At 38.7% G+C, this 72,089-nt stretch overlaps 1 protein-coding gene and 1 non-coding gene across 2 annotated transcripts in view; one reads left to right on the top strand and one right to left on the bottom strand.

The window, feature by feature from the left end:
- Positions 1–35,312: 35,312 nt before the first annotated feature.
- On the top strand, positions 35,313–35,419 carry LOC133780919 (small nucleolar RNA R71). The gene has a single exon (XR_009869725.1). It is a non-coding gene; the product is annotated as a small nucleolar RNA R71 (small nucleolar RNA).
- A 34,204-nt stretch (positions 35,420–69,623) lies between these two features.
- LOC133777913 (uncharacterized) overlaps positions 69,624–72,089 on the bottom strand; it is a 4,316-nt gene continuing 1,850 nt past the window's right edge. Inside the window, exon 2 of the mRNA XM_062217670.1 lies at positions 69,624–70,092. Coding sequence (XP_062073654.1) covers positions 69,853–70,092 — 240 coding nt within the window. The 3' untranslated portion in view covers positions 69,624–69,852. The remainder of the gene's footprint in view (positions 70,093–72,089) is intronic.

Raw genomic sequence — 72,089 nt, 5'->3', positions numbered from 1 at the left:
ATACATTGTATACGATTGATTGTGCCAAAGCTAAGGACAATCCATAGGCAACCTGACCGATCCTATCCAAGATTTCCAACGGTCCTACTAATCTAGGGCTCAACTTTCCCTTATCTCCTCACCCCTTTCCATAGTAAAACTCTAAGGAAGATACAGTCTTCCACTTGGAACTCCATGTTCCTGCATTTCATATTAACACAACTTTCCCATTTACTCTGAGAAGCGAGCATCCGAGCTCTAACCTTTTCAATTGCCTCAATGGTCCCCTAAATTACCTCAGGACCCAAACATAACATCTCACCCATCTCATCCCAGTGAATGGGTGATATACATTCACTACCATACAGCATCTCATAAGGTGCCTCTCCAATAATTGGATAACTCCCTCTGATTCACCATCAATTTGAGGATAATAAGTTGTACTAAACTCCAACTGTTTACTCATCGCCTTCTGTAACCTTCCCTAAGACTTGGAAGTAAAAACAAGGTCCTCATCTAATGAGATAGACATTGCATTCCATGAAGGCGACTATCTCTCTCACATAGAGACTTGTATATTGATCAATTATATTACTCGTCCTTACTGATAAAAGTGAGCTGACTTTGTATACTGGTCTATAATACCCTAAACTGAAATCACTCTGGCTCACTACCCTGGGCAACCCCCCCACGAAATCCATCGTGATGTCCTTCTACTATAGAATACACATGGGTTGTACTGGCCTTACTGGTTTCTGATACTCTGTCTTAACCTGCTAACAGGTTAGGAACTTTGCCACATATTCAGTCACGTCCCTCTCCATCCCAGGCCACCAATATAAAGCTTTCATATCGTAGTACATCTTCATGATGCCTGGATGAAGAGAATAAGAGGTAGTATGAGATTCATCCAGAATCCCCCATTTAATCCCAGTGTCCATCAGATCCCAAGTCCGATCTTTATACCATAATAAACTCATACCTGGCACTGCATAATCCTTAGCTAATCTAGCTAAGACATTCCACTCAATTCTTTCCATTTGTGGTTCTCTCAACTGTTTTCCTTTGATCCTCTCTACAAGAGTAAACTTAAGCACAATGTTGACCAACTGGCCCACTAGTAACTCTATTCTAATTCTGGTCATATCCTTCAGCTAACATGTTGCTTAGGCAATCGCCTTTTCTGTCAATAAGATACCATGATAACTTATAAATTGTTTCTGATCTGTAAGAAAACTCAGAATTCTTCCCCAAAGCACATGTAATATCCTGCTCGTCCAAGGAAACTCTTGTCCTCTGAGGCATTCCTTGACCTCGACAAATCTCCAACTGAGAGTATTCCACAATACCGTCGATCAAGACGATTACAAATCCAATTAAGATAATCTTGAATACTCTGTTCATCTAATCCATCAAAACAACTCGACATTAATCAAATCCACAAAACATAACTCAGCACTCCTAGTGCCCATAATTGATATAAAAGGCAGTCTTCTTCTTATCCTTCTCCCTGATCTTTAGCTGGTAGTAACCAGATCGAAGATTCACCTTAAATAATATCGTCTTACTCAATAACTGAACCTTTAGTTCTTACAGCTCTACTAAAGCTATTCAATACAGTGCCTTAGACCTTGTTCCGTCCCTAGCACCAACATAATCACCATTCTATCTCTTTATATAAAGGTAATCCTGAAAAATCCCCTAAAAACACATCCAAAAACTCGCAGAATAATCCAGTATGTCCTGGTCCTACTGGCACGACCTGAGCGGTATCCACCACACTAGCTAAGAGTCTTATGCATCCTCCTACAATAGGTCTCTAGCTCTAAGTACATATGTCATAAGCATACGGGGTCCATGCACAGTGCCAACACATACAAGGGTTTCTCACCTTCAAGCCCAAGGGTTACTATCCTTTCCTTGAAATCTATTATTGCCCCAAACTTGGTTAACCAATCCATATCCAGGATCATATCAAAGTCAGCCATAATAACACTATCAAATCAACCGATAAGTCCTTTTTACCATAACCTAACCCATCTCTTAAAATTACCAATAGAGTATTACATTCTTCTCATCACAACATAACCATGTAATCTGCATATCAAGTCTATGCTTCTCTAGATGCAACAAGCAAAGAACAACATGGCACCAAAACTAGTCAGCATAATACAAAAAAATCAGAAGTAGGAAGAAGACTTGTCACTACTAAGGAACCAGCCATAGTCTCAGTCTTTAACTTTGACTATGTCAGAGTGAACACTCGATCTGGAGTTGAGCTGTCTGCCCCCTTTTTGCTCATCTGTCCTCAGTCCTAGGAAATCCCTAATGAGATTCCCAACCATTCTACAAAAGAAACATGCCTTTGTTCGACATTCCTTCAGATGATGCCTCTTGCACCAAGTGCATTTTGAGTAAAATTTCTGATCCCTGTCCCTGCCCAATCCAATAAATGGAGGTATCACTATTAGATCTCCATGCTCTCCGGCACTCTCCTTTTCAATCTCATTTCCTGTGCTCTCAACAACAAGAGCCTTCCCTACCACCTGAGTGTAGGTAGAGATTTCATGTACTGGGTGACTGTAACGCTCTGAGCTATTCTGGGATTCAATCCCTAGATAAATCATTATTTCTGAGCTACATCCATTTGTACCATATCAAAAGAAAACTTGGCCAACCCATCGAATCTATTAACATACTCTGTTACTATTGCATTTCTCTAAACCAAGTTTAGAAACTCATTTGTCCTAGATGTCTTAACTACATCACAGTAATATCTCTCATTAAATAGCTGCCTAAATTCTTTCCAGTCCATCGCAGATGTGTCTCGTGTTTGGGATACCACTTCCCATCACATCCGCGCATCTTCCCGCAACACATATGTAGCACAGATCACCTTATCGTGACTTACCACCCCCATACTATCGAGGATGGAACTGATCAGGCTCATCCATTGCTCAGCTCTGAATTGATCTAGGCCTCCCTCAAAAAGTGGAGGGTAATATTCCTGGAATCTACCACAAAGAAATTCCCACCCATTCTCAACCCTAGGGTGAGCCAATACCGATGCCACCCCTGACATAGCAAAGGAAGAGGTGTTCCCTGACAGAACCTACTGTTGTTTTAAACACCTGATCTCTTCCTCTTGCCTCTACAATCTTAGTTGGATATTTGTAAACACTTGCTGCAAATTTTGAGGGGTAGGTGAAGAACTCAGGCCCTAGCTTTAATTCCCAGCTTTGGAATAACTACCACCAGGTCTCATTAACTGCCTTGGGTAAATAATCTTTAATTGAATCTGCAGTCAATAACTTGACCCATTAAACATGATAAACATATTCAAAAGTCCTCCCCCACGGGAACAATCACACAACAATACATTCATATACCACTATGGTACAAAAAAAAACATGCCCACAACATTCATACATCAATTCATAACCCCTGCTCTTCCAGCATACATACCATGCTCTCAACTTCAGCATACAAATAACACATTCATATAATCACAAAGCAGGTAATCACATAATCATATCAATATTCAAGGGCTAAGCCTTAACAACTTCTCATGCTCCCAAATAAGGCGTGCAGGTAAAGCATTTACATTCTATTTAAGTAGTTAAGCACATAACCACATAAATAGTTACCATACCCTAAGTAAAGCTTGTCTTTAGTGACGAGTGAACATGCCCAGCTTGTCTATGGGAACCCTTAACCTTGGCTCGCTCTGATACCAAGTTGTAACTCCCTACTACTCAGGGACCGTTCGTTGTGCATCTTAAACAGTGTTAAACTCAGTAAACGAGTCATTTGGCCATAATCGTGTTACTAAATGTGATTAACAGTTTAGGGACTAAAAATTTTGGTCTAAGATACAAGGTTTCACTAAAACGTATACTGTATACATTGGGATCCCAAAATACATTTTAAAGGTTAATTATAATAAAAGAGTTACAACCAGCCAACCTAAGTAGCAAAATAGGGTTTAACCCTAGTTCCTCTTTAAACCCTCAGCTGTGGTGGTCGAGCAGCCGCATATGTACACATTGTCACCTAAGCTCTCCAACTCAAGGATGGTCCAGATTTCTTTTATGTTTACCTGCACCACATAGCACTCGTGAGCCGAGGCTCAACAAGAAAACTCAAACATGTTCATAAGCAATTAATAACATGTCCTCAAATCATAAGAAGCATGTCTGGTAGTAATAACTCTATTCATGCATGTCGGCAAATACAAATAAATATTTATGGAGTCCTGCACCCTGCGTAGATGACTAATAAGTCTCTCTTGGGAACCGTGCCCTGAATAGATGACTAATAAGTCTCTCTGGAGAACTGCGCCCTGAATAAATGACTAATAAGTCTCTCTGGGAAACTGCGCCCTGAATAGATGACTAATAAGTCTCTTTAGGCTCATGCGCCCTAAGCCATGTGACATGTCAGTCACCTGAGCCTTTTAGCCCTGGCTCTGAGTAACTAGCCTTAGGATAGCTAAGCGCTTTAGTTTTCTTCGACTAATAGGTCAGTCAAGCATTTCATGCTCATGTTGAGTAGATCCAATCATTTCAGTCTGTGGTCAGAACGCTGATGTCGTTCTTGACCCATAAAGTCAATTCCACACGACCAACACTCAATACTATTGTCGATCATGACTGATAAGTCTGAGCTTCCCGGCAGTACTAAACACCATTGTCATTTCTGACTAATAAGTCAATGCTTTCTCAATGAGGTAATGCAAACAGACATATATCATATGTCAAATATCTAGGTATAAGGCATTCAACATGCTAAATCAATAATAACAAGCATAATCATAATCATAATCATAATCATGCACAATTACAAAGACTCAGGCTCTGATCAATTCCATATTCAACATTCATGCCATGCCATAACCATATGTATCACATGAATCACATACTGGGTGCAGTTTTCTTACCTTTGGTCCAAGCACAGGTCACCAATTATCGACCCTCAAGCACGACCCTGTTCCAAGCCTGTAGCGACAACCTAGTCACATCCATAATATAAAATTCCATAAAAAATGAGTAAATAAATACTTCCACACAAAGTTCTAGCCTCTGGGATGTCGAATCCTATCCAACTGGGGAGTAGGATCGATCCCGAGCCTTTAGAGTTAAGTTCCCATCACTAAAAACCAAATCTGGTCAAAGATGTACAGGCGGGAGGGTCGCGACTTGCCTCCCTGAAAGGAGCCTTTGTCTGGGCTTCATGGTGTGGGCCATGACTTGGCCTCCCTTGAGTCGCAGTGTGCCCCCCATGTAGACTTCCCTTGTTCTGGGTTCACTCAGGTCGCGACTTGCTAGAACAGGGTCGCGACTTGACCACGAACCCAGCCATTTTCTCTGTTTTTCTCACTTAAAATCCTTCAAAAATCTATCCAAACATATCCAAATCCCAAAATCAAAGTTGCCAAACATCCTAATTTCCCAAAACCATCAAAACCCAAGTCTTAATCAAATAAAAAACTCATGAAAACGTAAAATCCAATTCAAGCTTAAAAACTCAAAACCTAAAACATGGATTACCTCTAAATAAGTCGTTTCCCAACTAAATCATCTCGCTGATATGCTTCTAATCTTTCCTAGAATCACTATGCCTCGATCCTTGCCTGAATCTGAGTCCTAAAACTCGAGTTTCCTTCAAAAATGTGATCGGTGTCAAAAAGGGAACGGTAGAGAGAGAAAGAACTTTCTAAATGTTCTTTTATAATTCTGAGAGGTTACTTCGAGCTTAAGTAACCTCAAACAAATCCTAATGCTCGGGATCCCAAAAACGCCCCCGGGGTAAAATAGTCAAAATTCCCAGAATTCCCTCCTGAACTCACTAACTCTCAATCTAATATCAAATAATCATTCCCATTACCCAATATCTCGGTAATGTGCTAAATGCCCCTTGACTCACTCCGAGTCAAGTATGGGCCTCGTTGTGACTTTCCTACTAGCTTGCTTTCTAAGATCGTCTCGTGCCGAGTAACCAAAACATACTCACATAATAATGTGGTCTCACTCACACATATATGAAATATATGCCAAATATTCCCAAAATAGGCCAAATTATGAAAATTTCCCAATTGAACAGAAATGGGCCCACATGTGTCACGGGCCGCCAACTTCGATACTCGAATTGACGGAACGTGCAGCACTTGTTAGCGCTCTTAGCTAGCAAGTCAGCCTAGAATTCACACCTGCGGCAAACAAACTCAATGGTTAGCCACATTACAAGTCTCACACATGTAAGGGCAATTATGAAGCGGGAGCAAGCACGAGGCAAGTTTTCCAAAGACAACTTCCCACACAACAACCAGAGCATACAACATAGTCAAGTGGCACGCGATGGCCCAACGAAATTAACAAACAAGCAACACATAGACCGTAAAGAAAGCATACACAAAGGGACATGGAAAAACATTGTTTCATTCATATAAGGCCTTGATAGGGCAAGGGAGTACACAGCTTAAGCCCCTATCTGCTGGTGGCCATGGTGCTTCCCTAAGTCACCAGGTCACCTCACCCTAAGGAGCTTTCTAAGGAAATGAAGTCTTCCCAGGAACATATATGATTTTCGTCTAGGAGACATATGCATAATTACAAAAGTGCCATCCCCTACCCATGAGGTTACTTGGTGCAAGACTTGACTAATGATCAAGCACCAAGGCATGCTCATATATACAAAATGGCCCCTAGAGGTGTGTCATGACGCAGCACGTCACACTCTCCCCCACTTAAATCTTCGGCGTCCTCGATGAACCTGCCCCTTGCTGATCTTCAATCTTCTGCGTAAGCTTGTGCAAGTCCTCCGCCCTTTCCCAACAAATTTCTTCATCTCCGAGCCCTTTCCACTTCACCAGAAACTCTTTCTTCTTCTTTCTGTCCATGACCACGGTCCTCTCTACTAGGATTTCTTCAGGTTGTCTGCTGATTTGTGGCTTGACACTGAATCCTTCTCTGGTAGACTGGTTGCGCGCTTTATCTTTTGGATCTTCGTGATACGGCTTGAGGTTGCTGACGTGCAAGACCGGGTGTATCTTCATCCATTCTGGTAAGCTAACTTTGTAGGAGGTCAGACCCACCTTCGAGATGACTGAAACAGGACCCTCATTTTTGTGGACGAGTCTGATGTCCTTATTCCCTCAGAATCTCAGTTGTTCGGGCCTCAGTTTGATCATCACTAAGTCACCTGCTTTGAGTTCCAGCGGTCGTCTCTTCTGATCTGCCCACTTCTTCATTCTCTTTGATTCCTTCTCCAGATAGGCTCGGGCAATCTCGATGGTTTTCTTCCAGTCTTTCGTGAAATTAAAGCCTCTCAAATTTCTTCCTCGATACTCATCCACTGTGCGGGGTAACAGCGGTTGCTGACCGCTAACAACTTCAAAAGCGCTCTTGTTTGACGAAGAACTCTTCTGAGAGTTGAAACAAAATTGAGCTACGTCTAGTAGTTGCGACCAATTCTTTTGGTTGGCGCTGACAAAATGCCGCAAGTACTCTTCCAGCATCCCATTGAATCTTTCAGTCTGTCTGTCTGTCTGAGGATGGTACTCAAGGAAATATTTAGTTGTGACCCCAAAAGGTTGAATAACTCGGACCAAAAGGTCCCTGTGAATCTTCCATCACAGTCACTAACTATATTTTGGGGTACTCCCCAGTACTTAACTACATACTTGAAGAAAAGTCTCGCTGTCTCTTCTGCCGAGTAATACTTCGACACCAGGATGAAGGTTGCATACTTTGAAAATCTATCCACGATCACTAAGATCGCACTCAAGTCTCCTATCTTCGGTAAACTAGTAATGAAGTCAAGTTACACACTCTCCCATGGTTGGCTTGGGACTAACAAAGGTTCCAACAACCCTGGTGTCTTGTGTCTCTCCACTTTGTCTTGCTGGCAGGTGAGACAGGTCTTGGTATACTCCACAATATCATCACGCATTTGTGGCCAGTAGTACCCCTGCTTCAATAGGGCATGAGTTCTCTGCCACCCTGGATGACCCACCCACAAGGTGTCGTGACACTCACTCATTAGTGTCCTCCGCAAATCTCCCATCTTTGGAACATATAAGTGGCCACCCTTGGCCCACAAAAGATCGTCTTCTACCCAAAATTTGCAAGTCTTTCCCTCTATTGCGAGATTCATGATGGTCTTCACCACCGGGTCTTTCACCAGGTTCTCCTTAACGCGCTCTCAGATTGGAGTAGTAACCATGCTAGCCAACATATTTGCTTACAATTTTAGAGCCGCTAACTCAGCTTTGCGACTCAAGGAATCAGCTGCCTGGTTTAGACGGCCTGCCTTGTGTTCGAAATGAAAGTCGAATTCTGTTATGAACTCCTGCCATCGTGCTTATTTAGGGGTAAGCTTTGCCTGGGTGAGGAAATGACTCACCGCGGCATTATCTGTTTTCACCATAAACTTCGACCCCAACAAATAATGCCTCCACACTCGTAGACAATGAATTACTGCGAGAAGCTCCTTCTCTTGTGCAGTGTACTGCCTCTCTACCTCCGTAAGTTTGCAGCTTTCATAAGCTACGAGGTGGCCCTCTTGTACAAGAACCCCTCCCATTGCATAATCAGATGCATCTTTCTGCACTTCGAAGGGCCTACTGACATCTGGTAAGGCGAGGACAGGATCTCACATCATAGCTTCCTTCAGACTCTTAAATGCTTCACACACCTATCGGTCCACGTCCAAGTTACACCCTTCTTCAACAACTTAGTCAAGGGTGTCGCTCTTCTTGAATAGCCCTCCACAAATCTTCGATGATAGTTGGCTAAACCAAGGAAGGAGCGTAATTCCTTCAAATTGGTGGGGGCCTTCCATTCTTGAATGGCCTGCACCTTCTCTAGATCCATGCGGATCCGACCACGTTCTACTATGTGGCCTAGGAACTTGATTCTCTCTTGTGCGAAGGAGCACTTTTCTCGCTTCGCATAGAGTTGGTTCTCTCTCAATTTCTGAAACACTTGAGATAAGTGTCGTTGATGTTCTTCTATTGTGGAGCTATAGACCACAATGTCATCCAAGTAGACTACCACGAACTTGCCTAGGTATTCCTGGAAAACTTGGTTCATCAACATACAGAATGTGGCTGGTGTGTTTGTCAACCCAAACGGCATGACTCGGAACTCGAATGCTCCATATCGAGTCACACACATTGTCTTCGGCTCATCCTCTTCTGCTATCCGCACTTGATAGTAGCCTGATCTCAAGCCCAGTTTCGTAAAGAATTTTGCTCCACTCAACTGGTCGAATAAGTCGGCGATCAAGGGGATGGGTTACGTATTACGCACTGTCGCCTTATTGAGAGCCCGATAATCAATACATAGTCTCAAGCTCCTGTCGTGCTTCTTCTAAAATAGTACGGGCGCACCAAATGGTGCCTTCAATGGTCTGATGAAGCCTGCCTCTAGTAATTCCTTCAACTGCTTACTTAGTTCTGCTAGTTCAGGGGGTGCCATCCTATAGGCCGCCTTTGCACGTGGTTTGGCTCCTGGAACCAACTTAATGTGGTGATCAATCCCTCTTCTAGGTGGTAAGGCTCTGGGGAGTTGATCCGGCATAACATCCCCATACTTCTTCAAGACCATTCGAATTTCTGGTGGAATGACTTCATCCACCGTATCCTCGTATACTGTGGGTAGGATAATATACGTGGGATCTTGTCTTCTCACGCCATTCTTCAATTGTAAGGCTGACAGCAACTTGGTTTCTGGGGGCTACTCTACTTTAGCAAGCACCACTGCAGGTGTCTCCCCCATTATGAGTAAGCTTCCCATAGCTGGGATGGGAATGGCTCCCTTTTCCGTAAGGAAGTCCATACCCAATATCACATCAAAGTCGTCCATTTGCACGACCACCAAGTCAGTCTGCCCCTCCCATGAGCTGATCTTCATGTTCACCTTTTTAGCCACGTCGGTTGTGTCCAAGGCTTCTGAGTTAATTGCTTTCATGCGGCCATGGTCCTTCTCCCATTTCAGTCCCAGACGTTTAGCTTCGATCTCTGAAATGAATTTGTGAGTGGCGCCCGTGTCGATCATCACACTTTTGGCCATTTTACCGTTTAGAGTGTCGTTCACATACATTAGTCCTTTTCCAAGGGTCTTCTTCACTTTCGCATCATGATTCTTGAGAGCATTCAGCATCCGGAGGGCACCCATGTGCGTATACTCCTCCTCCTCCTCTTCGTTGGTTTGTTCCCCTTGGGAAAATGACGCCTGGAGGGCACTCATCTTGGATTTGTGAGGACATTCTATCGACTTATGAGGTCCGGTACAGATGCAACATGTAAGAGGCTTCTTGAACGGGGGGTTACTACCTTTCTTAGGAGAGTTAGACTCCACACTCCTTTTCTCTCCTCCCCCACTCTTGCTCTGCCAAGACTTCCCAAACTTTTTACTCCCAACATTACTTCCACTAGTCGACGGATTGGTCTTCTTGGATTGAATGTTCCCTGATGAGTAATCAGTCAGTCGTTCGGTAGTAGCTTGAGCAGTGGCTAGGTCAGCCACTCGCTGTCTCTCGAGCTCTTGCTTTGCCCAAGGCTTCAGACCTTCTAAAAACGCAAAGAGTTTATCCACTTCGGACATGTCTTTGATATCCAGCATCAACCCAGAGAATTTCTTCACGTATTCTCAGATTGTTCCAGTGTGCTTCAGCTCTCTCAATTGGCGTCGAGCTATGTAGGCAACATTTTCAGGGAGAAACTACATCTTCAATTCTCTCTTTAGATCTTCCCATGTTGCTATGGTGCATCTGCCGTTCTGAATGTCATCGTACTTCATCCTCCACCACACTTTGGCATCCGCAGACAAGTGCATCGTTGCCATGGCGACCTTGCCATCTTCTGATTCAGCTCTCACGACTCTGAAGTAATGCTCCATTTAAAATAGGAAGTTCTCTAAGTCCTTTGCATCTCTAGCCCCACCGTAGGGCCTCGGCTCAGGGACTTTTACCCTCCCATATTCCATGCCAATGGGTCCAGTTGCAGGCTGATTCCCAACCACCCTCATGGTGAGGTTCAGCTTAGTGTTTATCTCCAACATTTCATCCTTCAATGCCTCAACTGACCCCCTATAATTCTCTACGAGGTCATTTAATGCTTCTTGTAGGTCCTTCACCGCTTGTTCCACTGCCTCAATACGTTCCTCCCTCTGAGGACTATTGGATGTGCTTGAAAGGTTCTCCCTTCGCTTGATTGCAGTTATGCAGGCTAGTAGATTGGTCGTATCTCGCTCCAACACAGCCACGCGGTTTTGTGCGTTAGACGTCTCCGGTTCTAGCCTGACAGAGCTAAGATCCCTAACTCTTTCATCCAGGCCGTCTAGCTCTCCAATGCGCCTCTCCAGTGCTTCAATCCTTTGAGTGTTTCTCACCATCATGCAGGGTCACCAAGCTTTCTCAAACTTAGCTCTAATACCAACTGTCACAGGCCACCAACTTCGATACTTGAATTGATGAAACATGCGACACTTGTTAGCGCTCTTAGCTAGCAAGTCAGCCTAGAATTCATACCTGCGGCAAACATACTCAATGGTAAGCCACGTTACAAGTCTCACATATGTAAGGGCAATTATGAAGTGGGAGCAAGCATGAGGCAAGCTATCCAAAGACAACATCCCACACAACAACCAGAGCATACAACATAGTCAAGTGGCACGCGATGGCCCAATGAAGGTAACAAACAAGCAACACATAGACCGTAAAGAAAGCATACACAAAGGGACATGGGAAAACATCGTTTCATTCATATAAGGCCTTGATAGGGCAAGGGAGTACACAGCTTAAGCCCCTATCTGCTGGTGGCCATGGTGCTTCCCTAAGTCACCAGGTCACCTCCCCCTAAGGAGCTTTCTAAGGAAATGAAGTCTTCCCAGGAACATATATGAATTTCGTCTGGGAGACATATGCATAATTACAAAAGTGACATCCCCTACCCATGAGGTTACTTGGTGCAAGACTTGACTAATGATCAAGCACCAAGGCATGCTCATATATACAAAATGGCCCCTGGAGGTGTGTCATGACGCAACACGTCACAACATGCATATCATGTCATATTATAATATTACTCACATAATTACCTAATTCCATAATTTGTCATTCTGGCCCCCCAATCAAGTCCCTAAGCCTTATTAGGAAATTTGGGACGTTACAGATACCATACTACCAAAGAGAACCGAGAGAAAAGGAATAGAAGAAGATGAATGAAAAGCTCTATATTTTCATTAAAAAAGATACAATGATACAAGAATTGTATTTATATCACAGACTCAATAATGGATAATTCTAAACTAATTACAATTATGATAGCTAAGAATGAAAACCAGCTAACTAATTACAACAAGGCCTAACAACATATCACAGCTCAACAGCTAAGACAAAGAGTCCTCTCAGTGTTGGGTCCTCGGTTCCTTGAAAATAACTTGTGTTGGAAGAACCTTCGGGTATTGGAGATTTCTGGAGCATGTATTTTATTCCATTGCGCTTCTTTTTGTCCTAGAGAGCACTCAAACTAGCTTCTCTACTCTATTTTTAAAAAAACTTTACCTAAAAATTTTACATTACATCATATATCACATTCTCTATTGGTTTCTATACATCATTTAAATATTATATTTTTTTTAATATTTCTTTTCATAGAAACAAAAATACAAAACATATAATATAAGAAAGAGATGAGAGAGAGGAGTGAGCAGTGAGAAATTAATAAAAAAAAATATGTGTTGGCTTATAAATTGCAACAATTAAGATTCACCTGAAAAATCAAGAAAGAACCACAACAAAAAAATACACGACTAGAAACCAAGATTATTAAGTTGTGAAAAGCAAACAATAAGCACAATATATATACGAGCAAAACGTTTGAAAGAAACATTGATCAGAAACAATAACGAAATAATAAATAGAGAAGAAGATAATAAGATTTATACTAGTTTGGACAATTTGTCCTACGTCTATTTGAGCACCACCACTAGCTTTATTGATCAATCTTCGAATAACTTTGTAGAACCCCCCCCCCCCCTTCTTCACAGTTGAGAAGAATACACAATTAGTGAAAGTACAAAATCCATTGTACACTAAACTCAGCCAAACTTTCTTGCTTTCTTGGAGTTTTCTCTCATTTATAACTAAACATGTTCTTTCTCTTTCTTGAAGGATAAAACCCAATACAAAGCTTACTCTCTCTCTCTCTCTCTCTCTCTCTCTCTCTCTCTCTCTCTCTCAAGTTTGCAAAAATGGCTCTATGTTACATAAAATGACTATCATAACCAATAGTCTTGTAGCCGACATAACCCTCTTAACCAATAGGAAATAGGTAGTTAGGGACTTTACCAATAGGAAAGAGGCGGCTAGCTAAGTCTAGAAGGAACAATTACCAAAAATTCCACCTTTTTCCTTCAATTCAAAGCATTTATGAAGCTACTTGTGGAAAGCTGCTCGTGGTGGTATACTCTGCCTCAGTGATCGCCAATGCTTAGCAAGTCGCAGAAATGAGCCAACTTGCTGGTCATTAGAATCTTCGTGCCTAAACCTGTTGGATTCTCTTCACTAGGAACCTTCTCCATTTTTAACACCTTGTCTTCAATCTTTTCTCTGATCCAATATAGACGAATGTGTATGTGCTTTCTCTTCTTGTGGTTTACCAGACTATGTAAGTAAATGGTTCCTTTTTCCTTCAACAACTTTAGTTCGAACAGAATCCCTCGTAACCAGATCGCCTCCTTGAAAGCTTCTGTTGTAGACAATGCCACTACTTGTTGTAACTAAGATTTCCAACAAATGCAATTTTGATTTAGCTTAAACACATAGCTAGTCGTTGACCTTCTATTATCCATGTTCGCAGCAAAATCAGAATCCACGAACCCATTCAAGATTAAATTCCTATGAACTTTTTAGTAGCATAATCCATACTTCATAATGCCAACCAGATACCTTAGTAACCATTTTAATGCATTCCAATGCTCCATTCTCATATTAGACATAAATCTACTTAACACACTTAGAGCATGAGCTATATCTTGTCGTGTACTAACCATGATATACATTAGGCATCCCACTGCCATTGTGTAAGAAACTATCTCCATTTCCTCTTTTGCGAACTCATCTTTTGGACTTTGTTCGCTGCTTAGCTTAAAATGGCATGCTAAGGGTATGCTAACAACTTTAGCATTCGACATGTTAAATCTCTTAATCACGCAAGCAGTATAACTAGCATGACTGAGAATCATTCTTCATGTTCGCCCTGCCCTTATAATCTCTATACCAAGGATTTTCTTCGTTTCCCCAAGGTCTTTCATCTCAAACTTGGCCTTCAGTTTCTCTTTGACATTTTTTATTACTAATCTGTCTTTTCTTAACAGTAACATATCATCAACATACATTAATAAGAACACTGTAGTTGGCAGCTCCAAATCCTTGTAATAGAGGCATGAGTCATACTTCGATCTGCTAAAACCAATTTCTTACACAAACAGGCTGAACCTTTTGTTCCATTGCCTCGGTGACTGCTTCAGTCCATAAAGTGATCTCTTCGATAAGCATACCTATTCACTACCCTTCTTTTCCACCTGAAATCCAGGTTGTAGTGACATGTATATCACCTCATCGAGGAATCCATTCAGAAAATTTGTCTTCACATCCATCTGTTCCACTTCCAACTCAAACTTCACTGCAATGGCTAACATCATTCTGATCATTTTATACTTGACCACTAGCGAGAAAATGTATGTGTAGTCAATACCTTTCACCTGAGTAAATCCCTTAACGACCAGCCTTGCTTTAAACTTGATCTGTTCGTTATCAGAAGTACCTTCTTTCACCTTGTAGATCCATCTACAATCAATTACCTTCTGATCCTTAGGTTTAGCGACCAGTTCCCACGTCTTGTTCTTTATTAAAGAATCCATCTCTTCTTTCATCACGATCAACCGCTATTTAATATACTTGCATGAAATAGCCTCTTCTTATGATGAAGATTCTGGAATGTCTTCTGGTTTGACTACGTTTAAACCATATGCGATCAGATCTTCTTCTCTAAGTCGAGTAGGTGTCTAGGTAACTCTTCGTGTCCTATCTCGTGCAATATGATAGCCTTGAAACTCTGTTGGTAACTCTTATGTTCGTGGAATCTCTTATGTTCGTTGAACTCCACCAGTTTGCAGAAACTCTTCTATTCGTTGAATTCCACCAATTCGCGAAACCTCTTCTATTCGTTGAACTCCACCAATTCATGAAACCTCTTCTGTTCGTTGAACTCCACCTGTTCGCGGAACCTCTTCTGTTCTTTGAACTCCACCAGTTCGCAAAACCTCTTATGTTTTCTTTTCTTGACTTGTTTTGGAGTGTGTTTGCTCATCCATGCTTTCTGTTTGTTGCATTTCTTTAGAAACATGTAAATTTACCTCGAACTCAGCATAATCATCCTTGTTATCCTATATACCTACATCATTTGAAACAACACCTTTCTCAACCTTCAAGTGAGTAAATTCTTGTTCATTGACCACAACATCTCTTGAAATAATAGTTTTTGGTTTATTATTTTCAAATGAGCATAATTAATAACCCTTAGTACCCAAATGATAACCTAAGAAAGTGCATTTTATGGCTTTAGCATCTAAATTGTCTTTCCTATCATGAGCATATGTTGTACAACCAAATACTCTAAGATGTTCGAGATCATGAACTCTGTTCATCCATTTCTCATATGGTATTTTACAATCTATAGCCCTATTAGGACTTCGATTAATTAAGTAACATGCAGTAGCAAGAGCTTCACCCCAAAATGGTTTACCTAACCCCGAACTAATGAGAAAACATCTAACCTTGTTTAACAAGGTCCTATTCATCCTCTCAGCAACACCATTTTGCTGAGGGGTTTTCACAATATTTCTATGTCTAATAATGCCAAAATCAGCACACACCTAATCAAATTCCTTATTGATAAATTCTAATCCATTTTTTGTTTGCAATATTTTGATTTTCAGATTCTTTTGGTTTGCAGCCTCATTCTTCCATTGAAAAAATTTACTCAAAAATTCATCTTTCGTTTTATGAAAATAGGTCAAAACACAACGACTGAAATCATCAATAATAGATAGAAAATAGTGATTATCTAAGTGTGTTGCCACTCTGCTAGCCCCCCAAAGGTCAGCATGTACATACTCCAAAGGCCTATGCAAACAATGTGTAGCTGATGAAAACTTGAGCCTATGATGTTTTCCGAGTACACATGCTTCACATAAAGGTAGTGATCCAGCCTTACTGATCAAACCTCTTTTGTGCAACTCCTTCAATCCTTGTTCGCTCATATGACATGGTCTTCTATGCCACATTTCCATGTCAGATTCATGTTCGCATACAACATCAAATCATCCCATGCGAACAGTCTCACCTTTCAACAAATATAACCCGTAAACTTTTTCTCATTTCATCACAACTAGGGATCCTCTTAAACTTTCAAGTTTCTATTAGCTTATTTAAAGTTATATCCCTCATCTTTAAGTGTGCTTAGAGAAATCAAGTTCCTTCTTAACTCCGGTATATGTCGAACCTTGCTGAGAAATCTGATCTTTCCATCAAAGTGTCTAATCACTATTGTACCAATTCCCATCACTTTGCATGAACTATCATCTCCCATCAACACTGATCCCGAACTAACCTGTTCATACTCAATGAAGCTTTCGCGACTAGGTGATACAGAATTTTTCTACCGCAAGTGTACGGTGTATTGCAATATAGTTTTAAATTAAAAGATGTCGAAACCACAGGGATTAAATATTAAATTCACTAATTACTATCACTGTTAAGTCTATAATTTTAATTAGAAAAGTCAATAAATTAATCTAACAATAAAATAAAGAATATGAAATAACAAGATAACCAAATCTTATGCTCTTGAAAAGTGATTAAATAGAAGATAAATGTACTAGAGTAATGATTTCACTATTCAATTATGAACATAGTTTCTTTATTATTCTAATCAATTCTCCTCATTTGTAATTTCTAGAATTATAATATAATGCATTTATCTTTCTCAAGCATATATGGAATTAATCTCAATTAATCAATATGATATCTCTATTTCCTATTAATTAATCAAGACGTCATTAAGCAATAGTTATTCTAAACCAAATTCATAGAGTTCAAGGGATCTCTCAATCTCACAATCACTCTATGTCAAATCTTCTTATGTCCAATCTATGTTTATGTTTCTCAAGCATAAACCCTAGATTTCAATTCACAATAATGTTGGCCAAACATTAATATGATAAAAGTAAATCAAGAAGATATGAACAAACGAGAAGAATTTCATAGAAATAATAATAGAAACCACAATTCAATAATCAAAATAGATTCATCTAATACTCTAGCACAAAAAGAGTTTAGTTCTCCATTATAAACATAAACATAATAACAATGTATTTGTTCATAATTAAAAAACTAAAAATGAAAGGAAGAAGAAATAGACTAGATGTAATGGTGATGATCTTGGTGATGTCTAGCCTCCTCTTCTTCTCCGAGCCTCTAATCTCTGTCTAATCTCCTCCAAAAAAAACTGTCCTTAGACCCTAATTAAACTTTTCCTTATATATCCTTTGCAAAAAGCCCTCTTTTGCCCTTCAAAAATCTCAATTTACGATTTCCGTATGGCTCTCGGCGTTGCAGCCCCTTAAACAGGCGCTGCTGCGCTACAAATGTGCCAAAAACGAGTCTCTGTTTCAGTCAGGCGCTGCAGCCCTTAAGGATGGCGCTGCAGCCCTAATTCATCCCAGAAATAGCAATGCAGCCCCTGAATATGGGGCTGCAGCCCTAATTCACGAATTTTGCATTTTTCTTCGTTTCACTTCCGTTTTGTACCAATTTCGCGCCACTTTTCCTTGGACCCTACACAAACACAACACAAGCATAAAACCAAACAAAAACACCCTAAACACCTACAAATTAGATATAAAATGACACTAATAAGTGAATCTAAAATTCACTTATCACTAGGACACATATGAAATGTGCAACCTGAATCAAGAACCCATTTTTGAATAACCTTCTTATCAGCCACCATGAACAAATCATGATCTGAACCGTACTCTGAGTTTTCAACGACTAAAGCCAAATCTTCCATTCTGTCACCACCTTCCTTGAGTTTCTTGTTGTACTCAAAACAAAACCTCTTCACATGTCCAATTTTCCCACATAAATAACATTTTCTTGAATCTTTTGCATACTTGCCTCTTGACTTGGATTTTGATGGAGATTTTTGGTACATTCTTTGATGATCTTTCTTGAATATTCTTCCACTAACAAAATAAGCTTCTTCTTTGTTTGACTCCCTCTCTTTAATGATCTCACATTCCTTAGACTTTCACACATAAACTACATCATCTATGGTCAACTCGTCTCTTCCATACTTGATGACAGCTTTAACTTCCTGATACGTAGAAGGCAAAGATCTTAATAATATCACAGCTTATCTAGCTTCATATACAATATGATTAGCATTAGAAAAATAGATAATAATTTGGTTAAAAACATCTAAGTTGTAACATCCCAAAAATGCTAATAAGGCTTAGTGTCTTGATTAGTATGTCGGGAGGGTATAATTGGATATGTGTGTGAAATTAAATGATTAAATGTGTGACTATGTGGCATGATTTATATGATAATAAGAATATATATATATATATATATGCATGTTTATGTGTATTGTATATGCATGTGGGATCATTCTTGTTTATAAGGGCATGTTTGTAATTTTGGCACGTTGAGAGCATAAATGTGATTATATGTGTTAAATGATTAAGACCACATTATTATGTGGATAGATTTGCAGTATACGGCTCGAGGTGATCTTAGTGAGCGGATTAGCAGAATAATCACAATGGGGTTTAATACCGACTCGAGGTGAGCCTAGGGGTATTTTGGGGACTTAGTGTGTATTTGGGATTTATTGGTTAACGGACAATTATTTGGTGATTAGTTGGGCACGTCGAGATTAATTTGGAACTTATAGGACCACTTGAGGATTAGCAGGAAATGCAGTAAAAGGACGGGATTGCCCTTAAAGGCAATAAGAGGCTAAGGATGAGTGTGAGGGCATTTTGGTCATTCTCTAGGCTTTTGTTAGACTTAGTTGTTACGGAAACCACTGAGATCATTCCCTCAGCTTACTCAACTTCAGCCTCTCTTTCTCTTTCTCGGTTCCCTCTTCTCCCTTGGGTGGTTTGGGTTTTCTTGAGTTCTTGAGGTGAAAGATTGGGAAGTAAAGCTGAGAATTGGAGCTATGACTACTTGAGGATTAGCTCAAGGTCAAAATCACTTCTAAGGTGAGATCTAACTTGAATTTTACTGTGAGTTCTTTGATTGGTTTAGGTTTTGGGCTGGTTTTAATGTTAGCTTTAATTGCTGAATTGGGGAGAGATTTGTGGTTGGTTTTTGGGTAATTATAATGCCTAGGTTGTGTTGTTAAGAGTCCTAGACTCAGTTTTCGTTTTAGTTTAAGTTTACAATGAATTTTTGTTGAGTTTGGTTCGGAGGAAATGCAGGAAGGACCTAGGAATTCTGGGTTCATGGGGGTGCGACGCGACCCTATTCTTGGGTTTTCAGCCCGCGTGAGCCCAGAAGCCCTGAGGGGCTTTTCTGTTTCGTAGGCGCGCTGCGACCCTAACGGGCAGTCGCGGCACGTGTCGCTGGGATTTAGGGCATGGAGCCTCTGACTAGGGGTCATGGCCCGCCTAGGCAGCCTTAGCCAAATTAGGTTTTTAGGCTCGGGAACTTAAACCTAAGTGCTTTGGAAGGGTTCTACTACCCTGTTTAATAGAATTCGAGGTTCCAAAGGCTAGTATGTTATTCTTAAAACAATTAATTGGTTTAAATTTTAGTAGTTATTCATTGTCGCTTTGTGACTAGGGTTACCGTTAAGGCTCGTGATTGAGGATCGTGCTCGAGACCGCTCTACACCTTCAGCTCGGGACTCGAGGTAAGAAAATTGTACCCAGGTTATGGATGGGGCTTAGACCCCTGTTAACGAACATATTATGATTGCGAATATATCTATATCTTAGAATATCTTGATAGGCATGCCTGTATATGCTGCCTTCAACTACTTGTTGTGCAATGTGTATTTGTGATTATATTTGTTTAAAGGTCGGCCTAAGGGTGTCGAGGGCCAATAGCAAGCGTGTTGAACGCAGCCTGGCCTAAGGGTGCTAGGTCGGCTATAAGACTAGAGGACTCGGCCTAAGGGCGTCGGACCTGAACATTTTACAATAAACACAAGTCTTGTTTGCACTTAACTAATTGTATTGATTGACGTGATTGGTTTATGTGTTTGTTGAACTTAATATTATTGTTTAGCTTATCGCTCATATCCTTCTATTAATTTAGCTTATTGACCTAATTTTTATTTTGCATATACTGTTGCTTTTTTGTGCTTATGAAATTAAGTTTTCTTGCTGAGCCTTGGCTCACGGGTGCTATGTGGTGCAGGTAAGAGAAAGAGAAAGCTGGAATAGCCGTGAGTTGGAGAGCTTTAGGGGTGGTATGTACATCAGCAGCTGCTCCACCACCACAACTGAGGGTTACACAGGAGCTAGAACCAAATTTCATTTTGCCACTTAGGTTGGCTTATGTTGTAATCATTTTGAGGAATGACATTGCCTTGTAAACACCATATTTTGGCGGGGGGGGGGGGGGGATCCCATGTACCAACTCTTATTTTTAATGAAAGTCAACTGTGTTATGATCAAAACTTGTTAACCCTAATCCATTAATTGACCTTAGTAACACGTTTATGTCCAAATGACTTGATTAGCATGTCTTGCACTATTTAAAATACATAGTGAAATGGTCTTGGCTATCAAAGGTGTTACAACTTGGTATCAGAGTCATCTAGGTTTAAGGGTTCCGGAAGACTGGTTGGGCATGTACACTCGCCGCTAAATACAAGATCGACCCAGGGTTTGGTAACCATATACGTGATTACATGTTTGATTGTTTAAATGAAATATAAATGTCTTACCTACATGTTTATTAGGAAGCATGCGATATACTGATAGGGCCTGGTCGAGTTGTTGATTACAGATAAACTTGGAGAGTTATGCCTCCAAGGCAATCAATTTGAATATCCGGCATTGGGATCGAGGCTAGAGATGATGACCATGGCCAGAACCCTCCGCTGGTCCCTGAGAACTAGCAGCAGCTGCTTGCTAACATGCAAGCCAGACTTCAGAGTCAAGAGAAAGAGATTCGTCTTCTGAGGTAGCAAGCTCTGCCTGGGAGCGATGCAACTGTCTTGCCACCTGTTGTGGCACCATTAGTACAGCCACCTGAGATTGGGAACAGGTGGGAGTTTCTGAATGAAAGGTTTAGGAAGCAGCATCCTCAAATCTTCGAGGGAGGACCAGATCCACTTAAGTCTAAATAGTGGATGAGTCTGATTAACTCTATCTTGGACTTCATAAGGGTGGTAGGTAATGATATGGTGGCCTAGGCCACTTACATGTTTCAATATGATGCCCGCATTTTGTGGGAGGTGGCATCCTAGACTCGAGATGTTTCTACCATGAGTTGGGACGGGTTTAGAGATCTTTTTAACCAGAAATACTACAACATTGTCGCCAGGGCGACAAAGGTGAATGTGTTCATCGGTTTGGTACAGGGAAACATGATAGTTACTGAGTATGCCTTGAAGTTTGACAAGCTAGAGAGGTTTTCACTTAATATAGTGCCTACATATGCAGCCAGGCAGGATAGGTACCAACTCTTATTTTTAATGAAAGTCAATTGTGTTATGATCAAAACTTGTTAACCCTAATCTGTTAATTGACCTTAGTAACACGTTTATGTCCAAATGACTTGATTAGCATGTCTTGCACTATTTAAAATACATAGTGAAATGGTCTTGGCTATCAAAGGTGTTACAACTTGGTATCAGAGTCATCTAGGTTTAAGGGTTCTAGAAGACAGGTTGGGCATGTACACTCGCCGCTAAATACAAGATCGACCCAGGGTTTGGTAACCATATACGTGATTACATGTTTGATTTTTTAAATGAAATATAAATTTCTTACCTACATGTTTATTAGGAAGCATGAGATATACTGATAGGGCCTGGTCGAGTTGTTGATTGCAGATAAACTTGGAGAGTTATGCCTCCAAGGCAATCAATTTGAATATCCGACATTGGGATCGAGGCTAGAGATGATGACCATGGCCAGAACCCTCCGCTGGTCCCTGAGAACTGGCAGCAGCTGCTTGCTGACATGCAAGCCAGACTTCAGAGTCAAGAGAAAGAGATTCATCTTCTGAGGCAGCAAGCTCTGCCTGGGAGCGATGCCACTGTCTTGCCACCTGTTGTGGCACCAGTAGTACAGCCACCTGAGATTGGGAACAGGTGGGAGTTTCTGAATGAAAGGTTTAGGAAGCAGCATCCTCGAATCTTCGAGGGAGGACCAGATCCACTTAAGGCTAAATAGTGGATGAGCCTGATTAACTCTATCTTGGACTTCATAAGGGTGGTAGGTAATGATATGGTGGCCTGGGCCACTTACATGTTTCAATATGATGCCCGCATTTTGTGGGAGGTGGCATCCTAGACTCGAGTTGTTTCTACCATGAGTTGGGACGAGTTTAGAGATCTTTTTAACCAGAAATACTACAACATTGTCGCCAGGGCGACAAAGGTGAATGAGTTCATCGGTTTGGTACAGGGCAACATGATAGTTACTGAGTATGCCTTGAATTTTGACAAGCTAGAGAGGTTTTCACTTAATATAGTGCCTACATATGCAGCCAGGCAGGACAGGTACCAACTCTTATTTTTAATGAAAGTCAATTGTGTTATGATCAAAACTTGTTAACCCTAATCCGTTAATTGACCTTAGTAACACGTTTATGTCCAAATGACTTGATTAGCATGTCTTGCACTATTTAAAATACATAGTGAAATGGTCTTGGCTATCAAAGGTGTTACAACTTGGTATCAGAGTCATCTAGGTTTAAGGGTTGTAGAAGACTGGTTGGGCATGTACACTCGCCGCTAAATACAAGATCAACCCAGGGTTTGGTAACCATATACGTGATTACATGTTTGATTTTTTAAATGAAATATAAATTTCTTACCTACATGTTTATTAGGAAGCATGAGATATACTGATAGGGCCTGGTCGAGTTGTTGATTGCAGATAAACTTGGAGAGTTATGCCTCCAAGGCGATCAATTTGAATATCCGGCATTGGGATCGAGGCTAGAGATGATGACCATGGCCAGAACCCTTCGCTGGTCCCTGAGAACTGGCAGCAGCTTCTTGCTGACATGCAAGCCAGACTTTAGAGTCAAGAGAAAGAGATTCGTCTTCTGAGGCAGCAAGCTCTGCCTGGGAGCGATGCAACTGTCTTGCCACCTGTTGTGGCACCAGTAGTACAACCACCTGAGATTGGGAACAGGTGGGAGTTTCTGAATGAAAGGTTTAGGAAGCAGCATCCTCGAATCTTCGAGTGAGGACCAGATCCACTTAAGGCTAAATAGTGGATGAGTCTGATTAACTCTATCTTGGACTTCATAAGGGTTGTAGGTAATGATATGGTGGCCTGGGCCACTTACATGTTTCAATATGATTCCCGCATTTTGTGGGAGGTGGCATCCCAGACTCGAGATGTTTCTACCATGAGTTGGGACGAGTTTAGAGATCTTTTTAACCAGAAATACTACAACATTGTCGCCAGGGCGACAAAGGTGAATGAGTTCATCGGTTTGGTACAGGGCAACATGATAGTTACTGAGTATGCCTTGAAGTTTGACAAGCTAGAGAGGTTTTCACTTGATATAGTGCCTACATATGCAGCCAGGCAGGACAGGTTTGTTTGGGGGTTAAATGCTATGATAGCCCGGGATGTGCGGATCACATCAGTACCTGGGGAGACGACTTATGCCCAAGTGGTTGAAAAGGCCCTCACAGCTATGGAGGCAGAGAACAAGATATGGAGGGAAAGCGTTGCAAGACGGGATGTATGGAGAGCAGTGCCTCCACTTTCAGAATTTGGTAGGGGTGGAGGCCCCAGTGATCAAAAGAGGAAGACCCCTGACACCTCGACCACTGCTGGTCCTGATATGAGGGGCTGGGGTGTCCAGGGCAGCCGCCAGGGCGGCGGTGAGACATGGAGAAGGTTCCTAGAATGTGCTAGATGCAGGAAGTGCCATCTGGGCGAATGTCGGGCGAAAGCCTGTTACTTGTGCGGGGTGATTGGGCACCACTAGAAAGATTGACTGACTTTGAAGAAACAAGAACAAGGGAGGGTGGACAGCTTGACTCCAGCTCGAGTGTTCGCCTTGACTCAGGCAGAGGTTGAGGCTGGTCCCTCGGTAGTGATAGGTCAGCTTTCTAGCACTGACACTTCATATACTATATTGATTGACTCTGGTGCTACACATTCATTTGTTTTTAGCAAAGTGATTGATATATTGTGTAGGCCTAGTGAGTGTTGCGAGGTTTGGAACTATACTGCCTATAGGGGAACTGGTAGTTTCTAAGAGATGGATTAGAGCACTGTAGTGCTGGTGGACAGCAGGGAACTATCAGTAGACTTGATTGAGTTGGATATGGATGACTTTGACATAATTTTGGGGATGGATTGGTTAGTCTGATATGGGGAAACTATAGACTACAGGAAAAAGATGGTGACTTTTAAGCCTGAGGGTGAGGATCCCTTCGTTTTTGTTGGTATTGTGCATGGACCTCGCATTCCCATGGTATCAGCATTAAGGGCTAAAGACCTATTACAAGAAGGTTGTGTAGATTTTCTAGCTAGTGTGGTGTATACAACTAGGATCATGCCAGTAAGGCTAGGGGAGACTAGATTGATATGTGAGTTCTTGGATGTGTTCCTTTAGGACTTACTGGGATTACCGCCACACTGGGAGATCGAGTTTGTCATTGAGTTAGTGTCGGGTACCAAACCAGTGTCAAGGGCACCATATGCAATGGCTCTAACAAAGTTGAAAGAGTTGAAGATACATTTACAGGAGTTATTGGATCTGGAATTTATCAGACCTAGCTTCTCACCATGGGGTGCTCCAGTCTTGTTTGTGAAGAAGAAGGATGGGACCCTGAGGATGTGCATATACTACGGGGAGTTGAACAAGTTGACTATCAAGAACAAGTTTGGATTGACCAATGCCCCAGCAGCGTTTATGGATCTGATGAACAGGGTGTTTAAGGATTACTTAGATCAGTTCGTGATTTTCTTCATCGACGACATCCTGGTTTACTCCCGTTCATAGGCAGAGCATGAGCATCATCTCTTATTGGTATTGCAGAGGATAAGGGAGCACCAGTTTTTTGTTAAATTTAAGAAGTGTGAGTTATGGCTACTAGAGGTAACATTCCTTGGACATATTGATAGTGGAGACGGGATTAAGGTAGATTCGGCCAAGGTAGAAGCAGTTAGGGATTGGCCGAGGCCAAGGAGCGCCTCAGAGGTTAGGAGTTTCCTTGGGTTAGCGTAATATTATAGACGGTTCGTGGAAAGGTTTATGAAGATTGCCACACCATTGACTGAGTTGACGCAGAAGAATCAGAGGTTCGCATGGTCAGACAAATGTGAGGGTGGTTTCCAAGAACTGAAGCGATGATTGATTACTGATCTGGTGCTAAGTCTTCCTTCAGATGGGGACAAGTTTGTGGTGTATTGCATCGCGTTGAGACTGGGGTTAGGGTGTGTGTTGATGCAGAGTGGGAAGGTTATTGCTTACACGTCACGACAGCTAAAGGAATATGAGCAACGACCCTACCCATGATTTGGAGCTAGTAGCGGTGGTATTCGCACTGAAAGTGTGGCGACATTATTTGTATGGAGAGAAGTGCGAGATATACATTGATCACAAGAGTTTGAAGTTTTTCTTCACTATGAAGGACCTAAATATGAGACACAGACATTGGTTAGAGTTGGTAAAGGATTATGACTGCGACATCCTTTATCACCCAGGGAAATGCAACATAGTGGCAGACGCTTTGAGCCGGAGGGGGTCAAGACAGTTGTTTATCTCGAAATAGATATTGAAGAAATTGGCAGAAGATATGACCAGAGCAAGGATAGAATTGGTAATGGGCCATTTGGCCAATATTACTTTGCAGTCTACCTTATTGGAAAGGATAAAAGAGGGCCAGATGGGTGATACACGGTTGCAAGAGATTAGGGGGATGTCTTAGCTAGAGTAGCTAAGGATTACTCCATTTCGGAGATGGGATTGCTGAGATATAAGGATCGAATCTATGTTCCGAAGGATACGAGTATTAGATGAGAGATTCTTGATGAATCTCATACTACACCATACTCACTACATCCAGGCACCATGAAGATGAATCAAGATCTACAGTCGCTGTACTAGTGGCCTGGGATGAAGAAGGACGTGGTCGATTACGTACCAAAGTGTTTAACCTGTCAGCAGGTGAAGGTTGAACATCAGTGACCAGCAGGATTGTTACAGCCTTTGGGTATTCCCAAATGGAAGTGGGAAGATATTACTATGGACTTTGTAGGAGGCTTTCCCAGGACGGTGGGGAAACATGACTCGGTATGGGTGATAGTAGACAGATATACCAAGTCAGCTCACTTTCTGCCAGTGAGGGCAAAATACACAGTGGATCAATATGCGGAGCTATATGTGAGGGAGATCGTACGTATCCATGGGGTTACAAAGTCTACAGTATCATACCGGGATCCCATATTTACTTCCAAGTTATTGGGTGGTTTGTAGAAGGCTATGGGGACTCAGTTGAATTTCAGTACAGCCTTTCATCCTTAGACAGACGGGCAGTCTGAGAGGATAATTCAGATATTGGAGGACATGCTTAGAGCATGTGTGCTAGACTTCGATGGGTATTGGAGTAAGTACCTCTTATTGATTGAATTATCATACAACAATAGTTATCAGTCAACAATTGGAGTAGCTCCATATGAGATGTTGTATGGAAGAAAGTGTCGGTCGCCCATTCATTGGGATGAGATGGGGGAAAGGAAGTATTTGGGACCAAAAATGGTTTAGAAGAATAATGAAGCTATTGAGAAGATCCGAGCTCGAATGCTCACATCGCGGAGCAAACAGAAAAGCTACGCTGACCCTAACCATAAGGACATGGAGTTCCAGGTAGGGGACCACGTATTTTTGCGAGTTTCACCATTGCGAGGAGTAAGGAGATTTGGTAAGAAGGGCAAGTTGAGCCCTAGATTCATAGGACCTTTTGAGATCCTGGAGAGGATCGGGCAGGTAGCCTACAGATTGGCTTTGCCCTCGTCATTATCAAGAGTTCATGATGTGTTTCACATCTCAATGCTTCGAAAGTATGTGTCAGATACGACCCATGTATTAGGGTATGAGGATCTGGAACTATAAACATATTTGTCCTATGAGGAGCGACAAGTTCAGATCCTAGACAGAAAGGACAAGGTTCTAAGAAACAAGACGATTCCTCTAGGCAAAGTCTATGGAAGAATAGCAAGGTCGAGGAAGCGACCTGGGAGCTAGAATCGGCTATGCGGGATCAATATCCCGAGTTATTCAGGTAAATTTTGAGGACAAAATTTTCAGTAGGAGGGGATAGTTGTAACGTCCCAAAAATGCTAATAAGGTTTAGTGCCTTGATTAGTGTGCCAGGAGGACATAATTGGATATATGTGTGAAATTAATTGATTAAATGTGTGACTACGTGGCATACATTATTTATATGATAATATGAATATATATGTGCATGTTTATGTATATTAAATATGCATGTGGGCCCGTTCTTGTTTATAAGGGTATATTTATAATTTTGGCCTGTTGAGGGCATAAATGTGATTATATCTATTAAATGATTGAGACCACATTATTATGTGGATATATTTGCAGTACTCGGGTCGAGGCGATCCTAGTGAGCGGATTAGCGGAATAGTCACAACGGGGTTTAATACCCGGCTCGCAGTAGTAATCAGGCTATGTCATATCCACAAAGAGGTAAAATACAAGTAAAAATAAAGATTAGTAAATCAGAAATAATAAACTTTGAAATGAAGTAACTTTGAAAAGGAATATAAACATTAAATAAACAAAATCGAGGAATTAGAATCACAAAGAAAATATGGAAGGCATAAGTTTCATTCATGCAAACATATATATATTTTAATAAAATTGATTCATTCTACTCAACTATAATTCTACACCATTAATTATAGTTGGAAAATATATATAATAAAGCTTACCTTAAAATATGTTCTTTAATTAAATTATACTAACTTCTAATTTTAAAAACCCATCATATTATATACCTTAGAGCAACAAAATACCAATGGCAGTAAAAAGCATATAATATTAACAAATATCCTAAATTAAATTAAGAGCCTAAATTACATAAGAAGAACATGACTAGACTTATGTAAAAGACACTAATAAATTTAGAATAAAAATTAGAAGAAAATAAATTTAATTGTAACAAAGATATAGAAATGAAGAACAAAATAAAGAATCAATATATTAGAAATATAATGTAAAACATGAACTTCACTCTAGCCTTTCCACAAGAGAATTTAGCCTAAAATAGGCATTGTTTTCACTCAAAGTAATGTAAAAGAAAAATAAGAAAATTAAGAAATAAGTGTTTTTCTCTCCAACAATACTCTCTACTCTTCCTTCCACAATCTGATACTTTTTTACTCCATTTGGTTCTCTATTTATAGTGTAAATAGGACTCAAAAATGTGTAAAATCGTGTACAAAATAGTGGGAAAGTGGCATAAAAACTGATGGAAGTGGGGAAAATGTTGTTGAGCCGTGGGAGACATCTGCGCCACATGGCATGATCCGGTTGGCTCGACAGAATGGTGGCAGGCTTCTTTGTTGGGCGCGTGGGGAGCAGCCTGGCGACGAGTGGGACAGGTGGCAGATCATGTCAGGCGCGGCAGGCGGCTGTCAGGTGTGTCAGCGGCTTGGCTTCGACGCGGCTCGGCTTCGGCGGCGCGACTGGAAGCTGGAAGGACACATGGGCTCAGCTGAAACTTGGGTTTGGGCTCCATTTTGGGCCTATTCTTGTCAAAAATACCACTTTATCATCATTCTTTTCAATTATATTTCTTTCTTTCTTCTTTCTTTTTGTTTGTGTCAAAAGTACATTTTATTTCCTGAAAATTAAGCACAAATTAAATCAAAATTAATATTTCAAATATAAAACATACGGCAATAAATCCATGAAAATATTAATTAAAACTTAATTAATTTTAAACTTTTAAGACTAATAAAATGATACTTTTGAACACTAATCACAACCCCCAACCAGCTTATTGCTGGTCTCTAGCAATTCAAGCGAAATAATAAATGTCAACATGATATATTTCAGGTCAGAAATTATAAAAGAACTTAAGTATTAACACAAAATGTTAGTAACAAGTTAACAAGAGTTATCAAAATTACTTTGAATAAATCTAGAGTTGTGAGTGTGTGCACCAAACTTGAACCTTCTTACTGCAAACAATAGCACATAAAGCCTTCGAAATTATGCCAAGTGAAAGTCTCAACTCCATTAACCTCTCGTGTAATTGAAAATATTTAAAGTTAAGGGTTTCGCTCATGGAGTTGGAAATAAAAAAAAAAGTAAGCACTCATCAAATGGATATATATTTAGGACAAACTCTTAAATAATTATTGAAACGAAGATAGGAAATAAACTATTTGGACAACCACCATAAAGAATACCACAAAACCAGGTTTTCGGGATTTTAAGTTAAATAGACAATCTTTACATATATTCTAAGAGCCAAAAAATAGAACATGAAATTAATAAACACACATTTTTTTCTTGGACACAAGAGACAACATAATTGAAAATGATAGAAATATTGCTCTTGTGTCTTTCTCCTTTTTTCTATTTTTTATTTTTTTTTTCATTTTTCTTCTTTTTTTCATTTTTTTTCATGAACAACATAATAAAAGGCTCTCTAATAAGATTTGTCTATAGAAAATATTATCCCTAAAACATCATCCATTCATACCACAATACATTGTCCAAATAATTATAACCATTTCTAAGAATCAATAAAAATTTAAAACTTGTTTTCTCAAGTGTCACCTCTCACACAAAAGAATGGATTCTTAAACGTGGAAAATTTCTAAGCAAATATGTGCTAACAACCATCTTACCACAATGTTTGGCATGTGCATTAGGTAACTCTAAAGAAACTCTTAGTAATATAGATAACAAAAATTGACTCAAAATTAACATTTTGCAAAAATAAATAAGTAATTTTTAAAAAATTTGACTGTGAAAATATTAATATGACAAAAATCAACATGAACGTGCATGAATATACTCACCACCCCCAACAAAAATCTGACAGTGTCCTCAATGTCTCAATATATAATAAATGTAAAAGAGCAGGGAAAGAGAACACCTGGATAGTAAGCGTCGAGTGATAGAGCGAATATTGATTCTCTAAAACATGAAAAACTAAAAACACAAAATGATAACAAATAAAATCAAATGAAAAAAGGGAAATAAACAGAAAAAAAACCTATGTACAAACAATTTGGAACACTACTCAGACTTGGTAAACCAGTTCCATGAGAGTGACTTCTTCAGGCTGGGTCACCCTCTCTATGTAGTGTTTTAGTCGTTGGCCATTTACTTTGAATTCTCTCCCATCAGTTGGGTCTATGACCTCAACAGCACCGTTGGGAAAGACAGATTTCACAACATATGGGCCAGTCCACCTTGATCTCAGCTTGCCAGGGTGGATATGCATACGAGAGTCATAAAGATGTACTCGTTGGTTTGGCTCAAATTATTTTCTTAGGATCTGCTTTTCATGGACCGTTTTCATTTTAGCCTTATAGATCCTAGAGTTGTCATAAGCATCATTTCTTAACTCTTCAATTTCTGACAACTGAAGCTTACGATTGAGTCCTGCTGCCTTGAGATCAAAATTGAGTCTTTTAACTGCCCAATAAGCTTTGTGTTCTAGCTCAACAGGAAGGTGGCAGGCTTTACCATAGACTAGCCTATAAGGAGACATACCAAGTTGAGTTTTGTAAGCAGTGCGGTATGCCCAGAGAGCATCGAGAAGTCGTGAGGACCAATCTTTGCGATCAGGATTAACCGTCTTTTCTAAGATTTGCTTAATCTCTCGGTTGGCTAACTAAGCTTGGCCATTTGTCTGTGGGTGATAAGGAAATGCAACCTTATGAATTACACCATATTTTTGCATTAAGGTCTCAAAAGAATAGTTGCAAAAATGGGTGCCTTCATCACTTATGATAGCGCGAGGTGTGCCAAACCTAGATAACACATTTTCCTTTAAGAATTTCACAACAATTGTGTTATCATTATTTCGACAAGGCACAGCTTCCACCCATTTTGAGACATAGTCTATGGCGAGGAGAATGTAAAGGTAGCCAGAAGAAGGTGGAAATGGTCCCATAAAGTCTATCCCCCAACAATCGAATATTTCTATTACAAGAATTGGGATTAATGGCATCATATGTCGTCGAGATAGGGCACCTAATTTTTGACACCTTTCACATGATCGTCAAAAATTGTTAGTGTCTTTGAACAAAGTGGGCCAATAAAGACCACACTGTAAGATTTTTGCAGTAGTCTTTTTCATAGAAAAATGGCAACCACAAGCTTCATTATGACAAAAGTTCAGGACACTAAAAATTTCATCATCTGGAATGCAACGTCTCATAATTTGGTCGGGGCAATACTTAAAAAGATATGGATCGTCCCAATAGAAGTTATGAACCTCGACCAAAAATTTACGTTTATCTTGTGCACTCCATGCAGTTAGAAGTTCACCAGTCACTAAGTAATTGACGATATGAGCGTAACATGGCAACTTAGTGACTGCGAAGACATGTTCATCAGGGAAGTCATCTCGAATGGCTGGGCCATCAACAAAATCAGAAAATTCAAGATGAGATAAGTGGTCTGCTGCCACGTTTTCAACTCCTTTCTTGTCTTTTATGGTCAGATCAAATTCCTGTAACAAAAGGATCCACCTAATTAAACGCGCCTTAGCATCCTTTTTGGAAAGGAGGTATTTTAAGGCGGAATGGTCCGTAAAGACTGTGATAGGTGAACCAATCAGGTAGGAACGAAACTTGTCAAGTGCGAATACTACAGCAAGTAACTCTTTTTCAGTGGTAGAATAGTTCATTTGAGCACTGTTAAGAGTTCTACTTGCGTAATAAACAACGAAGGGCTTCCCTTCCCTTCTTTGACCTAAGACGGCCCCTATAGCTTAATTGCTAGCATCACACATGACTTTGAATGGTAAGTTCCAATCTGGTGGCTGAATGATAGGGGCGGAAGTGAGTTTTGCAATGAGTGTTTGGAAAGATTCCTCACACTCAGGTGTCCAACTGAACACAACATCTTTTGCTAGGAGGTTTGAAAAAGGGCGAGCAATTGTCGAGAAATTTTGTATGAACCTCCTATAGAATCATGCATGCCCAAGAAAAGATCGAATGTCTTTAATAGTCTTGGGGGTGGGCAGCTTTGATATGAGTTCAATCTTTGATTGATCAACCTCAATTCCTTGTCCCGACACGACATGCCCCAAGACTATGCCTGATGGCACCATGAAATGACACTTTTCCCAGTTGAGTACCAAGCCCTTCTCTTTGCAACGTTTAAGCACAGACTCTAAATTGAGAAGGCTTGACTCAAAGGAATCTCCAAAGACTGTCAAATCATCCATGAATACTTCCATATATTTCTCGATCATATCACTAAATATGCTCATCATGCATCGTTGGAAAGTGGCTGGAGCATTGCACAGGCCAAATGGCATACGCCGGAAGGAAAAGGTACCAAAAGGACAAGTGAATGTGGTCTTATCCTGATCTTCTAGGGCAATCTCAATTTGGTAATACTCTGAATAACCATTGAGAAAACTATAGAAAGGATGACCTACCACACGCTCCAATATTTGATCGATGAATGGAAGTGGAAAATGGTCTTTACGGGTGGCTGCATTTAATTTTCTATAATCAATGCACATGAGCCACCTAGTTGTGACCTTGGTAGGAACAAGTTCCCCTTTTTCATTTTGAACCACTGTTACCCCAGATTTCTTGGGAACAACCTAAGTTGGGCTGACCCATTTACTGTCAACAATAGGATAGATTATGCCAGAATCAAGAATTTTCAAGACTTCAGTCTTTACTACTTCCTTCATCGTTGGGTTCAATCTTCTTTGAGGGTCACGACGTGGTATAGCCCCGTCTTCCAATTCAATGTGATGGAAGCAAATTAAAGGACTAATACCTTTGATGTCAGCCATCGTCCATCCTAATGCATCTCTTTGTTCTTGCAACACATTGATGAGTTGGCGCTCTTGTGTGGCATTGATCTTGGAGGATATTATGACAGGAAAAGTGTTGTTAGCTCCCAGGAAAACATGATTAAGACCCTCGGGAAGTTGTGCCAACTATGGTTGAGGAGCTTGTTCAATGGATGGTTTTGGTGTTTCTCGATCTTGAGGGAGTTCCTCAAAGATTGGATTCCAAAACATGGTTCTTCTAGCCTGTGAGTGTTTGACGATTTCAGGGTTGATTTTATACTCATCGGGCTCAGAACTTTCTGAAATTTGGAAGAGGTGATTAAAATGATTAGACGTGTATTTCTCTTTGACCTCTTCCAAAATAAGTGTATCGATCAGATATGATTGGAAACACTCATTGTTATCAGGTGGTTGTTTGCCGATATGGAAAACATTCACTTCTAGAGTCATGTTCCCGAAAGAGATTTTCATGAGACCATTCCTACAGTTAATGAGTGCATTTGCTGTTGCGAGGAAAGGTCCACCGAGAATGATGGGAATTTTGGACTCTATACTCACTTCAGATTGAGTGTCCAAGATGAGAAAATCAATAGGGCAATAGAATTTTTCAATTTGAATCAGAACGTCTTCTACAATTCCTCGAGATTTCTTAACTGATCGATCAGCCAGTTGTAGCACCACAGATGTGGGCTTGAGTTCTCCTAGACCTAATTGCAAGTATATTGAATATGGCATGAGATTTACACTTGCTCCTAAGTCTAGAAGGGCTTGACCAAATTCTTGCTCCCCAATTTGGCATGAGATGGTGGGACAACTAGGATCTTTGTACTTAGGTGGTGTCTTGCAGTCAATTACCGCGCTAGCTTGTTCCGCCAAGAATGCAGTTTCCTTGACATGGTGATTTCTTTTAACGGTGCACAAATCTTTGATAACCTTGGCATAAGCCGGCCCTTGTTTGATCACATGCAACAATGGCAAGTTGATCTTCACTTGTGTTAAAAGGTCTAGGATTTCACCATGATTTTCCAGTACCTTTCCAGTGGATTTCAAAGCTTGAGGAAAGGGTACCTTTACTGGAATGTTTATTGGCACATCATCATCTGTAGCGGGCATTGACTTACTCATTGTCTTCGTTAACGGTGAAACCGTACTTTGACCACTTCGTGTAGAGATGGCATTAACCTCTTTGAAATTTGTATCTGCAGAGGAGGAGGTTTGTGCCATGTGTTGCCCTTTTTGATGGATTAAAGGTTGAGCGGGAAGTCTACCATGCTCTTGAATCGCCAAAGTAGTGTTTAGCTTTGTCATTTGGATTTTCGTGTCTTTCATTTCCTTTACCATTTGTGTGAAACAAGATTTGAGCTCTTGAGTTGAGGCTATTTGAGTTTGTGCAAGCATCTGCAAAGTATTCTCTAGAGAATTACTTGACTGCATGTTATTTTGAGTAGCAATGTATGCTTTTGGCGGTTGTTGCTGCTCAGACCTCCATTGGCTCCCAGATGCTTGGTTTGAATCCTTCTAGCTGAAATTTGGATGGTTGCGCCAGCCAGGATTGTAAGTGTCTGAGAAAGGGTTATAAGGCTTCTTGTAATCCCCTAAAGCATTGCAATGTTCCTCATTTCCTCCTCTTAACTCACCAAGAGTTGGGCACTCTTGTGATTGATGTTCCGTCCCTCCACATATGAAGCATGGATCTCATGTCTCTACCTTTGCAGCCATATGGATTCCTCTACCTTCTTGAGATTTGAAAGTCTCGAATTGTTGTCTCAATGATTCAATTTGGCTTTTAACGTTGTCATCTTCCCTTAACTGGTAGATTCCAATTGATCGTGGCTTTTCCATAAGACTCGGTCCATTCCATGTGTAGGACTTTTCTGCGAGATTGTTGAGGTACTCGAAAGCTTCATCGGGATCTTTTTGAAGGAATTCGCCATTACACATCATTTGTACGAATTGTCTTTGTCCGGTTGTGAGACCATCATAGAAATAGCTGATCAGAAGCCAGCTTTCATATCCATGATGTGGGCATTGATTTATCAAATCTCTAAACCTCTCCCAGACCTGATGGAAAGTTTCATGGTCTTTCTGGATGAAGGTAGATATTTTCCTCTTAAGGCTGCTAGTCTTATGGGGCGGGAAATATTTGGCAAAGAATTCTTGGCCTTAAGGAATACAACCAGCTTTTTGCTTTGTCTTTGAGAGAGAAAGGAAATAATTTCAATCTCACAATGTTGGTGACATCAGCTCGGTTGTTGAATGTAGCCACCACCTCTTCGAATTCCCGTATATGCACGTACGGACTCTCATTTTCCAACCCATGGAAGGTTGGTAAAAGGTTAATTATGCAGGGTTTGAAATCAAAATTTGGCATATTGTTGGGATACAATATGCATGAAGGTGTGGCTGTACGCGTAGGATGTAAATAATCATGTAGCGTTCTTGGTTGGACTTCATCTTGATGAGCCATCGTGGGTGGTCCAGGAAGTCTTAGTGAATCGGGACTGTTTGAACGAATGGAAGAAAACGACGAACTAGGAGAGTTTTCTAAAGTTTCTAGTTGTTGTCTCACAAATCTCCCTAGTGCGTCTCTGTTTCGTGGCATAAATATTTTTTTTATTTTGTAAGTATTATAAGCGCAAGTGTGTAATAATGTAATAAGTATACACCAAAATATTCCCAAGCCAATTGGAAAGGCTGCCAAGGTACCACTTCAGGCCCAAGAGCTTTTCTAGAACTCCCCGAGGTTTTTAGAAAAGATTGGATGGTAATGCTAACACAGACCTTATTTAAGAACCAATTTTTCTAAGACACAAGTTTGGTTTTTACTAATTTCCAAAATTACACAAATGTTCTCAATACTTTGTTTTTATTTTATTTTATGATTTAAAATTTTATGCTTTTTTTTTTAGAAAAAACCTAAATCTAGAAAATAAAATTCTAAACCTAAAAATAAAATAAAAAAATAAAAAAATAAATAAAAATAAAATTTATTAAGGAAAAATAAAATAAAAGAGAAATTAAAAAAACTATACTACTTGTTTTTAAATAGTAAAAAAAAATTAATTTACTATGCAAACCTTTAATTGTAGAATTACCTCCCCGGCAACAGCGCCAAAAATTGATATCGCCCAATAACTCCTAAGCGGTCGCAGTAGTAATCGGGCTATGTCGTATCCACAGAGAGGTAAAATACAAGTAAAAATAAAGATTAGTAAATCAGAAATAATAAACTTTGAAATGAAGTAACTTTGAAAAGGAATATAAACATTAAATAAACAAAATCGAGGAATTAGAATCACAAAGAAAATATGGAAGGCATAAGTTTCATTCATGCAAACATATATATATTTTAATAAAATTGATTCATTCTACTCAACTATAATTCTACACCATTAATTATAGTTGGAAAATATATATAATAAAGCTTACCTTAAAATATGTTCTTTAATTAAATTATACTAACTTCTAATTTTAAAAACCCATCATATTATATAACTTAGAGCAACAAAATACCAATGGCAGTAAAAAGCATATAATATTAACAAATATCCTAAATTAAATTAAGAGCCTAAATTACATAAGAAGAACATGACTAGACTTATGTAAAAGACACTAATAAATTTAGAATAAAAATTAGAAGAAAATAAATTTAATTGTAACAAAGATATAGAAATGAAGAACAAAATAAAGAAGCAATATATTAGAAATATAATGTAAAACATGAACTTCACTATAGCCTTTCAACAAGAGAATTTAGCCTAAAATAGGCATTGTTTTCACTCAAAGTAATGTAAAAGAAAAATAAGAAATAAGTGTTTTTCTCTCCAACAATACTCTCTACTCTTCCTTCCACAATCTGATACTTTTTTACTCCATTTGGTTCTCTATTTATAGTGTAAATAGGACTCAAAAATGTGTAAAATCGTGTACAAAATAGTGGGAAAGTGGCATAAAAACTGATGAAAGTGGGGAAAATGTTGTTGAGCCGTGGGAGACATCTGGGCCATGTGGCATGATCCGGTTGGCTCGGCAGAATGGTGGCAGGCTTCTATGTTGGGCGCGTGGGGAGCAGCCTGGCGACGAGTGGGACAGGTGGCAGATCGTGTCAGGCGCGGCAGGCAGCTGTCAGGTGTGTCAGCGTGCGTCAGGTGTGTCAGCGGCTTGGCTTCAGCGCGGCTCGGCTTCGGCGGCGCGGCTGGAGGATGGAAGGACACGTGGGCTCAGCTAAAACTTGGGTTTGGGCTCCAATTTGGGCCTAGTCTTTTCAAAAATACCACTTTATCATCATTCTTTTCAATTATATTTCTTTCTTTCTTCTTTCTTTTTGTTTGTGTCAAAAGTACATTTGATTTCTTGAAAATTAAGCACAAATTGAATCAAAATTAATATTTTCAAATATAAAACATATGGCAATAAATCCATGACAATAGTAATTAAAACTCAATTAATTTTAAACTTTTAAGACTAATAAAATGATACTTTTGAACACTAATCAGTGAGCCTAGGGGTATTTCGGGGACTTAGTGCGTATTTGGGATCTATTGGTTAACGGACAATTATTTGGGGATTAGTTGGGCACATCGGGATTAATTGGGAACTTATAGGACAACTTGAGGATTAGCGAGAAATGCGGTAAAAGGACGAGATTGCCCTTAAAGAAAATACGAGGCTAAGGATGAGTGTGAGGGCATTTTGGTCATTCTTTAGGCTTTTGTTAGACTTAGCTGTTACAGAAACCACCAGAAACCACTGAGATCATTCCCTCAGCTTACTCAATTTCAGCCTCTCTTTCTCTCTCTTGGTTCCCTCTTCTCCCTTGGATGGTTTAGGTTTTCTTGAGGTGAAAGCTTAGGAGGTAAAGCTAAGAATTGGAGCTGGGAATACTTGAGGATCAGCTCAAGGTCAAAATCACTTCTGAGGTGAGCTCTACAACTTGATTTTTACTGTGAGTTCTTTGATTGGTTTGGGTTTTTGGCTGGGTTTTAATGTTAGCATTAATTTCTTAATTGGGGTGATATTTGTGGTTGGTTTTGGGGTAATTATAATGCCTAGGTTGTGTTGTTAAGAGTCTTAGACTCAGTTTTGGTTTTAGTTTAAGTTTACAATGAATTTTTGTTGAATTTGTTTGGGAGAAAACGCAGGAAGGAGCTGGGAATTATGGGTTTGCGGGGGCGCGTCGCAACCCTATTCTTGGGCGTTGCGGCCTGCGTGAGCCCTAAAGCCCTGGGAAGGCTTTCTATTTCGTGGGCGTGCCATGACCCTAAGGGGAAAGTCGCGGCACGTGTCACTGGGATTTAGGGCTGGGAGCCTCTGACTAGGGGGCGCGTCGCGACCCTCAGGGCTAGGTCGTGGCCCGCCTAGGTAGCCTTAGCCAAAATACATTTTTGGGCTCGAGAACTTAAACTTAAGTGTTCGGGAAGGGTTCTACTACCCGGTTTAGTAGAATTCGAGGTCCTGAAAGCTGGTACGTTATTCTTAAAGCATTTAATTGGTTTAGATTTTAATAGTTATCCATTGTCGCTTTGTGACTAGGGTTACCGTTAAGGCTCGTGATTGAGGATCATGCTTGGGACCGCTCTACACCTTCATCTCGAGACTCGAGGTAAGAAAACTGCACCTGGGTTATGGATGGGGCTTAGACCCCTGTTAGCGAACATATTATGATTGTGAATATATCTGTGTCTGAGAATATTTGGATAGGCCTGCCTGTATATGCTGCCTTCGATTGCTTGTTGTGCAATGTGTATTTGTGATTATATATGTTTAAAGGTTGGCGTAAGGGTGTCGGGGGGCGATAGCAAGCGTGTGGAATGAAGCCCGGCCTAAGGGTGTCGAGGTCGGCTATAGGACTAGAGGACTCGGCCTAATCATGTTGGGCCTGAACATTTTATAATAAACCGAAGTGTTGTTTGCACTTAACTAATTGTATTGATGGACGTGATTGGTTTATGTGTTGGTTGAGCTGAATATTATTGTTAAGCTTATCGCTCATATCCTGCTGTTAATTGAGCTTATTGACCTAAGTTTTACTTTGCATATACAGTTGCTTATTTGTGCTTATGAAATTAAGTATTCTTATTGAGCCTTGGCTCACGGGTGCTATGTGGTGCAGGTAAGGGAAAGGGAAAGTTGGACCAGCCGTGAGTTAGAGAGCTTTAGGGGCGATGTGTACATCAGTAGCTGCTCAACCGCCATGGCCGAGGGTTACATAAGAACTAGAACCAAATTTTCTTTTGCCACTTAGGTTGGCTTCTGTTGTAATCATTTTAAGGGTTGTAATTGCCTTGTAAATACCATTTTTTTTTTGGGATCCCATGTACCAACTCTTATTTTTAATGAAAGTTACTGTTTTATGATCAAGACTTGTTAACCCTAATCCGTTAATTGACCTTAGTAACATGTTTATGTCCAAACGACTTGATTAGCATGTCTTGCACTATTTAAAATACATAGTTTAATGGTCTTGGCTATCTAGGGCGTTACATAAGTTATGAACAAGAGATAAAGAATAAGTTATTTTTAAACTGTATAGCCTCTCTAATAGGCTAATCTTGTTGGGCAGAGATGGAGTCATGTATAGTTTCTCGAGTTTCATCCACAGTCCTCGTGTCATTTTCTCCGATTGCACTTCTCTCCTAACAATATTAGAAAGATGCATAATTATCGTGTAATAGGCCAATTCCTCCATCTCTTCTATCTCCAATGGCATCCTGCCTTCAAGAGCTTTCTTATCTCCAAGAGCTTTAGAGATCTTTTGATGCACCATGATTCCCTTCAGACTTTCTCTCCATAGTCCAAAATCTCCAGTCCCGTCAAACTTTTCTAACTCAAATCTAGTCGTCGTGGACATTGTTTCTTGATCTAGCTTTCGTGAATCTTCCTAACAAAGGATCGTAAACTTGGCTATGATATTGTTGGCTTGTAAATTGCAACAACTAAGACTCACCTGAAAAATTCAAGAAATAACCACAGCGGAAAATATATGACTAGAAAACAAGATTATTAAGTTGTGAAAAGCAAACAATTAGCACAATATACGAGTAGAACATTTGAAAGAAATCTCGAACAAAAACAATAACGAAATAATAAACAAAAAAGAAAATACCAAGATTTATACTGGTTTGGAAAATTTGTTGTACGTCCAATTGAGCACCACCACTAGCTTTATTGATTAATCTTCGAATAACTTTGTACAACCCCCCTTGTTTAGAGTTGAGAAGAACACACAATAACTGACAGTACAAAATCCATTGTACACTAAACTCTACCAAGCTTTCTTGCTTTCTTGAGCTTTCTCTCAGTTATAACTAAATATCTTCTCTCTCTCTCTCTCTCAAGTTTTCAAAAACGATTATGTGTTACATAAAATGACTATCACAACACCTATTTATAGCTAATAGTCTTGTAACCGACTTAAACTCTCTTAACCAATAGGAAATAGGTGGTTAGGGACTTGACCAATAGGAAAGAGGGGACTAGCTAAGTCTAGAATGAATAATTACCACAATATGTAAAATACATTTGTAGCCAGATGTAGCTAATGAATAGTGGATATGTAAAATACATATGCATTTCACTTCATCTTATGCATGGTTGTTTTGGATTTTTTTAGACTCTTCTTAGCTATTTTAGCAAATTAGATATTTTACCAAGTCTACTATGAGTGCTCATATAATGAAATTCCTTTTTTTTCCTAAATAAATAAATAAGTGTGGCCCCAAATAAATTTCTTTATCGGATAACATTTGTAAATTTATAATTTTTTTCAAAATAGTAACCTAATGTTTATAATTTGAATTGTAATATTGTATTACTATAATATTTAATTATTTTTTTGTATTAACAAATATTGAAATTAGAAATCATCTGTGATTTATTCTAGGAAAATTTTGACCTATTATATATATTTAATTTTTATTACATTATCGTAACAATTTTTTCTTTCTTTTAATGATCACATAATTTTTTCTTTATGATTCTGATTATATATTTTTTTGTTGGATAATAATATTTTAATATATAAACTTTTTTATATCTTTATATATTATAAATGTGAGTTTAACAAAAAGTGTTGATTTTTTTTAGTTGTGATACTTTTTTTATTGGTTTTAAAGTCTAAATAAGGTAAATAAATGGAAAATAAAGATAAAAATAATAAATAAGTCATAATAATATGTCATGATATTTTTTAAAATTTCATATTAAAGTTTTTAAATTATTTTAGAAATTATAATTGAAAAATATTTAAGTGCTTAAATTTATTTTTTTTCTTTCTTTTATTAATTATTTATTTTGTCATTTAATGAATTTTGTTTATCCAATGATATATGTAATAGTGACATAAGCATAAATATAAAAATTTCTTATTTTATTGTTTAGTTTTTTTTAATTAGGAAGTAATTATTTCAATTGTTTTAGCCATTAATTAAATAATATATATTTATATATAAATTTTTGCTAGCTTTAAATTTTATTAAATTAAATAATTAAGATTTCTTCAAATAAATTTTTAAATTTATAGTTTTAATTTATAATTTTTGAATATTTTGTTCTATTGAATCTTTTTTTCTAAAAGAAAATTAGAAAAAAAAAAGTATTTAATTTTAAAATTAGAATCATCATATATAATATATAAATCAAAACATAAACAATACCAAAATTTAAATTATTATGAACACTAAATTTCAAGTTAATAAAAATATCAAATAATTTACTACAAAACTAAAATGTAACACATCTTTATATGTAAAAGTGTGTGTCTAACGGATTCTTAGTTTAAAGGTTTTTTTTTTCAATCTCATTTTTTTTAAATATAGACTATGTTTTGGCTTAATTTTTTGACGTTGTTTACTCATTCAAAATTTAAATGACAATTAAAAAATATAATAAAAATAAATTAATATATTTTCTAAATAAAATTAAAAAAATGTGCATTTTGCGTTGTTTTTACTTAGTATATATATATATATATATTGGTTTGATTGTTTTATTTTGTTTATGGATTTGATTGAATATGTTGGACTCAGTATAAAATTGTATTAATTGATATTTGTGGCATCGCTGGTGTTATTTAATATCGGGTTCTACATATATTGTAACACCCTACTACTCTAGAGTCGTTACCATGTGAATTTAAAAATGTGTCATTAGCTCGCTAATCAAGGTATTTGACCTAAAAGTGTGGTCAATTAAAACGAAGATTCAATTAAATAAGATTTTGGTATAAAAGGGGTTGGACATTCATTTAAATTATAAAAGTATTACATTGGGATCACAAAATACTGTTTAGAAACATATTTATAACTCAGAAGGGGAAATATTGTCGACCTAGGCAACAAAATTAACTTTTACAGCATATTCCTCAGAATAACCCTAGTCGTGGCAGCCAGGTAGGTCGAACATGTATGCACCGCTCCATGCCCTCCAACTCATGGTTGATCGACCCTTTCATTGCCCTTATCTGCACCACAGAGCACCCGCGAGCCGAGGCCCAGCAAGAGAACCTCAAAGCACAACATACGATAATTTATCTCAACAAATAAATACTTAATCAAAGGCAATAAACAATCTACAAAATTGTTATTAGGATACACGATGGCACAACAACAAAACATCATCACATCATAGCAGTATAACAACACACAAACACAACAACATAACATCATAGCAGTATAACAACATGTAAGCACAACAGTGCAACATCATAGCAACATAAACAACACAACAGTATAGTAGCACAGCAGTGGTCTCCTCCACTCAGAGTGTGAGTCTGCGGTCTTAACCGAACAGGTGTGTATAGCACCCTTAGAGGGTCTCACCCTAGCGGTCTGCATTCAGCATGATTAACGTTGATCCTGGCAGTTTTCCCTTTCCGGTTCTTGCCGCTCCCGGCTCTTGCCACTCCCGACTCTTGCCCCTCCCAACTCTTGCCGCACTCAGCTCTTTCCACTCCCGGCTCTTATTGATCAGTCACAACCACATGTATGACATAACAACTATAAACAATACAGCACAACACACCACATAGATCTATGGGTACAAGCAGTTCTATTACCTGTGTCCCAAGATGATTGATTACCGCGATCTCAAGCACAGTCCTCTAACCCAAGCTTTGATGTAAACCTAGTAACAACACATTCATAATAAGCATCCATCAAGCCCTAAACCAAATAAGAACTTCGAAATATTAATCTAGCCTCCGATGCCACAAATTCTACTAAACCGGGTAGTAGAATCCTTCCCGAGCCTTAACATTTGGGTTATTGAGCTTAAAACCTTCATTTTGCCATTTTTCCTATTTCGAGCTGCAACCTGCCCCCTAGGATCGCGACTCATTGACTGTCAGAGGGCAAGCCCTCTCTGCTAAAGGACATGGGTCGCGACACGCTATACCTTGCGTCGCAGGGCATGGGCGAATTCCGAGGCCCCCAAGCTTCAATGTTCAAACAGGTCGCAGAGCCTGATGAACATGGTCGCGGCTCGAGCCTTAAAACCCATAATTCTCACCACTTTTCTAGGTTTTTCCCCGAGTCTAAACCTTTAAATCACACTCCAACCAATATCTAAACTTAGAATTAAGCCTAGAATCCTCATTTACACACCTTAAAAACCACAACCATCCCAGAAATAATTCTATATCCTCACCAACAATCAAAAATCAAGCTAAAGCTCAACTCTCATGCAAACTTCCAATTCACAGCATAATTATACATAAAGAAGTCAAATTGAATCCTTACCTTACTGAGAATCCGACCTAGGCTAGCTCTTCAGCACTTCTAGCTGCAAATTCCCCAAGCTACCAGCCTCTAATCCTGAGTTTCCCTTCAATTCTGCCCAAAGTTCTCTATGTCACAAAGAGAGGGAGAGAGAGAACCGAGAGAGAGAGCAAGAGAGAGAGAGTGGAAAGGCTGAGAAGGGTGCAAAACATTCTAGTGTGTTGCTGGTTGAGTCTATCCTAGCTGCCTAATGACCAAAATGCCCCTATGTCTATCCTCAATCCTTTAATGCCACCAAGGGCAAGCCCATCAATTTCCACCTCCCGCTAAATCCTCGAGTGTTCCTATAAATCCCCATTTAATCCCCGACACACTTAAACAAACATTAAGTCACTACTCGTTACCCGATAATTCCCAAACACATACTATATTCCCAAAAATATCCCTAGGCTCTTCCTGAGCCGGGTATTCGACCCTGTTGTGACTATTCAGCTAATCCGCTCCCTAGGACCGTCTCAGATCGCACATCACAAATATATCACCACACACTCGTGGTATCAATCATAGCATACAAATATATTTCATTTGTGCCCTCAACGGGCTAAAATTACAAATATACCCCTAAAAACTAAATGGGGCCCACATGCATATTTAATTCACCTAAACATGCATTTCTAATCACATAGTCATTTAATTCACATATTAACATAATTAAATCAATTATTGCCCTCCCGGCACGCTAATCAAGGCCCTAAGCCCTACTAGAAAATTTGGCACACTACAACTATCCCCTCCGTACAGAAATTTCATCTTCGAAATTTTTTCAAACATCTCAGGATACCAATTCCGTAACTCTAACTATAACCCTAAAACCAGGTTCTTTACTTTGCCATTGCTTGCAACACTTTCACAAGAAGGATGGTCTGAATCTGTATGACTTTATCTCTTGTATCCAGAGTTTCACTAGCTTTCCCTTATACAATAAGTTTCCCTGAACTTCCAACACAACTTCGCCCGATCAAGGGTAGTACTCACACTTTTTACCTTCATATTGGCACCAGTAATAAATCATGAGCCTTTACCCATGCTGGGGTAAGGCTAAACTGTAGGCCCTCGGCCTAGTCCTTGTTAGAATCTTTCAAATCTATTCAAATCTGGGGTCAAAATTATTTCTTTCTTTCTTTCTTTCTTTCTTTCTTTCTTTCTTTCTTTCCCAAACTTCTTTACCCTTCTTACTCCACAATATTCTGAGAGGCACAAAATCTCCAATCCTAGAATCCTACATTCCCATACTCAAGTTTGCAAACTTTTATATCCTCCAATAAAGTAGACACCTTGTCCTAACAATCCTTAATAATTTTGCTGGTCCTTTAAACCCACTCTGAACTATAATACTTCCTGTTCCTGGTTTCATTCCTTTTTTTCTTTGCGGAATATGTATTTCTTGTTTACTGTCTCATAATATCTTACTCAGAGCCACTCCAGCCGCCTATCGACCTTCATCATTGGGACAATCCATTCCAGGGACTATATTTACCTCAAGGTCCCAAAACTCACATATTTGAAGTAAAACATGTTAGGAAAACTTATACAGGATCTTTATTTATTTTCATGTAGATCTAATATTAAACAAATTAATATGAATTCAAAGAGAAATAATGATAACCCTAGAACATGTTTCTAAAATTGAATTTAAAGATAAATAATGATAAGAATACTTACATTATATGCAGTAGAATGAATGAGTCCTTCCTTCAGTTTCTCTAACCCTTGTATCCTTTCTATCGCAGAGTATTACCAAGATACTAAACCGATCTTCAATTTTCTTCACAGCCTTCCAAATAGACTAGAGTGGGAAATTCTCAACACATGAGATAGATACAGAGAGAAGAAGAATAGAAGAGAATATTGAGGCATAGAAAGGACTTATGTTTAGAGAGAATATAAAACCTATCAGAAACTTGTGTTTCAACTTATGTTTTGACTTGTGTTTTCAACTCTCTCTTAACATTCATTTTATAGACTCAATTAGGTCATTTATTTAATTAAAAAATTAATAAAATAATAGCCAATTAAAAGCCCTAGGTTGAAATTATCATGGGCTTTAGGCCCGTAAAATTTCTCATTTGATTATAAGCCCATTGGACTTAAAATCAAACCATGTATTATTTTCTATTGATTTAATTAATTAAATAATTATTTAAATCCTTTATCAAAATAATTATTTATAATTTGAACCTTGATTTAAACTTATTTATTAATTTAGATACCAAATTATCTTAATTAATTAATCTGCCCTTATTTCTCTTTTCTTCTCAAAATTGTATAATTCTGTGAAACTATCCAAAATTGGCCTGGCCAACTTTGATAATGAAATCAATTAATTGAGACTATCTAGATGATTTTATCCAAGGTACAGTGGGGACCATGGGCCTATGAAATCAAGCTCCAATAAGTTATCATAAATCTAACAAATAAATTTACTAACTTATTAATTCCTCGTGACTTCACTAAAGACTCGGAATTGCACTCTTGAATTCATAGAACGCTCTATAAGCAATATAGATACGTTATTAACTATCCATTGTTACAACCATAATTGTCACTCAATCCTCTATAGACGGTCTACAATGAAATGGGACTAAAATATTGTTTTACCCCTCATTGTATTTTATCCTTAAAACACTTAGTTCCTTGTAAATGATATTTCGGTAAACTAATTTAATTACTGAAATGAGATCTCTATCATTTAACACCTTGAACCAAAGTAAAAGGAAACCATCGCTTCATTTCTTCATCAGAAGCTATAGATGTTCATATGTATGATTAAGACTCTCACTCAATTATACTACCGAGTTCCCAAGATGTAAGTATGGGCTAGTCCATAGGGTAAGCTGGTAATGAACAAGTCAAAGAACTCAAATAATACAATCAGTTAGAATACTAACCACTCAGAATTGAGATTGAATTGACCTATGGTCAACTATATGGTATGAATAAAATAGATAATAACGGTATGTTTACTTATCCTATCAACTGTCAATATCGGTCCAGTCTGATGTAACAAATACATATGATCTTATCCACTTTGCTAATGTTCTAGAAAGAACATAACACTACAATCTCTAAGTAGATCATATCGTAGATTGGCAAGTCAATGTAAATCCTGTGCACTGACTAATCTTAGGACTAACTTATTTTGAACATATAATCATATTTGTTGACCCTTGATTTGGTCAGCGACACAGAGTCACGTAAAACAATAGAAATGAGATGCATTCAAGACAAAAAGATAAATGACACAAAGATTTATAGTGGTCCGGCCCCAGAGATGGTAATGACCTACGTCCACTTAGTGTTCTAATTAATGTATGAAAACTTATGATCAGTAAACTAAGGTTTACTGAGTTTCACAAGCTCAACAAAAGATACAGTGTATTGAGTGAAAACAATAATTCTCTCTCCAAAGATCCAAAAAAAAAATCCTTTCAAATGAGCCCTTTGAGTCTTATTTATAGGCTCAAGGATCTCCTTATGGGCCGGTGGGCCTTGATTACATTTAATACAAGCGTATCTCAAATAATAATGGAAATTAGAATCATTACATAAATGCGAGATTACATATTAATAGATAATATCTTATATATTGCGACCAGCTTGGTTGCCCATGAAATATGCCTTCTGCCGTGTGAATTCTCTTTTGTCGATGGTCGACCATAACGTACACTCTTATACTCACGCGCATCTCGCATGCGTATTGGACTTGCCATGTCATCAGATGAATATTTTTTGTGTAAACATTTTCCCCCCAAGTTTATTTTAATGCGACCAGCATTTAATAAACTTACTCGATCAGCTTTTCGTCTGACCTGTCACTTCTATCAGCGCCTTTTCGAAAAAGTAAGCCATCATGATCGTTACAGTTTCCCAAAAATATATTGATGGCTAATACGATTTCCAATGCATCGAAATCTCACCCCCATTATTACTTCTTTATCTGCACCACGATCAGTATAAATATCTCTCCTTTCTTACTTTTCACTTTTTACCGTATCCTTCTCTCTCCTCAAGAACTCAGAAAAACTCTTTAAGAAAAACCCAGAAAGCTTCGGTGATCCAAGACGCGTTCGATCAGCTTAGAGCAACAACCTTCATGACTTCTCTAAAAACGGCCATCCAAGTAAGTTATACAATGTAGAATAAATTTCATAAGTTTTCTAGTTTGAGTTCTTAATGTTCTTGAGAAAAAAAATTGGGTGATCAGGCTAGTATGCAGAAACATGAATACTGTTTTAGGGCCCAAAATCGAAGTGAAAATTCAATTTTACTGTCATCGGAAAAACTGGGTTTTTCCTGCCTTCTTTCAGAGTCGAAAAGTTTTTCCTGAAAAAACTTTTCACTTCCACTTTTTGATCCGTTTTTCCAAACTACTCATATGGTTTTAGTGTTTACATTAGGATGTTGCTGAATGAGCAGCGTTATCCTTACACTTCCTCTTCTTCTATCTATTGGTCGTAGATTCTCATTTCCCCTTTACTCTTCTCAGATATTTATGCACGATCCTTGGGGAGGTGAGAGGTTAATAGACGACGATCTTCTCGCGCTGCTATTCGAAGAACAAGAGCAACCGTCATTGCCTTTCTCTGACTTTCAGTCTTCTCAACAAAATGCCATGACCAGCTCTCCAAATCGACAGCCACACATGGGTCGTGATAAACACGTAGCTCGCAGGAAAAAGAAAACCACCCATTCTCCTTCTAACCATCCAGCTACCGACATTGAGGGTCCTTCAAATGATCCTCAACCTGTAAATGTTGCACCACCAGAAATCCAACCCAAAGCCCGGCCTCGCAGCGGCCTTCGACCAGAAGTTGATTGGTATGTCACGCCTTCTAGTTTCATATCTACTAGGACGGTGTTAAGGCACCTCAAGAAGTACGGTCTTCTTGGGGTGACCTTAATCAAACCTACCTCCGACCAATGGGGAAACGTGCCTGGAGGTGCCTTCAGCACCTGGTTGAGGTTCCACATTAAGGTAGGGGCAATTTTGCCCCTGCACAAATTTTTTCAAGGGGTGGCCAATCACTTCGAGGTCACCCCCTTCCAAATTATACCCAACGGATATAGAGTACTATCAGCACTCTATATCCTTTACAATCATAAAAAGTGGCATGTGCCCACACCGCACGAGATCAACTACCTATTCGATCTCAAGTCCAACCCCAACCAGAATAACATGGGGTTTTTTCATTTCTGTCACCAGGAGTCTACTCACATATTCCTGAGTGACGTCACCTACAAATCCAACATAGGAAAGTACTTTCAGGAGTACTTCCTTACAAAAAACATGGTCGCGGACAACCTGGCCTTCACCCGAGGAGGTAAAATTCTCAATCTCTGGTCATTTCTTTTTATGTCAATTTTTTCCTTCACCGTCCTTAGAACCTTGATGTTGTGTCTAAGTCCATGGTATCGACCAGACCCCACTCCAGACATGGAGATGAAGGCTGCAACTCTGGCCAGCATGAAAAATATTGAGAAGAGTGTTAAGGAGCTGGTCACCAAGAGCAATCTAAGACTGGTCGGCCTTTTGGAACCTCACCAGGAAGTGAGGGAGTCCACCGTGGGGAGTGCTACTGGAGAGGAAATCCTCGAGCAGCAGTAGGATGTGTCACAACCCCCAAGACGGCGGGCAATGGGAGTGACCATCCAGGAACCCTCCAGCAACCCTCAGGCTGCTGCAGCCCCTACCCAACATGGGAAAGGCAAGCAAAAGCTTCTGGAGTACACCGAACCTATACTCGAGTCTTTTGACGAGAACGGTATTGACTTCTCACTCTTAGATAGCTTGCCCATCCCCTGTCATTTATTTGACAGGGATGGAAACTTTAAATTTATGAGCAGTAATTTTAATTCAGACTTCTTTGAGGCAGAGAGTGAGTGTAGTAGTATTTCTATAAATAATGTATTGACCAGTAATAATAGCTCGAGTATATTACTTAGAAATTCCCTTTTTCATTATTTCCTTGCTCTTTTAAATTATATTATCTGATCGATTATTTTTATCTTGCATTCATGCCTTCTGAGGAAGCCTTCGACATATACACCAACACCGAAGCTCCTGTGAGCAAAAAGAGAACGAGCAAGAGGCACCCAGGGGAGAGCAGCAGTGATCCCTCCAAGAAAAAATCTCGAACAGAGGATCCTCTAGCACCACTCCTTCCCGAAATATGACACATCCTCCTCGCAATAGCCTTCCCCCCGAGAAAGCGAGGAGACCCTCGGCCAATGACCCGCTGAGTAGTGCCTTCAACGCTACTTATGAGAAGTTGCAAAGGCTACCAAAGCACCGCCGTAGCTAGGAAGCCTTCTCGCATCTTCCTCCGCTTCCGAACAGCCAAGCCATCAGTCGCGGACTGTCTGAAGTCCTCAGTGTAAGTGTGTTTCTTCTTTCTTTAATTGAACAACACTTTCTTGAATTGCCCCTGATTGGTTTACTCTTCTTTTTCTATTCATAGGGTATCCTCACCATAGGACACAGCTGGTGCCGAGCTGAGGAGATCGAGGTCAGATTTGTTGAGGAGATCAAGGCGTTCGGGGCCAGATATGCCGAGGAGATGAAGGCATTCGAGGCCAAACATGTTGAAGAGATTAAGGCGGTCGAGTCTAAAGTTGCCGACCTGAGCGAGAAGCTGAGGAGATGCCAAGAGTCAATGGTCAAAATTACTGCTGTCAAGGTGAAGTTTAAGGAGGCTTCGGAGATTAACTTCAAAGAGGCCACCAAACTCCAAGATGACCTGGTGATCAGTCAGAAGGAAACCGCCGAGCTGGAGGAGTGAATTAAATTTCTCGAGGGAACCAACTCTCGCAATCTAGAGAAGTTCAAAAGAGTGACTTTCAACTGCTTCTACTTGTTCTGGAAGAACAATCCAGAGGCGAACTTTGACTATCTTCCTTAGCAGGTAAAGTAGGTTGAACTAGCACCGAAGCCGCTAAAGAGGATGCAGGGACCACTGTCGACCAGCAATCCCAGCCAGATCCTCCTGCTGCTTAGTGATATATTTATAATTTTTTATATTTGTAACCGGAACATGTGAACTACGGTTTGCAATGTTAAGACAATTTTGCTGCTCAAGGCAGCTATCCATTTAATATATTAATTTACATCCGAGCAGTAACTACTCGCAGTGAAAAACATTTCATTTTGATATTATAATATTTTCTATTATTATAACATATGTTCGCATGACCGAACTTAGCATAGCACTTTGTTTTGATTTTACAAAATTTAACTACAAATTTTGAAAAATACTCTAAGTACCGTAGTATGCTTTCCCTTATTTTGTTCGTGTGTTTACATATGCCTATTGATATGCTTTGCTTGCTTAATATCTTGTATGCCCCCCAAGTGATTAAGGAACTTAGGGTTCTCGGTCACTTGCCACGACCTAGTCCTGTTCGAACATTACTACTCGCATACTCATCAAAAATAGTAATATAGCAAAACAACACACGTAATGAGCAAATACTTGTAATAAATACAATAATTTGGCAAAAATAACTGGCTGCGCACAGTTTCTTTTATTTCTCGTAATAAATGGACAAATTTGTGTCTGTAGGAGTGATCAAAAATTGATCTTACACTTGTAAGCGACCAGTCAGATAATTGACTAGCCCTTATTCATAAACTTGTAAATTGTAAAAGTAATACAAGCCAATTCTTTAAAAAGAACTACTTATTGATAATACTTGCACAGGTGTTCTCCATTCCATTAGTGAGGAATGAGATCTCCGTTTAAGCGAGTAAGTTTATATGTGCCAAGTTGAAGAATTTCTTCAATCTGATACAGACCTTCCTAGTTTGGCCCGAGCACTCCGGCAGCTTGTTCACGAGTGTTAAGGAAAACTCTTCTAAGTACCAAATCTCTCGCGTTAAACTTTCTTTCACATACTTTAGAGTTAAAATATCGAGCAACCTTTTGCTGGTAAGCTGCTACTCGAAGCTGAGCTTGCTCGCCCCTTTCATCGACCAAGTCTAAGATCATTAGTGCTTTGATCGTATGTCAGCCTTCTATGTGATGATGGGTTGAGCTCAACAGGCAACATGGCATCATACCCATAAGCTAAGGAAAATGGAGTATGGCATGTTGTTGTTTGATGGGATGTTCTATACGACCAAAGTACTTCGGCTAATTGCTCTAGCCATGCGCCTTTTGCTTCTTCAAGCCTTTTCTTTAGTGTGTCCTTCAGAGTCTTATTGACAGCTTCAACTTGTCCATTTGCTTGCGGATGAGCTACTGATGAAAAACTTGTTATAATCCCATGCCTCTTGCAGAAATCAGTGAAAAGGTCACTGTCAAAGTGTGTACCATTATCCGAGACAATTTTCCTTGGTAGCCCATATCAACACACTATGTTTTTGACAAAAAAGTCCAAAACTTTCTTGGTTGTTATTGTTGCTAGTGGCTCAGCTTCAACCCACTTTATAAAGTAGTCAACAGCAACAACTGCATATTTGACATTCCCTTTTCCTGTGGGTAAAGACCTGATCAAATCAATCCCCCAAACTGTGAATGGCCACGGGCTTTGCATCTGTTAAGCTCATTTGGGGCTGCTCGTGGTATCTTGGAGAATCTTTGGCACTAGTCACATTTTTTAACGAAATCCATTGAGTCCTCATTCATGGTAGGCCAGAAATACCCTTGCCTTAAGATCTTCTTCAATAAACTCTGCCCCCCTGCATGATCTCCACAAAAGCCTTCGCGGACCTCTTGCATCAGTTCCTTGGCTTTCTCCTTAGAAACACATCTCAACAAAGGCATTGAGTATCCTCTTCTATACAAATTACGTCGACCAGAATAAATCGAGTCGATTGCCTCTGAAGCATCCTCGCCTTGTCTCTTTCTGCTGGAAGCAATCCCTGCTCAAGATATTCAACGATGGGCGTCATCCATGTGTTTGTCGCTTGGATCATTAGTGAAGACTCTCCTGCTTGAATGCTTGCTGCCGACAGGCGTTTAACTGACACTATGCTCAAGGTGTCAGCATCTTTCGCACTTGCTAACTTGGCCAAGGCATCAGCATTTGAATTATGATCGCAAGGCACTTGTTGGAGAGTATACTTTTCAAACTGCGCGAATAAGTCTTTTGCTTTGTTTAAATAAGCCACCATCTTGAGACCCCTAGCCTGATACTCTCCCCTAATCTTGTTAACCACTAGCTGGGAATCGCTATAAATTTCTAGTGACTTTATATCCATGTCTTTGGCTAGTTTTAATTCTGCTAGCAGAGCTTCATATTCAGCTTCATTATTGGACGTTTTAAAGTCGAATCTGATTGCACAATGGAACCGATGTCCTTCGGGTGTGATTAAGATCAAACTCGCTCCTACATTATGCTCATTGGAAGAGCCATCTACGAACAACTTTGAGAAAGTAGTTTGATTTTGACTTTCCATTTCTTCCATCGGTTCGCTAATTGGAATCCCGATGAATTCTACAACAAAGTCTGCTAGAGCTTGTCCTTTCACACCTGCTCGTGGAGAATAAGAAATGTTGAACTGCCCAAGTTCGACTGCCCATTTTAACAACCGACCAGCAGCTTCTGATTTCTGCAAGACTTGCCATAATGGTTTGTCAGTTAGCACCACGATGGGGTGAGCTTGAAAGTAAGGTCACAGCTTCCTTGAGGCCAAAATCAAGCAATAGGCTAACCTTTCAATGGGTGGATACCACAATGCTTCTCCCACTAACCTCTTGCTCGCATAATATACTGCTTTCTGAACGTTTTCTTCTTCTCTGATCAAAACAGCACTAGCAACATACTCGGTGACTCCCAAATAAATGAACAAAGTTTTTTTTTCAATCAGTTTAGACAAGATTGGTGGTTGTGACATGTGGGACTTAAACGCCTGAAAAGGCTGCTCGCACTCTTCTGTCCATTCAAACTTCTTGTTTCCTCTGAGTAGATTGAAAAATGGGACACACTTGTCCGTTGACTTGGGTATGAATCTACTCAGGACGGCGATCCTCTTAGTTAGGCTTTGAACATCTTTAATCTTTGCAGGAGACTGCATCTTGATCAGGGCTTGAATCTTTTCAGGATTAGCGTCGATTCCTCACGAGTTTACTATGAATCCCAAAAAATTTCCTGAACCAACGCCAAAGGAACATTTGAGGGGGTTTAGCTTCATCTGATATTTGTTCAAGATGTTGAAGCATTTTCGAAGGTCCTCGATGTGTTCTTCTGCTTTCTTTGACTTTACCAGCATGTCATTGACATATACTTCCATACTAACGTCGATCAGTTCTTTGAACATATGGTTGACCAATCGCTGGTAGGTTGCACTAGAATTTTTCAAACTGAAGGGCATTACTTTGTAGCAGTACAGCCTTGTATCTGTTTGAAATCTAGTGTGATCCTCATTAGGTGGATGCATACTGATTTGATTGTACCCAGAGTATGCATCCATGAATGATAAAATCTCATGCCCTGATGTAGCATCGACCAGCTGGTCGATCCTTGGAAGTGGGAAACAATCCTTCGGGTATGCTTTATTAAGGTATGTAAAATCCACGCACGTCCTCCACTTGACATTCGGCTTAGGAACTGGTACGGGATTAGAGACCCAAGATGGATAAAACGCTACCCTTATAAATCCATTTTCCTTCAGATCTCGACTTCATCTTTTAGAGCCTTTGATCTGTCTTTGTCGAGAAGCCTTCTTTTTTGTTGTACAGGTGGAAAGATTTTATCTATATTCAAGACATGGCTGATCACTGCTGGGTCTATCACAACCATATCTTTATGCGACCAGGCGAACACCTCCTGGTTCTCCTTCAAAAATTCCACTAGTTTGTTTTTTGTTGTTGTCTCTAAGTTTTTACCGACTTTCACAACCCTGGTCGGATCTGATTCTTCTAGTTGGACCTCTTCGAGGTCCTCCATGGGTCCAACATTTTCTTCAAAATCCCCAAAGCGAGGAACTAAGTCTCTATCCTCACTTTGGGCAACACCTTATTTGGTGACATGTTCACCTGATTGGGCTTGTACTTCATTTGCCATCAGCAACCTTTTCTTGGCTTTTTCCCCCAATCCACCTCTTTTTGCCTTAGTGATCAAGGAATTATAGCATTCCCGTGCTTCTCGTTGGTTCCCCAACACGCATCCCACTCCTGCGTCGGTTGGAAACTTCATGGCCAAGTGCCAGACTGAGGTCACGGCTCGCAGGTCGACTAGGATAGGCCTTCCAATCCCATCATTATATGCAGAAGGATAATCAACTACTATGAAAGTATTGAGTAATGTCCTATTCATAGGTGCAGCTCCTGCTGTGACTGGAAGCCTGATCGACTCAGTTGGTGCGAGCCATTCGCCAGAAAACCATAAATAGTTTGGTTGCATGGCTCCAAATCTTGCACTGACAATTTCATCCTTTCCAGTGAAGATATATATAGGATGTTTACTGAGCTTCCGGTATCCACTAACACCTGCTTGACCATCATGTTGGCAATCTGGACATCCACGACCAGAGGATCTGAATGGGGAAATCGAACATGATAAGCGTCAAGCTCGGAGAAGGTTATTAATTCTTCTTCTGTTCGAGCTTTTTTGGGAGTTGGTTCCTCTACGATCAACATTTTAATGTTCTGATCATGACGTAAGGGGCATATCTTTCCCTCTCCTTTCCACTATCACCTGCTATGTGTGGTCCTCCGCAGATGGTCAGCAATGTACCAGCAATTGGAGTTGGCTGTAGTGGAGGCGAGCATTGGCATATAGGTGCCTGCTTGTTGCCTCCTTGAGCCTCTCACTGAGAACCTCCAGCTGCTCGCACATACCTCCTCAGGTGTCCTTGTCTAATGAGGAACTCAATCTCATCCTTGAGTTGGTTGCACTCGTTGGTGTCATGGCCATAGTCGTTATGAAAATGACAAAACTTGGTAGTATCTCTCTTGGATATGTCCTTCCTAATTGGGGTTGGTCGCCTGAAGGGAACAATAGTGTGAGTGGCCTGGTACACCTTCACTCAGTTATCAACTAGGGCCGTATAATTGGTGAACCTCGGCTCGTATCTGTTTTGTTTTGGGCATTTGTTATAAGATGTCGTTGGCTAGTGGTTCGCCCTTTTCCCCCATTCTTCCCATTATTTTTGTCATTGCCATTGGTCTTCCCAGACTCATTGGCGGATTTGGGAGGAAATTCTTTTAGGCCCTAGTCATCTGTAGGAGTCTTCCCCTCATTGGCGATGGCCTCCTCGAGCTTGATGTACCTGTCTGCTCGATCCAGAAATTCCTGAGTACTCTTGACTCCATTCTTCCGCAAACTGTTCCAAAGAGATGAGTGGCGTCATACCCCAGCAGTAAGAGCCATTATCTTCCCTTCATCCCCAACTGTCTTGGCCCCAACACTTGCTCGTGTGAAGCATTATACATACCCCTTTAAGGCTTCTCCTTCCTTCTAGCGGATTTCGACTAGCTGATTGACCTCAGTTGGATGTACCCGACCAGCATAGAACTGTCTATAAAACTCCTTTACGAACATTTCCTAAGAGACTATAGTGGCCAGAGGGAATTTAAAAAACCACTCCTGAGCAGTTTCGAATAAAGTTGCCAAAAAAATTCTGCACCGAGCATCGTCTGACACCTTCTGGATGTCCATCTGTATCTTGAATTTGTTAACGTGAGACACAGGATCTTCTAATCCAGTGAAGTTGGGCAAGACTGACATTTTGAATTTTCTTGGAGTCTCTGCCATAGCGATTCTTTGCACAAATGGAGTGCCATTTCTCCAATCAAATTCAATATGAGATGTTCGGTTCCCAACTAGTTGTTGGATAGCCTGATTTAAAGCATCGATTTGGGCCTGTATGGCATCTGGTACTGTTGGAGCGACCAGCGCTGGGGGAAAAATCCTCGTCATGTCTTTCCCTTCTATCATTGAGGACATCCCTCAAATCTTCCTCCGTACACCTTTGTTCGCTCGCGTCTAATCGATCAAAGACGTTGGGCTGTTTAGGTTGCCCCCCCCCCAGCATTTTGGCATACTGGTCGATTCTCCCTTGGCGGAGGGTTCTGCTCTTCACCCCTTTCTTCTCACCACCGACCAGCATTCCTCCTGCCAGAATCCGCCTCATTATAGTCATGGCCATCTCTAAATTAGGACTGAGGATGGCGCGACCTACTGGTCGCACTATTTCCCTCTCTCCCTGTTGGAATGTCCCGATAGGTAGGTGGAGGCCTGCGTTGGTCGGTAGGTCCCCGGGCATTATTATGTCATGGGGGACCCCTAACCGCAGAACCTGATTCCACCTACCTTCTACTCGTAGAAGGACAATGTCCTCTGCTCAGGGTTGTTGCGAGTAAGTACTGGGTGGCTGATCCGGTTAGGAGGCAGGCGCTGGCTGTCCCAGGGCCAACTGAATGGCTGCCTCCAAGGTAGCGGTGGCATCCCTCTCCCGGCGATCCATAGCAGCTGTTGGAATAACTTATACAGGATATTTATTTATTTTCATGTATATCTAATATTAAACAAATTAATACGAGATAGCCTAAAACATGTTTCCAAAATTGAATTCAAAGAGAAACAAATAATATAATACTTACAGTATACGCAGCGGAATTAAGAGTCCTTCCTTCAATTTCTCTAACTCTTGTATCCTTTTTGTCGCAGAGTATTATCAAGAAATTGAACCGATCTTCTATTTTCTTCACGATCTTCCAATGTATCCTTAGAACCACCTAGACTAGTGTGGGCAATTCTCAACACATGAGATAGATATAGAGAGAAGAAGAGAAAATAACAAAGTGGCTTAGAAAAGGACTTGTGTTTAGAGAGAATATAAAACTATCAGAAAATCTGACTTGTGACTTATCTGCCGTCTCTGAAATCTTCTCTCTAAGCACTCCTTTTATAGACTCAATTAGGCCATTTAATTTAATTAAAAAATCAATAAAATAAAAGCCATTTTGAAGCCCTAGGTCGAAATTATCATGGGCTATAGGCCCATGAAATTTCCCATTTGATGATATGCCCATTGGACTTAAAATCAAGGCCTGTATTATTTTCTATTGATTTAATTAATTAAATAATTATTTAAATCCTTTATCAAATTAATTATTTATAATTTGAACCTTGATTTAAATTTATTTATTAATTTAGATACCAATTTATCTTAATTAATAAATCTGCCATAATTTCTCTTTTCTTCTCAAAATTACACAACTCTGTGAAACTATCCAAAATTGACCTGGTCAACTTTGATAATTCTAATTGATAATTAAATCAATTAATTGAGACTATCTAGATGATTTTATCCAAGGTACAATGGGGACCATGGGCCTATGAAATCAAGCTCCAATAAGTTATCATAAATCTAACAAATAAATTTACTAACTTATTAATTCCTCGTGACTCCACTATAGACTTGGAATTGCACTCTTGAATTCATAGAACGCTCTATAACAAATATAGATACGCTATTAATTATCCATTGTTACAACCATAATTTTCACTCAATCCTCTATAGACGGTCTACAATGAGATAGGACTAAAATACCGTTTTACCCCTCATTGTATTTTATCCTTAAAACACTTAGTTCCTTGTAAATGATATTTCAGTAAACTAATTTAATTACTGAAATGAGATCTCTATCATTTATCACCTTGAACCAAACTAAAAGGAAACCATCGTTTCACTTCTTCATCAGAAGCTATAGATGTTCATATCTATGATTAACACTCCCACTCAATTATACTACCGAGTTCCCAAGATGTAAGTATGGGCTAGTCCGTAGGGTAAGCTGGTAACGAACAAGTCAAAGAACTCAAATAATACAATCAGTTAGAATACTAACCACTCAGAATTGAGATTGAATTGACATGTGGTCAACTATATGATATGACTAGAATAGATAATAACGGTATGTTTACTTATCTTATCAACTGTCAATATCGGTCCTGTTCGATGTAACAAATACATCCGATCTTATCTACTTTGCTAATGTTCTGGAAAGAACATAACACTGTAATGTGTAAGTAGATCATATCGTAGATTGGCAAGTCAGTGTAAATCCGGTGCACTGACTAATCTTAGGACTAACTTATTTTTGAACATATAATCATATTTATATTCCACTGTGATTACGTCACTATAAATAAGATTAGCTATATGCTCGGGATTTAATAGAAGTTTATATTAAACAAATAATCATGAAAATAAAACATGTGAGCAAAGTGATTGACCAAGTCAAAAAATGATTTCTATTCTTTTATTGATAATAAAATGAGATTACAAAGAATTTGGGTTTTAATTAGGGCATAAAACCCCAACAGCAGCATGGCGCTCATTCAGCTCCTAGCGCTGCCTATCGATTTCTCTTTGTTGCAACACCATTGTTTCAGCCACATTCTCTTGATTAGCCCTCAGATTGGCTAATTCTTCTTGCAGGACAATCAGAGTCATTCTCAAAGTTTCAGCATCCATCTCCTCCTCTTCCAATTCCACTTGTGGCTCATCCTCGGCCACCCCTTGCTGGGGAGGTTGGGTTGGCGCAATGCCAGAAGTTTGCCCAGTTTTCCTAGTTGTTTTCGCCATTTTTCTTCTTGGAGGTCTTGAGTTCAACTCCCAATGAAAGCACCAAAATGTTGACCCTTGATATGGTCATCGACACAAAGTCACGTAAAATGATATAAATGAGATGAATTCAAGACAAAAAGATAAAGGACACAAATTTATAGTGGTTCGGCCCCAGAGAAGGTAATGACCTACGTCCACTTAGTGTTCTTATTAATGTATGAAAACTTATGATCATTAAACTAGGGTTTACTGAGTTTCACAAGCTCAACAAAAGTTACAGTGTATTGCGTGAAAATAATAATTCTCTCTCCAAATATCCAAAAAAAGTCATTTCAAATGAGCCCTTTGAGTCTTATTTATAGGCTCAAGGATCTCTTTATGGGTCGGTGGGCCTTCATTACATTTAATACAAGTGTATCTCAAATAATAATAGAAATTAAAATCATTACATAAATGTGAGATTACATATTAATAGATAATATCTAATATACTACGACCAGCCTGGTCGCCCATGAAATATGCCTTCTTCTTTGTGAATTCTCTTCTGGTCAATGGTCGACCATAACATACACACTTAAATAGTCATGCGCATCCTGCGTGCGTATTGGACTTGCCACGTCATCAGATGAATCTTTTTTAGGTAAACAATATTTATATTCCACTGTGATTACGTCACTATAAATACGATTAGCTATATGCTCGGGATTTAATAGAAGTTTATATTAAACAAATAATCAAGAAAATAAAACATGTGAGCAAAGTGATTGACCAAGTCAAAAAATAATTTCTAATCTTTTATTGATAATAAATGAGATTACAAAGAAATTGGGTTTTAATTAGGGCATAAAACCCCAACAAACTCCCACTTGCACTAATTGAAACTAATGCCTTAATTATACTAATCTCATTTCTTTGATATGCTTCTCAAATGTAGCTTTTGGTAGTGTATTTGTAATCGGATCTGCAAGATTGTCTTCAGATGCAATCTTCATAACCTTAACATCTCCCCTGGCCACATATTCTCGAATACTGTGATACTTCATTTCTATATGCTTACTCCTCTTATGACTACGAGGTTCTTTTGAGTTGGCTATCGCTCATGTATTGTCACAAAACAACACAAGTGGTTTATCTATTTCTAGAATGACACCAAGATCTGAATAGAACTTCTTTAGCCAGACTATTTCTTTAGCTACTTCTGACGCAACTATGTACTCAGCCTCCATGGTGGAATCTGAGATTGCAGACTACTTTACGCTTCTCCATATCACAACTCCACCCCCAAGAGTAAACATCATTCCAGAAGTAGACTTCTTGTCATCGACATCAATCTGAAAATCTGAATCGGTGTAGTCTATAGGGTTTAGAACACCACCCTTGTAGACTAACATATAATCCCTAGTCCGCCTTAAATACTTCAGGATATGCTTAACCGTTATCCAATGTTCTGGTCATGGGTTTGACTGATACCTGCTCACTACTCCCACTGCATAGCAGATATTGGGTCTAGTACACAACATGGCATACATCAGACTTCCAACTGCAAATGTGTAAGAAACTTTTCTCATAGCATCTTCCTCTTCAGGATTCTAGGGAGACTGCTTCTTTGAAGGATGTATTCCATGGCGGGACGGTAAATGCCCTTTCTTGGAATTTTTCATTGAGAAACATTCAAGCACTTTATATATGTAAGCTGCTTGAGATAGAGCTAAGAGTTTGTTCTTTCTATCCCTGATGATTTGGATACCTAGAACATAACTTGCTTCACCTAAATCCTTCATCTGGAATTGAGTGCTCAGCCAATTCTTCACATCTGATAATTTCTTAGCATTGTTTCCAATGAGTAAGATATCATCTACATAAAGAACCAGGAATACCACTATTTGATTTGCCTTTAATTGGTAAACACAAGGCTCATCAATATTTTGTTCAAAGCCATAGGTCTTGATTATTTCATCAAACCTAAGATTTTAGGAACGAGAAGCTTTCTTAAGTCCATAAATGGACCTATTCAATTTGCAATCTTTTCCTTCTTGTCCAGCTACTTTAAATCCTTCTGGTTAATCCATATAAATGACTTCATCAAGCTTACTATTAAGAAAAGTTGTCTTGACGTCCATTTGCCAGATCACATAGTCGAGAGCGACTGTTATGGATAGGAGGATGTGAATGGACTTGAGCATGGCTACTGGACTAAAAGTTTCCTCATAGTCCACGCCTTCTCTTTGGGTATAACCCTTTGCCACTAATCAATCTTTATAAGTCTCAATATTTCCATCAGCACCTTGTTTTTTCTTGTAGATCCACTTGCACCCAATGGCCCTAAAGTCACTAGGTGCTTCCACAAGATCCCAGACGGAATTTGAGTACATGGACTCCATTTCCTATTTCATGGCTTCGATCAATAGTTCATTTTCAGGGCTAGCCATTGCCTATTTGAAAGACAATGGATCATCGTCACCAGTGTCACCAACAACAATATTTGTTTCACCATCCAAACCATAGCGAACCAGGTTCCTTGAAACCCTCCCACTACGACGAGGCTACATGACTGTTTGCTCAGGAACAGTGGTGTTATCTTCATTTAAATTGACTTGCGTTGGTTGGAAATGAAGAGTGGGAATTTCATCATCAACTCGCGTTGATGAGGATGGAATATTGGTTGGAGTCAATTCTTTAACCATCTCCTCTAAAACTACTTTGCTACGTGGTTTGAAGTTTTGGACATAGTCATTTTCCAGAAAAGTAGCATTCGTAGAAGTAAACACTTTCTTTTCTGAATGACTACAGAAAAGTCCACTCCAAGTACCTTTAGGATAACCAAAAAACATGCAAACTTTAGTTCGTGGTTCTAGCTTTCCCTCCTTTTCCTCAGGATGTGGGTGGGACACCCCCAGATTCTACAATGGCATAAACTAGGTTCACAACCATTCCAAGGTTCTAAAGGTGTTTTGGGGATTGATTTAGACTCCACGAAATTTACAATGTCTTTCGCAGTTTCAATTGCATGTCCCCAGAACGAAGTTGGTAGAGTTGAGTAACTAAGCATGCATCTAACCATTTCCAATAAAGTTTTGTTCCGGCGTTCCGCTACACCATTTTGTTGCGGAGTACCTGGGGCAGTAAGTTGTGATAAAATCCCAAGTTCAGCTAGATGATCTTGGGACTGCATATCCAAATATTCTCCACCCCTATCAGATCCCAAGATCTTTAACGTTTTACCTAATTGGTTCTGAGCCATTTGCTAGGAATTCCTGAAACTTTGAAAATGTTTTTTATTTCATATGCATTAGGTAAAGACATGAGTATCTATAGTAATTGTCAATGAAAGTGATGAAATACTCAAAACCACCCCTGGCTTGTACATTCAAAGGTCCACAAACATCTAAATGCACAAGTCCAAGTGGTTCTTTGGCCCTATCACCCTTTGCAGAGAATGGACGCTTGGTCAGTTTGCCTTCTAGACAAGATTCACAGACAGGTAATTCACCTAAGGTGAGTTCCCTCAAAGGCTCGTCCTCTATAAGTCTTTAAATCCTATCATAGCCAATGTGACCTAGTCTCAAGTGCCATAAATACGTCATATTATCGTTATCGGTCTTTTGACGTTTATTGATCCTAGGTTTAGCTACTTTGAATAAATCATTTTTAAGAGCGAGGGGTTCGTTAGGTCGCAGAATATAAAGCTCATTTTCCAAACATGCAATACACAATTGTGATCCATTGATGGAAATAGATATATTAGAACTTGTGAAAGTCATAGCAAATCGTTCTAATTGCAACATGGAAACTGAAATTAAATTTCTACTAAAATTCAGAATAAAAAATACATCTTTTAAAATTAAGTATTTTTTTCCGAACTTCAGACGAGCTCTTTCTCTAGCTTGGACCGCAACGAACGCTCTGTTCCCAACTCTAAGCTTTAAGCCTCTTTCGTCCACTTCCTCCCATGATTCAAGAAGCTATAAGGAGTTACAAACATGGTTGGTAGATCCAGAATCAATAATCCAAACGAATTTATCATTCTCTAAAACACATGTTTCCAAGATAAATTAACTATAATCATTACCTTTGTTTTTGGCTGCTAGAAACTTAGGGCAATCTCATTTCCAATGGCCCTTCTCTTTGCAGTGAAAACACTTACCTTTACCTTTCTTGTTTTTCTTGTTCTTCCCCTTAGGCTTCTGTGCATTTGGTTGTGCACTCATCTTTGCAGCCTCTGCAGGCTTGGGGTTGTTGTTTTGTCCACCTTTCCTCTTATTTCCAGCTTTCAAAGATGAAGCTTGGTTAGCTTCAGCCTTAGCTGGATCAGCAGCAACAACAGTAGTCTTATTTTCTCCTCCCTTATTAGGTCCACCCATGATAGGCTCAAAAATATGAAGCTTGTTCATGAGCTGCGTCAGACCATAGTTGAGTTGATCACAAACATGTGGACACGGTGCCATTCAAGCATTCACGGTGTCATCACGTATGTGCGGAGATGGTTCTATCCAAGCATTTACGGTGCCATCACGAACGTGCGGACACGGTGCTCGTTCTGGGGATTCCTCAATTATGATGAACTCGGAGTTGTCACCATCAACTCTATGTTGATATTCTGCTTCCAATTAAGGAATTTTTCTCCAGTGAGTTTCTCCATTGAAAGTTGAGAAAGGATGGGAGTAGACACAGACACTACTTAACTTAAAACTACAAATTATCAATAAAATAGAAATCAATCACATTTGCTCAATAAAACTCCTATTCACACAAATTTCAAGAAATAGTCAACATATACCAAAAATATGTAAGATACGAGAAAAAATACTAAAATAATCATTTCTCTATTTCTTTAGGTTTTTAACTAATCTATGATATCATTGTCCTGGTTGGCGAGAGTCAAAAAATACCACTAGTTAAATAAAGTTGTAAACTTATTAAATAATGGACACCATTATTAACAACCTACTATTCGATCAAAATAAGAAAACTAAATCTCTTATTTTATGAGCTAGACCCACGGTTTTGATAATTACAGATTTAGTCCTAGTAGTCACCGTAGGGGTGAGTCTAGTAAAATTTGACATATAATTATCTATCTTTCGAAATCTAACCTTGTCAAAATAACTAATGAACACCTTCCGTAGGGGGACGAATCAAAGCGTCTCAAGGCCCCATTAAGATATTGAATTTGTTAAACCAATGGTAGAGATCGAATATAATTCTTAAAATAAGCTCATTATAAAATTAAAAATAATATTTTTATTATTTATTTTTAGAAAATTAATGACTATGGTTTACCAAAAATTGAAAAAAAAATAGAATTTTTAAAACCAAAGTGTATAATTTCCTATTAATTCTAAAGTGTCACATTGAAACAAATTCAATTAATTTAGAATTAATTTGTTGCTAATCAATATTTAGGTTTAACTGATATAATGAACCTATACAATTAAGTCCAACTCAGGTAAACGGGCCTTAATAATTGGGCTTGTATGGAGGAGGGTTGGGTCTCGTATGTTGTTCCCACTACAAAGGCCCCCAAACTTCCATACAAGGTCCAAAAGACAGAAATTTAAACCTTCATTTTATTAATTGTTATTAATTGATTAGGCCCACTATTATCATGCAAAGCAAATGGGCATTCACAAGTGGAATCACCTACAAGAGAGGAATTTAAACATTACATTTTCTAATGGGCCCAAATAAAATCTATCATTTTAAGAATATTTTATTTGGCAAAAACCATATATCTAACAAACATATGGGTCACTATATGCATCTAAGTCCAATTGCGAAAATACCACATATTGTGCAAACAAACATGTTATAATTGGATGGGCCTAATCATGTTACTATATGAGCAATTTTATGAATTTATGCAAAAATACCACAATTTATTTCATTTGCAAAAATATCACAATTAATTATCTACAATTTATCAAAAAAATTCAAAATAATTAAATTTTTACAAAAATAAGTCAATTTAAATTAAATTTATCAACAATTAACAAAATTTAATTTAAATTTAATTTATCAACAATCAACTTGGTTTTAGGTTAATTTGAATATATATATATATTAATTTAATTTAAATAGGATTTATCAACAATTAACCAAAGTTAATTTAAATCTCATTTATTATAAAATATTTTATTAATTGGTTGAAAAAATGATATTTTTCAAAATTTAACCAATTTTAAAATTTTAAAAATATCTTAACTATTTTTCAAAAAATATATTGTGTTGTTACAACTATAAGCTAATATTTTAACCATTTAAAAATATAAAATATTAATAATTATAACAACCCTAAAATATCTTAAAACAGTTAAACAAATTCAAATGTCCATAAAAATATCTAACTAACAAATTTCAAATTTCAAATAATTTAAATATTAAAAACTATAAAATAAACAAATATTTCTATTTTCAAATAAAGATTTAATAAAAAAATATCAAGTATTTAAAAGAAAATATCTTAAATATATGATATCTTAATTCTAATATTTCAATATTTTAAAAGATTTAAAATTAAGTTGTTAGTCTATTTTTAAATTTGAATTTGAATCTTTGTAGAAAATATCTAATTATTTAAATCTTAGTCTATTGGGGAAAATTTACCGTTTTGGCCTCGGGGACGGTTCCGGCACCCCGAGCCGTGGGATTAACTTAACGAGTAAGACAAACTTAGGAAGCCTTTAGAAAATTAGACCGACATTACCATTTTCCCTACTCAGCTGGTTACTCTCACTCTCACTCTCAAGAAAAACAAAGGGAACCAAACCAGAAATTCTCAAGGGAATTGGGGAAATTGAAGCTGAAGAATTGCTGGAAATTTAGAAGAATTCAGGAGCAACCTTGGGGATTAGCTCAGTAGACAATCAAGGATTAAATCAGGACCAAGGTAAGCATGAATCTCCTTTTTCTTGTGGTTAGAACTTGAGTTTCAGCTGGGTATTGAGGTATTGTTCAATTTATGATTAGGGTGGAATTGAGCTGGGGAAATCCTTGGAATCAGCTAGGATTTGTCTAAGGGAAGGGTTCAATCAAGAAGGTAAGCTTTGTTTCATAAATTGATGGTTTGAATTTGAGTTCTTGGCTGGTTAGTTTTGGGTGTTTGAGTTCTTGGGTTTCAGGGATTAAAAAGAGAATTCTAGGGTGTGTTGGGCTGGATTTTCTGTTGAATTGTGTGGCTTAAGTTGGTTTGTAGGCTTTAGTAATGTTGGGTGTTGAAGTAGGGAGCTTAGGGGTGGTTTTGGCTGAGGTTTTTGAGCCTTAGAATGGTGGGTTTTCTGGGCACGAAGGGAAGGTCCGCGACTCTGTTCTAGAGTGCTGCGGCCCTAGGATGAAGAAAAGCCAAGGAGGCTCGGCCAAGGGTGGGCGCCGCGGCGCCCAAAGCAAGGGCCACGACGCGTGTCCTTGCCCAGGTTGGTCCTTGGCTCTGTCTTGGGGCTAGGGTCGCGGCTAAGTTCCAAGGGCCGCAACCCTTGATTGTGCAATTGAACTTTTGAGGATTTTAGGCTTGGGGATGGGGTCTAGTTTGCTCGGGATTGGTTCCACCACCGTGCTTGGTGGAATTTGAATTCCCGAGAGTTAGTTTTGTGACCGGGAACCCTAATTTGAGTTTTAATGAGACCCTATACTTTGGTTGTGACTAGGTGATAAAGGCTTAGGCTCAGGATCGGATCGTGCTTCAGGGGCGTTGCTCATAATCCAAAACCGAAAAGATTAAAGGTAAGAAAACTACACCCGGTTGAATATTTGAACGGGACTAAGGGCTCCCTAATATACATGAGTAAAAGAATGGTATTATGCCATGTAAATTGTAAACCAACGGCCTAAGCGTGCCACGGTTAACTTGTGCAATTGGCGCGGCTCAGACACTGGTATCTGAGGACAGCTTATTATGCACTGAGCTCGGTTTAAGCGGGCTGGAGTCAGTGGGTTAAACAGAGGGTGCGGCCTAAGGTGTCGGGCCTAGTATTGGTGTAAATTGAATATTGTATTATGCTATAGATGAGATTGTTGAATAATCTAAGTGTGGTTGAAGTTGCTTGTACCTTGAAATATGCTTATATGCTATGGGTTTGATAACTGAACATGCTTACTAGAATGTCTGTTTGAGATTGCTATATATGTTGTTTTCTTGCTGGGCCTCGGCTCACGGGTGTTGCGTGGTGCAGGTAAAAGCAAAGGCAAGATCGATTAGCCTTGATTGGAGAGCTTTGCAGGGTGAATGTACATGGCAGGTCGCTCATCCGCCATGATTGAGGAGGTTACAGGGACAAGGGGACCAGAACCTTGTATTTTTCCTTAGTATGGCTAATGTATACTTTTAACTATTGAGTTTTGCAAACCAACTTTTAAACACTGATCTTTTGGGGATCCCTTCTGTAAAACTGTTTATTAATCTATAAAATGTATCTTTTGAGACCAAAATATCTTTTAACCCTAGAACACTTAAGCTAATGACACGTTTTTAAATTAATGGCTTGATTAGCAAGTATTGCACTTTATAAATACACAGTGTAGCGGTCTTAGCTATCTAAGGCGTTACAGTCATACTAGCAAATGTAGGACGCTACATATATTAATTTAAATTAAAATATATGAGACTCGTTGTTGATTTACACCAACGATGATATACCATATTATAGGGTGGAGCACACTAAGGTGTCTTATAGCAAAGCTCATTTATTAAATAATTATAATAAATTATGTAGATCCCACATAAATGAGATTAAGGAATAAAATTGGCACTCTCATGAGATTGTGGGATTGCCATTGTCATCCTTTTTAAATAGTGCATTGTCAAATTTGTTATTATTTTAAAAGTTAAATTTTGAGTTTTTTTTTTTGAATTAATTTGATTTTAAGGATATTTTTGTAACTTGTAATCTATTTATTCCAATTTCAAAGTAACACACATATCTCTTCTATATAAAAAGTGTGTAGATAACGGAAATTCTTGGTTTTAACGATTTTTTAATTTTTCTCCGTTAACTTTAACAGAATATTCTTGTATTTAACAAAATATTCTTATATTTAATGGTAGATTGTAAACATATCTTAAACTTAAATAAAATTAGAAAAATAATTAAACAAATTAAAATAAGATATTTTTGAGATATTTTACAATGATAATTATTTAAAAATAATAAAACCATATATTTTATAACTTAAATAAAATTTCATTCAACTTAAACTTAATATTATATTAAACATATAATATATAATCTTTTGTTGTGTCAAATTCAAAAACTAGAACAAACATAAACTTAAATAAAAATAAATAAATATACTAATTAAAATATGATATTTTTAAGATATTTTATGATAATTTAAATAATTAATCATATTCATTTAAAAGTAATAAAGATATATATATATATCATTCTTTTAATTTAATAAATTTGTATGATAGTTTATTTATATTAAAATTATAGACAGTATTTACAATTTTGAAACTAAACAAACGTACATTTCAAGTACCTTTTACCTGATAATACTATTAAATCTGATTTCTTGCCAGTAAACATGATTCCAATATATTAATCAAATTATTAGTATTCTAGATTGTAACTCATTTCGATTACACCAATTAATCAACAATATGCTTAATATAGAACGTTTACTTTTTCTTTTTTCTTTTTTTTTGAGATGAAGAATATTTACCATTAATGTCCATAAATGCATAATGCTTTAATTTTGTAATATTATTTTTCTGCCACAATATCATAACACTAATGTTATCGTTACACATAACTAAAAATAAGGCCATTATTTTAGTTAATTTTAGTATTCCTATCGTTAAATTAACAAACCATATAAAAATGCATTGGGTTTAATTGAAATTTGATGGTCGTGACTAACTGAGTAGCAAATAACCAGTGGCCATGACCAAACCAAAATAAAAAATCAGCTTAAAAAACCTTATAAACAGAAGAGTAGAATCGATGGGCTATATCAGTGAACTATAAATGAAATGGGTTACATACAATCCATGCATTCAAGAGAATAGCAGCTACAAAGAGAGTACAAACCAATATCAGCAAAAGGAATCAATTACTAATCCCAGAAAACAGGCTTATCAACACTGTTATGTGTTTTTTAATACAAATATTGGGGCAAGAGCAAGTTACACCAGCACAAAACAGAGACAAACACATGGCAATGGAACCATTGCCAAGAAAAATTGGAGACAGGCAATCATGCTGGAAACTTTTTTTGTTTTGTTTTGTTTTTTTTTTTCATTTTTGTCATGGGATTAATTGTTGTCATACCAATTGGAGTCTACCCTGGTGCTCCACGTATTGTTGGAGTCTGCCATCAGGCAATACGACCTGTTTCTGAACTTTAGCAGGTCTGGTGCCATATTTTGCTTGGAACCTTGGCAATGGCTTCCTGTCGTGTTCTGTGCTCATCGACAATGACTCCCGGGTGACTTCATCAATGAACTCGTCGGCTACATCTCCATCTTCATCTATCCTTAATCGCTTTGCATACCATTTGAGACCCTGGATGCAAAAGAGCAAAAGGAAAATAAAAAAGTATTACCAATATTGAACTCCATTATCACGGTAGAAGTAACCCTGGAGAAAGAAGAAAACAAATCCATAAAAGAACAATAGTATCTCTCTTCACTTTGTGTAATTTAGTGGGTACTGTCAGAACATAAGTGTTTAAGATCAAGCAAAGAGGTGTTATTAGCAGAATACTGATTGTTGGTTGAATTTGAATTTGAAGTTAAACCAAAGAAACATTCATAAATAAGACTATTTGGAAGACAACAGGAAATAGTGGTCCATTCTGTTAGCAAAAATATACTACAAACCCTCCACATATAGTCAGCATAAAGTACACAAGTATGCTCCAAAATACAAAAAAAAAAAAAAAAAGTTTACGACAATGTTCAAATGTACTTGCAATAAAAAAACCAGCACGAATGTATTTAACAACGATTTTTTAATCAAAAGAAAAGAGTAAATACTATCTCATCTTTACTTCCCAATCAAACAAACATATAATTTGTTCAAAGAATAACCATTTCATATCACTTCTGGTGCTATAGCTGCTTAGTGTGCACCTCATTAGCATGTAAGCACTATCCTATTAATCTTTCACCTTAGTTTAGTATTGGATATGGCAATAACAATTACAGAAAAGACATTGAAAAGATGCAGCAACTGAAACTACTGCATAATTGAATCACTAGATTCAGGTTCTAAAACTTTCACTCGCACATAATTTTAATACAACATTCCTCTTGCGAGCATTCTCCCATAATAGTAAAACTACTTAGAACCCACTTAGTTCTCACAAAGAAAACGCCAGTTCGAAGTCCTTCTATAAGAAAATATTAAGAAAGCAAGCAAATAATATAAGTCAATCAGTCATAGGATGTTTATGACAAACATAAAGATGAGAAAAAACACAGTATGTGAAGCCTTTGTAACTCTTAACATCCAAAAGGGAACATGCTTCCAGTGGGTGAGAAGAAGCATAAAATTAATCAAACTCAATAAAAGGAAGTATACGCTAAAAAGTCTTGGAAAAGTTGACTCAAATAATGGTCGTCTATGTCCTGATACATGTGGGCATCTTATGAGTTACGAGTTGTAAGAATTTTGGTTGACCATGCTTGCAACGACAATCTAACTCCTCATCGCAACTAAAGCTCAAGGAAGACTGAAATAACTATCATCACCTCAGTAGTCACTAACTCCAAGTCAGCCACTAAAAATGCAGACCAAAGGATAAGGCACAGAGATAAGGACATAAAAATTGGAACAATAAACTTGGTGGCAGACCACATACCATAAATCTAACACAGCAGAAGAAAATGAATCATCTGACGATAGAACTCAAATTTCCACTGTACGCAGAAGGATCATTCATTTTCTCTAATAAATATCGGAGTTTTCAAAATTGAACCTACCCTCGAAGTTCAAACATACTCCATTTGCTTACCTTAAAGAAACAATTTGCAAAACCTAGTATTGCCTCAACTCAGCCGCCCACACAAGTGTTTGGTCCTAATTCTTATAAGTAACACTAGAAAAAAAAAAGAGTCACATCAACATCTAAATCCAATTGCATACGGTAATTAATACTTAAGATTAATAGAGGAAAAGTTTAATCCTAACCACAGTAAATAATGGATTGAGAGCCAGTAGTAAGATTCCCTAATGAGTTAAATTTATGATTTTAAATGCAAAGAACATCATACTGAAATTAGGGAGAGAGGAAGTATATATATATATATATATATTTACTTTGAAGTAGAGGCAAAGCTAAGTTATTTCTACAATCAGAAATCATTTGAATAAGAAGAAAAGGGGGAAAGGACAGCCTTACGAAAATGGAATGGTTACTTCATCAACACTAGCTAAGTAAATCCATACCTTGGAGGAAACTTATTTGAGAGACTAATGAACTAATAGAGAGTAAGGCTAAGCCTCACAGTTTATGCTCTAATGCATAAAAATATTGGGTAAGTTGGTCATAATAAACC

The sequence above is a fragment of the Humulus lupulus genome, chromosome 5 (assembly GCF_963169125.1).
Source record: "Humulus lupulus chromosome 5, drHumLupu1.1, whole genome shotgun sequence".
NCBI lineage: Eukaryota > Viridiplantae > Streptophyta > Magnoliopsida > Rosales > Cannabaceae > Humulus > Humulus lupulus.
This window is presented reverse-complemented; position numbering and strand designations above follow the sequence as displayed.